General features: G+C 37.5%; 5 protein-coding genes across 7 annotated transcripts in view; 2 read left to right on the forward strand and 3 right to left on the reverse strand.

Annotated features, from left to right (window-relative positions):
* The window catches only part of mindy2 (MINDY lysine 48 deubiquitinase 2), a 16,485-nt gene extending 16,057 nt beyond the window's left edge, over nt 1–428 (reverse strand). Inside the window, exon 1 of one of the 2 annotated variants that reach the window (XM_025003263.2) lies at nt 1–428. This exon is cut by the window's left edge and continues 560 nt beyond it. In XM_025003263.2, coding sequence (XP_024859031.1) covers nt 1–343 — 343 coding nt within the window. In that variant the 5' untranslated portion in view covers nt 344–428. The other variant, XM_017405471.2, reaches the window with a different exon arrangement.
* Nucleotides 429–3,152: 2,724 nt separating this feature from the next.
* On the forward strand, nt 3,153–22,234 carry adam10a (ADAM metallopeptidase domain 10a). 2 transcript variants are annotated; one of them, XM_037979817.1, is made up of 17 exons: nt 3,153–3,423; nt 3,592–3,630; nt 5,533–5,683; nt 11,097–11,215; nt 11,687–11,845; nt 14,474–14,574; nt 14,905–15,063; nt 15,719–15,811; nt 16,050–16,233; nt 17,299–17,462; nt 17,576–17,759; nt 17,864–18,014; nt 18,110–18,293; nt 18,416–18,527; nt 18,920–19,140; nt 19,276–19,402; nt 19,713–22,234. In XM_037979817.1, the coding sequence occupies exons 1-17, from the start codon at nt 3,372–3,374 to the stop codon at nt 19,820–19,822; spliced, it is 2,310 nt and encodes a 769-aa protein (XP_037835745.1). In that variant the 5' UTR covers nt 3,153–3,371; the 3' UTR covers nt 19,823–22,234. The 2 variants fall into 2 exon arrangements, with proteins under 2 accessions (XP_037835745.1, XP_017297657.1); XM_017442168.3 differs by lacking the exon at nt 3,592–3,630 and having other exon boundaries at nt 3,154–3,423.
* A 334-nt stretch (nt 22,235–22,568) lies between these two features.
* lipca (lipase, hepatic a) lies at nt 22,569–30,708 on the reverse strand. The gene is made up of 9 exons (XM_017442181.3): nt 30,461–30,708; nt 28,724–28,908; nt 28,314–28,493; nt 28,044–28,161; nt 26,951–27,184; nt 25,597–25,839; nt 24,804–24,960; nt 24,286–24,504; nt 22,569–23,104 (listed from the first exon to the last, which is right to left on the reverse strand). The coding sequence occupies exons 1-9, from the start codon at nt 30,540–30,542 to the stop codon at nt 22,927–22,929; spliced, it is 1,596 nt and encodes a 531-aa protein (XP_017297670.1). The 5' UTR covers nt 30,543–30,708; the 3' UTR covers nt 22,569–22,926.
* Nucleotides 30,709–33,091: 2,383 nt separating this feature from the next.
* On the reverse strand, nt 33,092–44,241 carry aqp9b (aquaporin 9b). The gene is made up of 6 exons (XM_017440501.3): nt 44,028–44,241; nt 43,123–43,249; nt 39,687–39,824; nt 39,499–39,617; nt 37,253–37,470; nt 33,092–34,617 (listed from the first exon to the last, which is right to left on the reverse strand). The coding sequence occupies exons 1-6, from the start codon at nt 44,127–44,129 to the stop codon at nt 34,455–34,457; spliced, it is 867 nt and encodes a 288-aa protein (XP_017295990.1). The 5' UTR covers nt 44,130–44,241; the 3' UTR covers nt 33,092–34,454.
* A 3,011-nt stretch (nt 44,242–47,252) lies between these two features.
* Nucleotides 47,253–70,659, forward strand: part of aldh1a2 (aldehyde dehydrogenase 1 family, member A2) — a 25,193-nt gene continuing 1,786 nt past the window's right edge. The window contains exons 1-11 of the mRNA XM_017405472.3: nt 47,253–47,473; nt 54,146–54,250; nt 54,933–55,073; nt 55,420–55,549; nt 58,924–58,985; nt 59,651–59,779; nt 62,401–62,514; nt 66,766–66,868; nt 68,939–69,123; nt 69,237–69,401; nt 70,361–70,518. Of these exons, the coding sequence (XP_017260961.1) occupies nt 47,357–47,473; nt 54,146–54,250; nt 54,933–55,073; nt 55,420–55,549; nt 58,924–58,985; nt 59,651–59,779; nt 62,401–62,514; nt 66,766–66,868; nt 68,939–69,123; nt 69,237–69,401; nt 70,361–70,518 (1,409 nt within the window). The 5' untranslated portion in view covers nt 47,253–47,356. The remainder of the gene's footprint in view (nt 47,474–54,145; nt 54,251–54,932; nt 55,074–55,419; nt 55,550–58,923; nt 58,986–59,650; nt 59,780–62,400; nt 62,515–66,765; nt 66,869–68,938; nt 69,124–69,236; nt 69,402–70,360; nt 70,519–70,659) is intronic.

The raw sequence follows: 70,659 nt of genomic DNA on the forward strand, positions 1-70,659 counted from the left end.
CCATCCCGTTACTAATCTGACTCCCAGACCCGGACCACGGCTGGCTCGTAACCATGTCCTCCTTGGGTTCCTCCTGGACAGGGGGGGCTTCGATAACCTCCGGCACGTCGGACTTCCCGGCATTGTGAAGAACATCAACAGCGTTTGGAGAACTAACATCAGTGGCGCTGCTAGTGTTACAACTAACGTTACCCAAAGTACAGAGAGGAGCCTCACTATTCTTGCATTTGTCGGCACTTCCTTTCACTCCACCTACATCGGGAACGTCGCCCATTTTGTCCGCAATCGTGGCACACAAAGAAGTCCCGTCAGGGTCTCGATGCAGGTTTGCATTTTTATCCATTTCGATACACACGCTGTCGACAGATTTTTAGCTAAATTGCAGCGGTAGCTTCGGTCTCAAAGACGCCATGACAACTCTGCGAGTGACGTCATCAGAGTAAAAGAGGGCGGTGGGTGATGCGTTTGCGTCAGCTCGTTTTCTGCGGACTTTATTAACGTTGAACATTTTAGTTTGAGTATTTTTGTGCTTTGGTCGTTTTGTTTTGTCTTATATTTATTTACTGATTCATTCATTGTTTGAATTCACTAAAAATTTGCTAACACACCACGTTTTATTATTTAGTAAAATCAAACTTGTTGCGTTTGTGAATCCGTTATTGTGTCGCGTAGCTGAAGCAGAAACTCTGAAAAAGCGATTTCTAAACATCGCATTTGGTAGATGGTATGACGATTCTTAGTAGTAACGCCTTTAAACCACTAGATGGCACCAAAAGCCTCTCCAGCTATTTGTTTACAGACTATACTTTGTTTACGTGTAATATATTTATATTTTATTGGGAGTGTTGTTAAGAGATTAGGCAAATTGCTTAATTGGAATACATTTACAGAATATATGCTTTTACATTTGTATTCAAGAAAACATATTCAATAAATTCATTGACCTGAACTTAGGCCTGTCTTTTTTTGAATTACCACACTGTTAAGTCCTTACTCATCTCTTTTCTCTATATGCTATATTTGCTCTGCCTTGTACATCCTTAAATTTAGTCATTGGTATTGTCATCCTCAGCCTGCTTCCATCTAACCTACAGATCTACACCCTTCAAAACCCAAATAGTATGGTCTTTGCACCTTTAGACATAGAATAATACTAATAAAAAACATTGATCTAAATGCTTTAATAAGTACTAATGAAATATATTAATGTAAAAATACATTATTTACAAGAAAACTAGCATCTGGACTGCAGAGTGGTCCAGATGCTGGTGATGGTGGTGGAGCAGGTTTACAGATTGCTGATGGAGTCTTTTGTCAAGGTCCTCTGAACAAGGTGACCTGGACATGGGAAAGTAAAAGAGCTGTAAACAGTCTGAAAGATGGATTGACTTAATGCATTTTTAGGCAAAGATCAGGCACCAGTTGTTTCTGAGAAGAAGAAAGTCACAGGAAATACAACAAGCTGTGGATGAAGTGAGACGGCATAAATGATGGAAAAGAGGAAGAACAACCTTGCTTCGATTAAAGCCCCAGGTGACACCATATTTAGGGAACTGAAACAAAAACTTCATATAAAAATAGTATAACTACTGTAAGTATATATAATAAAAAAGTAGAAAAAACAGTCAAAGAATCTGCAAAGAATAGTAATGCTAAAATAAAACAACAGTCAGCTACAACAAATTAGAGGTAAAGGAGCCATTTTTAGAAAAAAAATCTAGAAAAAAAGCAAAAATGTGGGAAGAAGAAGAAAGGGAAGATGATTTGATAGAAATCAAGGAAGGAAAGTTGGAGATGTGAGGCACTCTAGAAGAAACAAACAACATCTGTGTGGAAAAATAATAACAAGACTATACCATGCTGGACTTAACAGCAAATGGGAAAATGACACAAGTATATGTTATTTTTGTCATTAAGAAGAAATTGTAGAACATTTATTTAGTGTAAAAAATAGAATAGACAGAATAGTTAAATAAAAATGCAGTTTCATCTCATAGATATTTTGGTACCACTTTACAACAAGGCATTTGCTAATATTTTATCAATATAATACTTGTGTGTTTGTAAACACTTTATAAAGCAACAATAAATATTTATAAAACACTGTTCATAAATGGAAAGGTGGTCCTGAGGACGCATCCCTAGGGAGGTGTTCCTGTGATGTCCAGCTGGGAGGAGACCCTGGGAAAGACCCAGGACATGCTGGAGAGACTATGTCTTTCGGCTGGCCTGGGAACGCCATGTAGTCCTCCCAGAAAAGCTGGAAGAGGTGTCTGTGGAAAGAGAAGTCTGGGCTTCCCTGTTCAAGCTGCTGTCCCCCAACCCAACTCTGGAACAAGTGGCAGATGATGGATGGATGTTCATAAATCAAAGAAGGTTCAGTTTTCAGAGGTTAATTCATTCAAGTAAATGTTAATAGTTAGTCAACATACTTCTTTTTCACTTAATAAATTTATATGCCAAAACAAATATTGTGCTAATGCTAATAGTTCGTACATGCAGGTATCTTGCCGAGACATGTTGGATTTTTAAAATCTAAATTATGAAGAATAAAGGTAAACAGTGAGAATGAAAGTACTGATAAAAAACGGCTCACTGAAAGAGTCCATGTTGTCCTTTTTTAGCTAATGCACTGAAACTGCTTAATAGTAAGATATTAAATGCTTACAGCTTAATTTATAATTTCATTATTATTGATTTAAAAGAGTGCCGGTATTGTGAAGTAAAACTAGTATTTTATATATATATAAAAAGCTTCAAAGATGTATCATACAGTAACTATCTAATACAGGGGTCTCCAATCCTGGTCCTCGAGGGCCACTATCCTGCATGTTTTACTTGTTTCTCTGCTCCAACACACCTGATTTGAATCAATCGGTGATTAACAGCCTTCTGCAGAACACGAAGAGGTGATTTAATCACTGAATCAGATGTGTTGGAGCAGAGAAACAAGTAAAACATGCAGGATAGTGGCCCTCGAGGACCAGGATTGGAGACCCCTGATCTAATACAAACTGTCCTGATTCACTTACCGGTAGGTGGCAGTAATGCGCCTCCATGTTGTTTTGGCATAAATGGAACCCCATAGAAGAGAAGAAGAAGAGGGAATCGTTTGTTGTTTTTAGTAACTGAACTGGAGTGAGGGGTGTGCTTTCTTGGCAGATCACACCGGAAGGGAGGAGGGCCTGTCTGTCTCTCTCTTTTTTTTTTCTTTCTGTGTGTGGCGTCGCGCTGCGGAAGACAGTGTGTTTGTTATGAGAGCCAAGCTAACAAGGAAGTGAGAAGGCTGCAGTTTTAAGTGAAAGAAGACGACAGTCAGTCATCAGTCTCGCCGGGTCCCTGACTGTACTGGGCTCAAACTTGTTTTCGACATGTTATATATCAACTTATTTCTAATGCTTCTCTGCCTGCGGGTAATCGGAGGTAAGTTTCCCTCTACACTGACAGAGAAATGAAAGTGTTCAGTGATACAGCTACTCCGATCATCTAGTTGTACTCTGTGGCTACCTAACTTGCTAGCTAGGAGGCTAACGCTAAATGAAACAAAAACACGTAGTTTTCTGCTTCTGACCTGAGTTTATTTTTTTACAGTTCAGACAACGACTGAATTAACTAAGAGTCAAGCGTCAGGTAAATTATTTACGTTTGATAGATACCGGTTAATAAAAGAAAAGCTTCTGTTTTTTGACAGTTGCTGGGTCGTGGGGCGGAAAACTAACGTTACAGTCAGTATTTAACGTTACAGTGAAATACTTGAAGCATCCGCTGCAGTTAGAGTAATTTTACATCGACTCACTGCACTTTTTGGTCAATGATACAACCTACGTCTGTAGAGGATAGGCACAGGATCGCCCAGAGGCAAAGCTGAGAATGTATGAAATATTTTGGCGCTACTGTTACGAACCTAACAGAAAATTTGTGAAAATTTTCCGAAGTAATTTCTAGATCCCAGCCAGTAACACTGCCTGTACAGAAGAAGATGATCAGGGTTATTAGGAAAGGGTGTCATCATTTTTTTTACCCCCCCCTGCAGAACAAGCTCACGTTTCATTATTTACATTATTCTCATTCGTTTATGCAGTACTTTTAACAGCCAGGAATGTCACCATTTTAACATTTTTATTACTGTTGTGCTAATAATTGGCATAAATTTACTATTTTGTTGTCTTTCTTTGATCATTTATATGCCACCAATATGGAGTCCAAATCTGTAAATATAGGAACCGTAACTGTGTGTTTTAATTTGTCAGCATTTGTTGGCAAACGGTGCAAGGGTGTCCAATCCTGGTCCTGGGGGGCCGCTGTCCTGCGTGTTTTAGATGTTTCTCTGCTTTGACACACCTGATTTGAATGACTGAGTGACTGACAGGCTTCTGCAGAACTTGAAGACCTGCTGAGGAGCAGGGAAACATCTAAAACATGCAGGATAGTGGCCCTCCAGGACCAGGATTGAACAACTTTATAGGAATATAAAATGGTGTTGATTCATTCTCGTTTGTTTAAAATTAGCATTTTATAAAGAAAGCGTTAGAAAGGATGGTTGTAGGAATAGTTTTTTTTCTATGTGCATACATGAACAAGTTGCTGCAAGTCTTGCACTGCCTCTCCTTGTTTGGGAAGTTGCGTGACTCCCGCAACACAGAAATTCACAGTTTCTGGACAAGACCATGTGGTGTAAAAATGTAAGCATTTGGCTCCTGGTAGCCAATTTGCAAACAGTTTTTTTTTTTTTTTCAGATTTGGGGAAAAAAACCCTCAACATACCAGATAATCAGAATCATATTTCCATAATTGTCTTTTTTTTTTTTTACTTGTTTTGAAACAGCTTTTTGAAGTGAACCTGAAAGAAATGTCATATCTAATTAGTTTTCACCACAAGGTATATGTTAAAATTGGCACAAGAATAATCAGACAGTGTCAACTAAACCTTTACAGTCATTACAGCTCCAGTTACAGCACAAATATTTAGCTTGTGTAGTGGCATTCAGTGCTTCCTTGGAATGTAGATTGCCATCACACACGTGCAACAACCTCATTTGGGTCTCACGCTCCAAAATCAGAACCTCAGTCATCTGATGTGCATCATGTGTCTCACTTGTGTTGTAAACTGAGCACTTTCTTTGTTTTGTGAGTGAAACAAAGAAAACGGTTCGTATGAAAGCTAGCTGGATTAACTCTAGTGGTTTGTGTCATTATGCTGAAAAGGCCTTTTACCTTATTGTCCAGGGAGCATACTGTATCTGGTCAGTGTTGTACAGGTTTTCTTCCTCTTCATGACTCTGTAGGCTCTTCATGAAAGAAAAGCTCTGTTGGAAATCACAGACTTAATTACAATTCAGTGGTTTGAATTCCTGGTATTTGGCATATTGAGCAATAGAGTTGTGCAGCTGTTGATGAAAATGTAATATTTAGTAAATAAAATTCTGATGGCTTTTGTTTAGAAGACCGTTTGCTCTGATTTATTTGAGTTAAAGCAGAATAAAACAACAGTTGTTAACAGAAGATTAAATTTCTCACTGAACTCTCTTTCAGGTCAGTTTGGAAACTCTTTGAACAAATACATTCACCATTATGAAGGTTTGTCATATGACACAGAGGCACTGCACAAAAGTCATCAGAGAGCAAAGAGGGCCCTGTCTCCACAGGATAAGACGGTGCACCTGGACTTCCATGCTCACGGAAGGTCAGTTGAGTATAAACACACGCACAGCTTCATTTATTTACCCTGGCTTTGTGCCGTCCAAAAAGATCCTCTTAATCTCTCGCTGGAATTTGTGTCCGACTGCAAACATACCAGACTCCCCTTTCTGGGGTTAAAAAGAAAGTTGAATGCAAAACAAAGTCTGTTACAGTTGTTTAAAATGTAGATTCCTTGTTGTGTATGCTCACTCAGCCCTTGAGATGCATTCATGCACCTTGTGAGTAGGAGTTTTTAACCTTAAGTGTATTATTTTCAAATGTTACCATGATCTGCGTACAAAGTGGGGGAAATAACGTAGCCGCCTCTCAACACAAAATCAACAACATTCTCTCTGATTACTTGAGTTGATTACAAATTCATATTTTTATGAAACAGTCTCAGAATTACATCTGCTACTTATAGTGTCACAAGAGTTTTCAACCTGGTTTTACAAGTGTTTGTTGAGGTACCCTGTCACAGGCTTGCCTCGGGGCAAGGTACACTGTTGTAATTTAACACAAAAAAGACAAGACTAGCCACATTCTTGCTAGCTTTAGTCTCATTTTAGCCACAACACTCTCATTCCTCCCTCTGTATTTTTATGCATTGTGTTTTCTAAATGTATTTGAAAGTTTATCAAGATGAACTTTTTTTTTAAGCCCATGTTGTGTAAGTTAAGAGGTGTCTCACCTGTTTTGGACACAAACATTTTTCCTTTACAGTAACACTTTTAGAATGTTATCAGATAAGTATGAGCTAGTTTAGTTTTACTTTGCAAAAGAAGTCAACAGAAGGTCAGTGTTCATACCATCAACAACAAATAAAACATTTTAATAACAGTACAGTTTGTTAGAGCTCACAGCTCTTTACGGACATACCCTCATCTTTTACTCAGGTCTTCATTGCAGCTGCATTTAGGAATAATATTAATTCTAACCTTGGGTTTAAATACTATTATTGTATTACAGTCAACAACCTTATGTTTAAAATTACTCACCAAGACCTTTTTATGACAAATGAGCACATGCCACTTACATTTGCATGGTATTTTCTTATGCTGCATTAAATATTTCCATGATAAAATGCGCTGTTTTGCAGATAACTTGAATATGTCTAATTGTAAAAATATTTATTATTGTTGATTGATTAAAGAAACATTTTAGAGGAGTTTAACTGCATAAAAAGAGAAAAACTTTGAATGCTTCTTTAACACAGAAAATGGTGATTGCAGTCACAGAATTGTTACCCAACCTTAGAATTCAGTCTTACCAAGAAGGGAATAGGCTTTAGTGATGCATCCATATTTGACAGTAATCTCTTTGTGTGATAGTGTCAAAAACAGAGGAGTTCAAATGATCAGATCCTCTTGTCTCAGGCCAAGAGGCCCAAGTAAACCCAGCAGAGGAGCTCTGGACAGTTATCCATTTTCTCCTAGTCAAAGATAAATTGGTGTAATCTCACAGTATATCCAGGGTTGAGCCTGATAAATGAAACTGACTCACCCAATTAGTACTGTTTCTTCTGTTCCTTACTCGTTTTGCTGTTCCCATGCAGAGTCTGTAAATCACTAATCAAGAATTTTTATTTGCATTTTTAAAAAAGTGAAATATATTTGCATTCAAGAACCTTAAATTTATGCAAACAATTCAGGTAAAACTTTATTAAAGATTAGTAATGAAATACGAGACCTGTTTGAGTTTTTCTTCAGTGTCACTCAGCAGAATTTTAACTCATGGCTGTTTTTAGTGAGACTGGTTGCATTTTCACTTTATATTTCAGCACCATGGACTCTTTAAGTAACCAAGACAAAGTTGCAGAAGCTTTTTTTAAGAGTTTAATAAGACATTACTTCCTACCTTTGTTTGTCTCAGAGAAACAGCTAGCACTGCCTCACTGGCCAGGGGTTTTTTTAGATCTAAATTTATAAGCCCCGTTGAAAATTTGATTACTTGTTTCTGTAATAGATTTATTATTTTGACCTCTTTTTTTTGTACATATGTGTGTCATTGTGGTACCAATGACACCACCTGTAGCAGAATTTACCACATGTGTAAATGGATTTGATCTACATGATAGCTCTTAATCATAACATCTTACAGATGAGTTATTGTGATTAGAATGAAGCAGGAATACAGAAATACATTTTCACATCTGAAGCGAAGTACAAGAACTCAGGTCTTAAACAGATGGCTGTATATGAAGGTGCAGAAGAGGAATTTCTGCACATATACGACTCCGTGTTCTTTGAGGAGCTCTTCAGCTTTTTAATATAGAGTGCTAAAAAGAGCAGATTTATTTCTGAATAAATAGGACAAGCTGTTTAAGGTAAAAAAAAAAAGAAAGAAAAAGACTCTTATTCATTGTGCTCGTATTCACCTGTGCCTGCATTGTTTCGTTTTGACCAGTTTGAGTATTTAAGCTTATGATTTTACAGTTGGTTTAAAATAGGTAAAATAATTTTGTATTCTGTGCATTCAATAATTTTTACTGGAGAGTGCAAACAATGACAGTCTTCCCTTTGTGAAAACGGAGGCCGTTTGGCAGTATAGATGCTTGTTGTAACAAGTGAAAAGCCTTCTTGTGTGTGCCCACTTACATGAATATTTGTAGCCCAGTCAGGTGACAGAACAGGACAGGCAACGGGGGTTCTGTGGAAGGCTTCGTTTTTACAAGAGATGCCTGAGAACACAGTCAGGGATTGTTTAACATGTCACTAAGAGAAGTGCCACAAGTTAAACTCGCAAACGAACATTCTTTTATGAGATAACGTTCTCGTTTTTAAAAATTTGAAATTTACTTTGCAGATTTTTTTTTATTTTCACGCCACCCCGACTCTGACAGAAGCTGTAATTACCTTGTTGACTCTGAAAAGCAAATAGAATAGAACCGTATGTACACATGCATTGGTCTATCCAGTCACAGAGCACTAAAATGGGCGCACTGTGAGCTCATGATAAAGAAACAAATCTAAACTGAGGCCACAAATGTTGAGTTTGAGGACACTGTGACTGATGGGGAGGGAAAAAATGAAAAGAGTTGTAATATTTTTAGGTACATGGTATTTTAACGTAACATGAAGAGTTTCATAGATAATCACAATCATTGCAAACCTAATGCTGGTTCAACAGTAGTTTTAGTTAGCTGATTAACGTGTTTTACTACATGTTTTAGGTCTCTTGACGTAATAGAAACTCCGAACGGAGTTGATTCATTCATGGTGTGAGCGAACTAACAAGTTTTAAACAGATGTACTCTGAGATAAAAATCTGGTATTGATTCTCGTTTTACTTTATCTATTTCTGTCAGCTGTAACCACATAAACCTGGTAAATATAACAACTACTCTCCTGCTCCATCCTCACCTTTGTGTGATATAGTTTTCCTTTATGTAGGACTGTGATACATAAATAATATAAAAATACAGTTTTGCATATGCAGTAGCTGATAGTAGCTTGGACTAAGTACAAAAAACGCATATATTTATCTCCTAACATTTGATGGATGCTAACAAGAAAACCACAATATTAAACTATAAATGACTTGGCAGCGTAACAATCCAGTATTAAACAGAATACCTGAAAGAATGTAATTTTATCAATGAGTCTCATGGTTCAGATGTTGTTAGTCTGGAAGCTGTTTTACTCCAGGAGGTTAGTTTTATGGAGATTTATTTTTTAAATGCAAGGTGACATGTTTGGTGGGTGATGTTTTTCTTCTTTTTTGTTGCCAAAACTGTATTGAGAAATAACCATATTGACAGTTTAGGAATTTCAGACGGGAGGTGTTTAGCAAACCCTTAACGGTACTGCTGATCTTTCTAACTGATTGGATCATGCATGGTAGTAATTCATGTTCTATAGTAGTATCAGTATTAAAAGTGGTGGAAGATTTTTAAGTTTTGAGGTCATATTGACTGTTGAGTGGGCTGTTATTGAAATGAGGAAAGACCAGCAATTGTTAAGGTGCTGCGATTAATAACAAGATCTTTATACTTCAAATATCAGGTCTTATTTCATGTTCATGTTCTCAGTGTGTAGCATTCTCTTGCTTTATCTGGCTTTTTTTGTGTGTTTATTGACTCAGTGCCTTTTCTTTCTCCCTCACTCGTCTAGCTGTGATGGTGATGTCATTTTTAAAAATCAGATTACTTTATATCAAACTGCAGAGCCATTGTTTATTTAATTTAAACAGCTATAAAAGTGATTTTGTTTTTATGGTGGTAACCTTGCCAAACTGAATACTGTAAAAATCAGAGCAGAGCATTGGAGAAAAAAAAATGTTATTTTGTTTAGTTTATAAAGTAGAGGCATGGAGCAGTGTTATTGATCATCCATATGTTTTGCAACAAAAAATCCCAAACCAAGAACATTTAAACCCTATCTGAGAGGAATGGAAAACTGAATCAGTAACGTCGAAGGAAAATCTGAATGGTGGGGGCGTAGGTCAAAGATTCATCCTGAACGGGGAAATCCTGCACTGTCTGACCTTTGAAGCACCGTTTACTTCGTAATGCTGCCAGTTTTCCAAGTGCACGTTGGATTGTACTTTCACCCACATGAACCTGTGTTTTGTTTCCTTTTAAAGCTTTATTTTATTTAGTCCTTACTTTTTGTCCCCATTAACACATCTGGATCCAAAACATTAGAGCAGATTTGTTTAAGAGTCACTGGAAATCTTGTTACTTGGCCCTCAGTTGTATTTTTTATTATTATGAGCTGTTTGTATGAAAGGAGTTCTCCAGAGTCTAAGCTCAAAAAGTATCTCATCTTTGGCTTCTACAGTTCCTGAACAAACGGAAGTAGGAACAAAAACACTTCACAGTATTTTAAATAAACAAAAAAGTAGTATTTTTATTTTGTTCCATGGTGTTTTAAAGCATGAAAGACCAAATGCTGTGGTCCATAAGAACTCATTATGTTGTAGCAAGTCAGACGGAATCATGTGGGGAAATCTCTAGTCATGTGGTGACTTAAGACTTCTGGTAAATGGGGGAGGAGGGGGGTATTCATTTGAACTATTTACTACAATCTTTCTAGTTCCTGGGAAGCCAGTGGCTCATATAAAACGTCTTTTTTTTGGTTTGTTGTACATTGGTTTTACACTAAATTAGGGTATACAGAAAAGGGAAAAAAGAAACCCTTTTGTAGCGTTGCTCAAGTGTTTGTGTGTTTCTGACTTGCTGAGTGTAGCGGCTCTAATCAGAGCGGCGGTTTGACGCTCAGTGCAAAATGAGCTGATCTTTCTGCTTCCTTTGTTTTTATCACATGTATGTTTGTTCATACTGAAACTCTGAGGTTTTTGGTATGAGAGCACTCTTATTGCACTCTTGATGCAAAAACATGTCAATCCAGCTTTAGACCTGAGAGTTTGTCTGCTGTTAGCCGTGGGTGGTAACTGTCACCTGTTTTTCTCTTTAGACACTTCAACTTGCGTCTGAAGAGAGACACGAGTCTCTTTTCTCCAGATCTTATCATCGACGTGTCTGGGGAGGAAGCACCCATTGACACATCACATATTTACAGTGGAGAAATTTTTGGTAAGTCTAACTGTTTTCCTCACCCCACTTCTTAAGAAGAGCCATATTTTTAAAAAAAAAAAGGTTTATTTCATTTATGATATTTCGCGATTAAAAGTTTGCACCCTTTCTTTTAATTTTCTCTGCATCAACGAGTGACTTCTTAAACACTGCAGTATGTCTGTTTGTGAGTGTAAATACAGGTTTTGTACAGTAGTTAGCACATCACTGTCCAAATCACACAGGACCTGGTGTTACCTTTCCCCCTATTCTTCCCCCACTTTCATTTCCTTCCTTTCTGAACGCCTTCCTGCTGCACGTCTTCACTAAAGTTCAGGAAAAAACAGGATGTTTATTCTGTTTAACTGACACAGAGGGGGAAAAGGAAGCGTATTTTATGATATTTTCTATGGGAATACTGTATATGTTTTTGCTTGCTTTGAAATTCTGTACCTCTACGGCATGTCAAGTTCTTTCTGCTTTGTTTGCCAGGTGAAAAAGGCACACTGACCCATGGCTCGGTGGTTGATGGACGCTTTGAGGGCTTCATTAAAACCCACCAAGGAACATACTACGTTGAGCCCTCAGAGAGATATATGAATGGCAGGAATGTGCAATTCCATTCTGTCATCTATCATGAAGATGACATCCGTAAGTATACTTACTATGGTTAAAAGTAGCATGAAATTTTTTATAAAGAAACAAAGGAAAATGTTGTTTTATTAGACTTTATATCAGCTTTACCCAGATCATACAAGTCAGCAGATATTTAATTAATTTGATTTAATTTACTGAGTTATTATTTGTCTAAATCCTATACAGGTGTGTTGCATTGGCAAATGCTTGTGTATTCGATTTAGAGAGGGGAAAAAATAAAGAAATTTTGAAATGGCGCAATTTTTTTTAACTGTGCAAACAGTTGACTGGTGTGTTTTAACAAAGTCTCTTCAGCAGATGGATTCAGTTCTTAATGTTAGCCAAACAAGCACATTCTGTTAATTAAATCTCATTTAAGCCAAAGATGCTCTTAAGGCACAAAAAGGAGTATTGAGCTTTTAATCAGGTTAAACAGTCAGCCGCAACAGTTTTCACTTCAAATAATCAGCCCAGTGCTTTTGGAGGAAATTACTTTTAAGTCTTGTTTTACCGAGGTTGATTCATATTTATCAAAGAAACGTTGAGTGTTGGATGTCTATAATTTTAGCCTGGGGAACAGGAAACACTTGGGAAATGTCAAAGGAGAGGCTCTTGCACTCAAAGTAATGAAACACACAGATTGAAGTTTTTCTCCCATTCAACTCTGCGTCCTTTGTCCTCGCTATAACCAAAGAAAATGAAAGCCAGTGACAACCTTTCACAAGGCTGCGCTGGCTTCAGCAGAACCTGCCTCTTTTATGTCTCTGAGAGCAGCAATGTCATCAGGAGCATCGGATGACACACTGGTTACCTCCACACCTAGACTTAGGTGTGCAACTTCAAGCTAGATTTTATTTTCTGAAAGCAAGAATGTGACTTTTCACAGAATTTCTGAGATTATGCTGCATTTATGAAAAAAAACATTGTCTGTGTGCATGCAACTGCTTGATGGGGAGAATGGGGCTAAAGGTTTTCTGTAGATAAAAGTAGGGACAAAAAAAGCACCACTGTGGCAATAAATGCTGCAGAACCCTAGTAGTTCTAAAACAAAATGGATTTAAGGTGAATACATGTCCACACAATGCAACTAAGATCTAAATACTCTTCATAACTTATTTGGATTGTTGCTTTTTCTGATTCCTAACTTCTTTGTGTTAAAGTGATCCGAATGTGTTGCTCTTGTCAGATTAAGGTTAATAATGGAATATTACTGTGTGTAGACATACTCTTTGAAACAAGACTGTTTATATGTGGCCCTTGCAGATGTTTGTATTGTGTTAGAAATAGAATAAAACAGTATTTGCTCTGTAGTTGTCATGTAATACTAAAATAATGTTTTTTACTGAACAGTATGTGCTATAACTAATAAGATACCTGATTTTTAGATCATAGTAAGAAATTATTAATTTCATTATCCTAAGATTAAACTTAACTCTGAAAATCAGCTTACGATTACTTTAATTTGATAAGATTTAAACTTTAATCAAGTTGAATAATTATTTAAACCATTTTTTCATGCTTTTATCAGTAAAACATGTTGAACGGGATGGTGGCTCTCACCTTTTCCTTTTCTATTCTCAGACGGGTTTTTTTGTACTTCCGCCCAAAATTCAAAGGCCCTTTGATTAGCAGCTGAACAAGACACCATTCACTATGAAGACAAAGACTGCTTTTTCAGACAAAGCACCAAAAACACATTGTCAGAGCTTCAATTTGTGCTCACAGTGTGTGTTCAGTCAGTTTAGCCAGTTCCGTCAGCACAGAATCGTTTTTTTTTTTTTTAATTACCAACAGCTGTGAGACATTTAGGCTGTTTTCTACCATTATCTCAGGGGTTATGAGTTTTAAATGCTTTGGTTAAAACAGTTTCATCAGAACACATTGATTGGTTTAGCAAATAAGAAGAATTAATTTTAACATTAAATAGGTTTTCAAAATGCCTGATCCTTGTTAATTGCTATAGATTGATGGCAGCTGGTGTTACTGCTCCCTTAATATAAAAACGGCTGAAAGAATATTTGAGTATACAATATATAATTTTAATGCTTATTTTACATTCAATGTATCAGATTTTATACATATTCTCATCATATTTATTCTTCTGTTTGCTCATACCCTCATCATCTTTGTCATCAGATATTCTGTCATGACAGAAACTATGCTGCACCTCTCGCCACAAAAAGATAACTACATCAAATTACTATACTTCAAGATTCAGATTCATGTGTGTGTGGTGTCCAGTTACAAATGAAGTGAAAAATGTAGCTGTAAATAGAAATAAACTTCCCCAGCTTGGTTATTATTGTAACAGAATGACCTTTTCTGCTATTTTTCATTTGGAGTTTTTGATCACTTTGGGAAAAAAAAACTTTTTTCTTTCAGTTTGTGGAAATGAAGCTTTGGTAATCAGGAAATCAAAGCGTCTGTTCTAATTTTACATTGACTTTCAATTTGGAAGGAAGAATGGAAGAAGACGTGTTTGTTTATTTAGATGTCATGAAATAGATCAGCTTTGTTGCAATGACAAAGCTCTTCTGACTGACCTCCCTAAGACCACCACACATGATTCTAAAAAAAAAAAAAAAAAAGTCATTATGCAACATATGCTTTTGAAAGTCATTCTCTTATCTCTTTATCACCCAGATTATCCCCATAAGTATGGCTCAGAGGGAGGCTGCGCTGACCACTCTGTGTTTGAAAGGATGAAGAACTACCAGGCATCTGCAGTTCAGGAGCCAAGCAAAGTAAGAGCCAGCATCACAGCAACAACATCCCTCCTCCTCCTTCTGTGTACTCATAATTAGAGACACAGATGGGCAAGGCTTTTATGATTAAGGCATCTCATTTTAATTTCTTTTTATTGATGGTAAGAGCATCTGTACGCTTTCAGGACATTTGCATGCTTTTCTTTCACAGCGGATTATTAACTGTAAGAAGCAGTGAACCTTTTAGGTGTTCAGAACACTGATCTTCTGTGTGCACACTAAATCACTTAAACATTGTTAAAATACATTCTAATGATTTGCATAATAAAAAGGGAAGCAAATAAAACTGACTGGCTTCGTTTTGCACAGATGGTCAGCGATGAGTTGGAAGATGATGGCTCCGATGGTCCAGTCATCCTGAGAAAAAAGAGGGCAGCAGGGAAAGAGAAAAACACCTGCCAGCTCTTCATCCAGACTGATCACTTCTTCTACAGATACTACGGCTCAAGAGAGGCTGTCATCGCTCAGGTGTGTAAACAAAGATACTGTAGGTGACCGTTCCTTTGGGGTCTAAGTTTATGAAAGAATAATGTATTTCAACCACTTAGTTAGCTGATGTTCTCATTAAAGTCACACAGCTGTAACATGTGGGATGCCAGGTGTTCGCTTGACTTGATCCTTGCATTTGGCTGCTGATCAGGGTACAAAGAACACAATCATGTCTTTTCCTGCAGATGTTTCGGTTCGGTTCACTGTGCAGCAGCTCTTCAAAGTCCACATGGGTCTTATGGATCAAAATATAGAAAACACACGCTAGACAGATTAAAAACATTGCAAAGCTTGTAAACACCACAATCTGACCCCCGATCAGCAGTAACATGTTTGACAATGCAGTTAGTCCTGGTGTCTTATTAACCACTATCACAAAAGTCAGAGTTTAGGAACTATAGAGGTGTGTTAACTTTACTTTTTCTAAAATGACCTAACAAAAACTTTTTTTTTAATCTAATCTTTGAAAAATGATTAAAACTGTTATCACAAATTTTTTGCTTTAGTGTCATGAAACACTTCTGTTTTTATTTTGCTCAAGATTATCAAACAGTCTGGATCTCACATCGGTCCATGGTTTTGTTGTTGTTGTTGTTTTCTCCACTTCTCTAATCAATGACATTTTATTTTTCAGATTTCCAGCCATGTGAAGGCGATCGACACCATCTATCAAGGCACAGACTTTATGGGCATAAGAAACATCAGCTTTATGGTGAAAAGGATTAGGGTAAGTTAAATATCACACAAAAAAAATGGAGTCCCAATTGACATGTTCACACTTTAAATGGTATCTTCTATCATTTCAAAGTGTGAGCATGTGAGCTGTGATGTAGAATCAGTTTATAAAGCAGCTGACCTGAAGAAGATAAATCAACTAATATTGTGGAAAAACAGTAAAGTGGAGTTTATTGACTTTTTCCCTTTTTAACCTTTTGTTGTGTTTGTTTAATTTTTTTTTCTTCTAGATAAATGCTACCGGTGCAGAATTGGACAAAAATAATCCTTTTCGCATGCCCAACATTGGTGTGGAGAAGTTCTTGGAGCTTAATTCTGAACAGAACCACGATGACTACTGCCTGGCCTATGTTTTTACCGACAGAGACTTTGATGATGGTGTGCTTGGCTTGGCTTGGGTTGGAGCTCCTTCAGGTATGTATGAATTACATAAACACTGATAGTTCAGAATAGTTTCTAAACATTGTTTACTGCATGAATTTTGGCCACAGTTCCTTTCAGTCAGTTCACTCGGTACAACTCACAAAGTTTGGGATATCACACCCCTGGGTGTCCTGGCTGAAGACACCCCTAATCGTGCCTGGACTTGGATACATCGATCATCACTGTCATTCCTTAGTTCTTAGGCTTTTCTTTAAGTCAGGCTAACTAGCTGTTATTTCTGTAATATAACTCTGTTATCACTTATCACTCCCATCATAAAAGACACAAAAGGCTTTAGCACTTGTCTGACATACCTTTTGAAGTTTAATAATTATCTTTTTGTTACTTCACTTAATCATATACGCATAGCTGAACTTTTAAAGTGTAAGGGGAAATAAATGTTTGAAGCATGAGTCTATAAAAAAGCTTAATAGACTGATATTAAATCAAAGTATGGTTCCTCTGAGAGGCAATGGCAATATCCTGACACTGCTGAAAATTTTCAAGTTCTCTTTTTTCTATTTATTTTAATTTAATTTCACCAATTAGCTTCATTTTAACGGTTAATGGAAGATTGCCTGAAATCTTAAGTTTATGTAAGAGTATGAATTTGTAAAGTCTAAACTTTGATAAGACGTTTCTTGTCTATAAACTAACTTGTACTGAGACTTGATATGGTGTTTGTAGGCAGTCATGGGAGATTGGGATTTTGCTTTTATTCTTGAAAAAGAGATAGAAAGGAAAGTATACAATGAGGTGAATTCTTGTTGAACCTCAAACCATTACCTTAATAAACAGAACATAAAATTCCAAAAGAGTTACATTAATCTAAGAAAGAAATATAAACATTTTTATATTTAAGATAAACAGAAGAAACAAACACAACAGATGTTTTATTTGTGCACACTTCAGACCTTTTAGTGATTAGAGTACAGCAGGAAAGAAAATAATCACATTTACAATAATAGTTTGGGGGTTAAATAAAACCTGCTTCTATAGTCTGATTAGATTATTATTTAGTATTTCCCTTTTTTTGTTTTTTTAACCCTTCCACAGGAAGCTCTGGTGGCATCTGTGAAAAAAGCAAGAAGTACTCTGATGGGAAGATGAAATCTCTCAACACTGGGATCATCACTGTGCAGAACTACGGTTCACACGTCCCTCCTAAGGTGTCACACATCACCTTTGCGCATGAAGTTGGGCACAACTTTGGTTCTCCTGTGAGTACTATGACGTAAAAGACAATAGTCTCTTTGCTGTTTTTCGTTTTTCTCCTGCAAAGATGCACACCTTGTTCTACGAAGACTTACTTTCCTTGCCTTCTATTTTATAGCATGACTCTGGGATTGAATGCACCCCTGGAGAGTCTAAGCAGCAGGATCTAAAGGAGAAAGGAAACTACATCATGTATGCCAGAGCCACATCAGGGGACAAAACCAACAATAACAAATTCTCCATCTGCAGCATTCGCAATATCAGTGCTGTCTTACAAAAGAAAAGAAATGACTGTTTTGTTGGTAAATCCTCTCTTCTTAACACATTCGTAAAATTGTTGTATGTGCATGTGTGAGAGTAAAAAAGATTGTTTTTAATTTTGTGCTTTGTGTGTGTGTGTGTGCAGAGTCTGGACAGCCTATCTGTGGTAATGGACTTGTAGAAGGTGAAGAGCAATGTGATTGTGGCTACAGCGATCAGTGTAAAGATGAATGCTGCTACAACGCCAACGAAGCGGAGGACAAAAAGTGCAAACTGAAACCTGGCAAAAAGTGCAGGTCTGATTTTGATAAGTGCTACAATTTATGATTAGGCCATCGGTTCCAAAACACTTTTTGCTTTTAATTCTATAAATGTATTTGTTTTTTCACAGCCCCAGCCAAGGCCCGTGTTGCCAACCTAACTGTGAATTCAAAGGCACTGGAAACAAATGCAGAGAGGCGTCAGAATGTGCTCTAGAAGGCAGCTGCAATGGACTCACTGCTATGTGTCCAGCCTCAGAACCAAAGGCAAACCTCACCACCTGCAATGCAGAAACTCAAGTTTGCATTAATGGGGTATGCTTATATTTATCTCCCTCCTAAATATTTGACGTCAATGTGTTACAAGTTTATAAGTTTGTATTTTATTTAGGCTTTGGCACATTTTTACTTCCTGTTTTTCTTTTTGTTCTGGACAGGCCTGCTCTGGTTCCATTTGTGCCAAGCACAGACTAGAAGTTTGCACCTGTGCCATCCCAGATGGCAAGGATGAGGCAGCTGAGCTGTGCCATGTTTGTTGCATGGAGAAAAGTGAGTAACAGGCTGCACAGATAAGGAATCAAATATTGTTGTAAGAGATATATGTACTGCCCTGAAAAGAGTAGAGTGGGTGCTAAAACAAATGACCGATGCATTTATTACATAATAACTTCTACAAGAAATAAGAGACTCTTAGAAAGATCTAACCACCGCAAGAAAACTTTTAGGCACATCTTATTTATTTTATTTACCCCTTTTATATTCTGTAAAACAGGCTCTTGAATATTAAATCCTCTAAAGACACCCAACAGCTCAGTTTAGTTTTTTTTTTTTTGTTTGTTTTTTCTGCCAGAGCAGCCTCATTGATCTGGGTAGTTTCTTGTCAAATAAAAAGAAATGCTGTCACTGGTTTAAGATGGCACTCCCTCTCCCTTTTCTTCCAGAAAACCCTGCCACCTGCAGCAGCACAGGTTCAGAAAGATGGGCCCATTTGTTCAACCGGACGGTGATAACGCTGCAGCCTGGCTCACCCTGCAATGACTTTAAGGGATACTGCGATGTGTTCATGAAATGTCGCCTTGTGGATGCTGATGGGCCTTTGGCAAGGCTAAAGAAAGCCATTTTCAATCCAGAGTTCTATGAGACTATCGCAGACTGGATTATGGTGAGTGTTCTTGTACAGATTTACACAGTAAATACAACAGCCCTCTGACACGGTGACACAAATAAAAATAGATGCAATTTCCTCTGTGGTTCTTGCATGTTTTAAGTATATTTTCAAATACTTTTTGCTTTTCAGGCTCACTGGTGGGCAGTGCTGTTGATGGGCATTGCTCTCATTATGCTAATGGCGGGCTTCATTAAGGTTTGCAGCGTCCACACCCCCAGCAGCAACCCCAAACTTCCTCCACGAAAACACATTTCAGGTACAAAACCAAAGAGTTAGTTTTTCAACAGTATTGCATTAGCAAAGGGAAGTTTTGGCTTCTTTTGACATTACGATCGGAAATTGAATGTGTGGGCATTCATTTTATAAGTAGTTTAGGAGCAATATCTGTACATTGACCTGTTAATAGTGCAAATAGTACATAGTATATAGAGTATATAAATACAACTTCTGGCAATAGAGAACAAATGATGGATTGAAATGTGCTAGAATAATCATGTTACACAGCCTCATCTTTTGTTGTTCAAATCTTTAATGTGGACATGCACTGATGTGTAAATATCCCACAGATACACTGAAAAGGACAAAACGGACAAACCAAGCACAACAAGGTTACAGTCGACCCCGCCAAGATTTTCAAATGGACCAGATGCCGCGCAGGGGACCGCCGAGACGCTGAGACGCTCTCTGCCTTGCTTTTCAATGCCTACAACAGGAACACTTCACTCCAAAGAGTTACCTTTACAACAGTTTCAAAGAACTTGAAACTGAAAAATATTTTAATGGACAATGTCCAAAGTTGTTGTTTTTTTTTTGTGACGAGGAGGGCTAACAGTCGCTCACCACCTTTGTTCTGAGAGCCAGATTAAAAGATTAAAAGTGGTTCACATAGCTTTTATAGGAGATAAATAACTTTTCCGGAGAGAGGAAGGGAAAGAAATACACTACTCTCTTACATGGTTTTCAATTTACTATTTTTCTTTAAATGCTTTTTTTCATCTCTGTCTGAATGAATGAGACTAAAGCAGTTTTATTTGCACCGCCTTTATTTGTCCTCCATTGTGCAACTTATATTTTTTCATGCTGTCTCGCTGAAAGGCTGCCTTCATCAGCACGGATGCAAAAAGTCACAAGTTCGGCTGAAGGAAATTTTATTTGATGTGATTAGATTGTTTTAAACCCAAATATTCCCTGACACACACACATATTCTGATTGTACAGATGTTGCAGCGTCTTTTGTCTTTGAAATTCTGAAAGATTAAGGTTTATTATTGTTCTAATTGACTTTCTCAGGATCTGTAAAACAATAGTAAACAAGTATAAAGATGGCTGCATGAATAATTAGGATGAAGTTCCTTCTGGCTTAAGGTTTACATGAGCTGTCACGAGTTGTTTAAACAGAATGTAGATTTTAGAGTTTATTGAACAGCTAGGAAAGGGGAGAATTAAAAATATGCATATGGATGTATAGTTTTGCACTTTTACATACAAATATGCAATCCAGAACTAAAATAAATGTTAAAGAATAAAGCTTTTTTCATTCCAGCTGTTTATAGAATCAACTGGAATCTGATTTGTGGCGCGTTTGTATAGGAAATATTTAGTGCCACGGTGTAGTCGTCCTGTTTGGTTCATTTCTTTCTTTTGTTTTTTATCTGTCCGCCATTTCTTGTCTCTGGATTAGTTAGCTGTTGAGGGTAAAGCCAAATGAAACCACTTGATAAAAGTACTATGCTTTCTGCCTGTGCTGCAACTTAAAAGGTTGCCTGGTTTGAATGTGATTTTCAGCTTTGATTTTATTGAATTTTATTGCAGTTTATATTATTTTTGTTTATGTGGAGTAAACGAACCACTTTGGGAGGACAGGAAATATAGAGATTTTAATTTTTACGTTGCTTTGCTGCTGCTTTTAATAGAGAACAGAGAGAACAATCAATATGTAATCTACTACTGTTCTTTTTTTCCTTGACTGGTTTGGGGTTTTTGTTTTTCTAAGGAAGCATTATTAACTTTGTTACAATTACTTTTTTATATTTTTGGGGGTAAAATGTGGCTACTGAGAGCAGTAACGTTAGTCTTCTAGTGTCAATGACTGTGGCAGAAACGGCGCATGAGATTACATTTATTTAAGCACCTTTATGGACTGTTAACATAAAAAGACTGAAAATGTGTTGGGAATGGCAGTGGAAGATCATATGTCAGAAATGTATTATTTTTACCACACATATGTTTATATTAGCCAATAGAGAAATTTCTTATTTGCTATTCCAAAAATTCTTTCCAGTCTTTTAGGATTTACTTAAAGCTATAATTTACACCACAGCCTAACTTGAGCATTCCTCAAGTAAATGAGACCACAGAATACTCAGATTTGAGTTTCTGGTGTAATATGCAAACGTGTATCTTTAAAATTCAGGCAGCAGAGCTGTGTGGACCGCTGATGCAACTAAATGCTGTTTTTCTTCCTGGTGCCACAGCGTCATCGATCTATGCAGAGTATCAGAGCTTAACAGACCTCTTCACAGAGAAATGCCTTTAATGTATTTTCCTAAATGGGCTCATATAATATATTGATGTGTTTTCATCACAAAATCAACTCTGTGTGCTGAAACAGTTTTCAAGCAAACAAAACTTTGAATTTTCAGTGTCTTCTTGCTGGTTTCATTTGTCGTTTGGTGCTGTTTTTAACTTTTTTTTTTTCTCCCCAATATTTTACAGCTTTTATGCATGTGTGTATGCAAACAGTCTTGGTGACATGTGAGTTAGTTACATTGGGTTGATACTCTGGGAAATTCCTTTCACCTGTTGCATGTGATGTTTGAGAAAATGTGCACTGACATTAAGGAATAAGAGAATTCAAAATGGTTAAAATGTGCAACTACTGTCAGACTTCATTGCCTCTGGTGTTTTTAAAATATCTTCAGTTTTGTGTCTGTTCTTTTTTTTTTTTGCTGTTTTTCATTCTGCTTACTATAAAGTTTTTACCAAATTTGCAGAGATTTCTATTTGAATTACATGAATAAAAATATTAAAACTGAATATATGCAAATGCATTGGTTTGTACTTAATAAGAATAAACTGAGACTGATAATTTTAGTACTTTTATTGTGTTAATATTAAAACAAACAATTTAATCAGGGTGAAAAGTTGTTGCACATGTTGTATATTTAGTCAGGAGAGGGAGCTGTTGTATTCCTGTTCTGTTTTTAGTGAACTACTATGTTTTAATGGTTTATGACATTTTAAGTCACAATCTATGAAATATTTACCTTATTTAAAAAAAAGAAAGTCAGATTTTTTTGTATTTACGGTTGATGCTTTGAGTCTCTAACCAACTTGTTCATTGCAGTCTGAACTTAATTCAATATGTGAGACTAAATATATGCCCTATATGAACTTTTATAAATTAAAACACACACACAAAACAGAATAAAAAAATAGTTTATTGATCTGGTTTGGGTTTGATGAACAAGTGCCTCTTTATGTAGTTTTGTTTTAATGGTGGCATGTTTTAGAAATTTACACTGGAGTAAATTATTTTCTGATTTTGTTTTCTATCTGTGGTTAATATTTGTTTTGGTGATTCTTGGCTGCTTAGACTTTTGATTAAATCCCTGCTGAAAAACAAATATAATTATGACAAAATCCAATGCATCTGTTTTATTAGAAACAAAGTTTTATTAGGTGTTTTTTTAACTTAGCTTTTCAACATCTTCTGTCAATTACCACTTCTTAATAACCCTTAAATCTGCACCGCTGTATCGCAGGGAGGGAAAAGTTTATCTAGCTGTGATTTTTCAGGCCTTTTATCAGAGATCTTTCAGTCTGCTGAACTGATTCAGGAACGATGTGGTGTTTTCTTTTACGCCGTTTCGATATGTCTTCTTTGCAGCGAACAAACTCTTTATCTTGAGCCATTTCCACGTGTTGTTCGTTATTTTTCATGGGACAAAACGATGTCCTAAAAGAGAAAAAAAGAAGAAAGAAAGGCAATATTATTTACCTAAAGTGGTTGTATGTCCTGTGTGTAGAGAAGCAAGCCAGTAGATGGCGTTTAAAGCCTGTGATGCAGCTGCAGCAGGTGGTTTTCTGCTGTTAGAAAAGGCAGAAACGCTCCAAAATCTGAACAGGTTTATTCAAAAGGCCAGTTTTTTTTTTGTGTTTTTGTTGTTGTTGGGTTTTTTTTTTTTTTTTTTGAGAAAGGTACTTAAGAAAAAAAACTTGTAATACCTGACCTGCTTATATGACCTCCTGCATTTCTCATAATGCACTTACATGTTCAGTAGGAGTTTTTAAATGTTTATTACGTGACTTTATTTATCTGTTGCTGTGCACTGTGTAACCTCCTCAGCATATCATCAGTAATATGAGGCCCAAACAAACAAACAAAAACTTTTTATCAATAAAATTCATTTTAGGTGTTTACAAGTCGATACGAGTAAAATAAAAAGGACGACCTTTCACATCCAATTTGGGCAACAGATCAGAAACATGGCCGAGTATTAAAAGAGCATTGTAAAGGATGCTCTTTTAATACTCGGCAAAAAGATTTTAGGGGTAAACAGGTGCTCAGCTTGTTGTGCTGACACACAGTTCAGTCACTTGTACATTTGTCAGGGCATCAAAATGGCTGAACTATAACATCTTGGTAACATCTTAATAATTAGCTCATTTAAGGGTGCAAGAAAAAACATATGACTCTGGAGTTGGGGGACAAAAGGTTCAGGTGCTAAACTGACTGATCTGAATGTTTTTCTCTTAAAACATTTGGAGCTTTTAAAAAGGCCTCAACTCCATAAAAATAATTAATTTTCTCTTGTTCTGATAAAAGTGCAGAGTTCTGTTCAGAAAAAATATGAATAAGAACATTTTTCAGCTTCAGGATTTTCTTTATGAGCTTTGCTATGTTCAGTTAAGCAAATAATAAATATTAATAGAAATAAATACTAATAATAACACTTTGTTGTTGTTGAATGTGCACTTGGAAACATATGTGTGTAATAAATAATTTCACATCAGAATATTTCAGCCACAGTGGACAACATGTGCAGATTACATGTTGGTGTGATTGTTGGGACTGTTTGATCTTATAAAAATGTGATTCTAATGTGGTTTGAAGCACTTTGTAATGAGCAGCTGTACCTCTGCTGCGTCTCTCCTGCTTTGACGCTGATTTTTCCCAGAGTCAGTTGTGGTTTGCTCTCCTGGCCGCCCCAAGGAAAGATGGTCTGAACCCGGTTCCACATGTTCTTCCACAAATCCGACCCCTCCCATCTCAACTTGAGCAACATCAGCTCCCCCAGGTCTATGTCCAGCGTGATCAGGAAGGTGAAGGTTGTGTTACCTGAAATACCTTCATCTCTGGTGGAGAGTTCAGGGAGTGAGAGATAAAGATGAGTGATCCTGCAGATCTCCACAACACATTTTTTTCTTTTTAAATCTCAAAGTCACGACTGCATCAGTTTTAGATTTCTCTGCTTGTACTGGTTTGCCTGATGCTCCTTGATGCACGAAGATGACAAACATGTTAGAAAACAAAGCCACATTTAAATAATTTATTCCATCATGCACATTTGTAGTTTTATCTCATGCAGAAGAGCTGAGAGCCCAGCTGGTTGTCAGAAGTGATGTGAGCCCGACGGGGGTGTTTTGGTACTCACATGGTGATGGTGAGGTCTCCACTCTCCTCCTTTGTTCCAGTGAGGGAGATGGTGAGGTCTCCACTCTCCTCCTTTGTTCCAGTGAGGGAGATGGTGAGAGTGGGCTCAATCCTCTTAGTCTGATTGATAAACTGGATCCTGAACTGGTAATGATAGACTGGAAGGAAGGAGCAAAAAGCAACCAGAGAAGAAATTAATTCAGAATAGAGTATATTTTCTGTTTGTTTTCACATTTATCAGTCTGATATTTAATGTATACATATGAAGGCAACTGAATTTAGAAGATTTTTTAAAAGCAACCCTAAAAAAAATGCACTTTCAGTGTAAAGAGTAAAAAATATTAATTTTGCACTAATATTCTTTTGTTAAATGTTAATCTATTAGAATAAGCCAACAATCAATTTTTACACTGACTTTATCTATTTTGTGTTTTCAGGAGGCATCAATTATTGTCACAATTTATTCCATCTTATTTTTTTTTTTAATTTTGTTACAGGAATAAAAATTACTTCAGTGTTAGGATTTGTGTAGAATAGAAAGACTATTCTATAAGTTAGTAGATATAAAATAAAGATCCTTTAGTTTAGTTTAGTCATTTTAAAAGTATGAGACATTTATTATCCAGACGAACACAGAACTCTCCTCTTTAAATCTCGATGCAAAAGTAAAGCAACAAAGCAAGTGTTGAACAATATGCCACACTTTTGGTCAAAAAGAAATGATGTTTTATAAAAGGTTTGGGCTCCTCTGTTGTTGTTGACTGCAGATAAATGCATGTCAGGCCGGTACATACGTTTGAAAGGCATCCGGGATCGCGTGTTCAGGAAGAGCTTCTTGCTTCTGCCTGTGCGAACCTTCCTGATGTCGTAACCCAGTGTGTTGCAGCGGTTCCTCCTGCAGTCCAAGCAGACGCCCCTGACAAAAGCCTTGTTGTTGCTGCACATGTAGGCCGTGCTCTGCTTGTCTTTGTTCAGCAGAGAGTCAATGAACAGATGGACGGAGCGCTCGTGAGCACATTTCACTGTCTGTTCAAAGCCTATGTGAAGACAGAAAGATGAGGCATTTTTCTAATTGTTTTACTTTCTGATGATGAGTCAGACCCATATTTGTGGACTTAATTCATCATCATCAAATCCTGGCATCTATCTGCCTGTTTCCCCGTCACATCCTCACATTATGTACCACAGCTCTGAGTGGACTCTTGTAGCCTGAGGGCAGCTCAGCTCAAAGCACATGTTGCCAATTAACTCCTGAGGATGAGATGCTTTAATGTGGATATCACTGTCATATTGTGCAGATCTGTGTTTGATTAAGAGGCACCATCAGTTCTCCTGGGCCACTTCTGTGGGACAGTAGGGAATTAAATGCATCAACATAAAGTCAGAATGAGAAGCTGTCGCCCCAAGATAAAGCATCCAAACCAGTGTTTTGATTTGGCAAGATGAAATAGGAAAATAATGTTATGATACAGAAGACAAAACAAAGAAACCCAGATATCTTTAAGCAGCTGAAGGCTGTGAATGACACTATATAGTAATAGAAAGCTGTAAAACTTGTCTAAGGACAGAAAAAACTGATCCTATCAGACTACGGATCCTACAGACACAAAAACCTATAGGTTTTGTTCAGACTTGTACTGTTTACCTAAAAAAATAGATTCAAAATGATCCCAAAGTTTAAATTAAACTCTTTGTCCTCTCCTAACAGAGTTTGAACATTTGTAGCTTAAAAATAAAACCACACAAGAAATATGTGGGTGAAAAAATTGACAATTTGAAGTCTAATCTCTATTTTCAACAACACATTTTTTATTTAAAACTGGGCTCAAGAATTGTAGGAACTCAAAAAATGTTTCTGGACCAATTCATTAAACCCAGACAACAAAAGAAAGCTGTTTTATTTCATTTTACTTCATAATTTTTTCCTATTTTCATGATTTTGTTTTTATTATCTTATTTTGTTGTTTTTTATTTGTTTATACATACAGTAACTAGAGATCTAAAAATATGTTAAAAATGTTAAAGATTTTGCCATCAGGAACTTAAATGAGCATAAAGAGGGAAACTTGCAGCTCTTGATTCTTTTCTCTCTCTTGTCAAAATGATAACAACATATAGTATTATTTAAATTGGTGTCCAGTGTCATACCAGATATCCCGTACTCGCTTATGTGTTCGTAGATATTGTGAAGGTTACACCCCGGCTGAAAGTCTCCTCCGTTGGGGTAAAAGTCATAATGTGCCACAGCTTGCTTGATGCCCACGCTGAAGCCCAAGCGTTCGTGGGTGAAGGTGTGGATGGCGTCCACAAACTCTGCATCATCAGGAGAAAGTCTGTCTGTGGGGGACATGCCTTCGAACAGAGGCCCTGCTGGATCCAGGCCTGGATGTTGTTGTAGAATACAGAAACACACACACAATTTTTATTTTATCTTTATTTTTTTACAAATAACCAAAAAAAAACAATATAATGATCGTTGAACCAGGGAAAGAGTATTTGTTCAGGTTTGTTACTTTTTGCATCATCTCTTCCTTTTAGCTACACTCTTAAGTGTTTTGGAACTGATGAAACCAGTTGTTGCACTAATAAAAATACTTTTTCATTTCCCCTTAAATTTAGTTGCTGAACAGTTCTGAACTTTCTCTGCACACCTTTTGTACTGTGTGCAGGATGCATGCATTGTCCTGCTAAAAAACACAAAACCTTCACAGAAAAAGTCACCTAAACAGCAGCCTGCGTATCCTGTGTGTTGTGTTGATAATTATTAATGGATTCTTCACAGTTTTCGCCCCCAATACCTAACTTCCTGGTAGTTTAACTGTAGTCTGTTCAGGACAGTTTGCATCTTCTTGGTCTGTCTGAAAATCTTCATATTTCTAGAGAAGGTTTTAACTTGCATTGTGCATTTAATGTAACAGAATTAAAAACTTTCATTTTAGGATTAGAAATATTATTAATTTGTTGTAATTTTCTCAGTCCCTGCAGTGTTGTGAGCAGTTATTATTTCTGAAAGCATTTAAATCTCTTCATGCTTCTTATTTTCCCCAACCAATCAGTTGTGACATGTTCCACCAGGTGTATTTACTACTTTCATCAAAATAAAATAAAAAATTGTGATTCAAATTAATTATTTTTATGCTTTTATTCATATTGTTGTCATAAAACATATTTTAGAAATTAGTCTATGTTTAATTTTGGTCATTCATGGTATGTTTAAATTATGACTAAATATAATACTCACCGGTAATTCTGCCAATTTTCTCCGAACCTTCCAGAAAACTTCCAGCAAATCCAGATATATGAGCGCCCAGGCTGTAGCCAATCAGATGAGCCTTTCTGACTGAATACTGGTACGTTTCCTAGAGGTTTATAACACATATAACACTTAAATAAATGCACAGTGGTTAATGTGGAGTTTTCAGTATGAAATGTACTTACTTGAGGAAAGTTTACTTTATTTCATGATTAAAAATGAAGGTTCCCTGCAGAAACAAACAAACAGAAGTCTGACCTGAAGTTTCTGCAGCAGGTGAGCGATGTCTTTCCCCACAGTGCGAGTGCTCTGTACTGCAGTGGGATAGTGCTGACAAGCCATGGACATCCAGTCGGTGATCACCACATTAACATTTACAAGGTTTGTCTTGAGAGAGGAGGCCATCCTGAGCACCCAGCTCTCCATCATCCCATCCACCTTAAAAAGAAGGAAAGATGTTTTTGTAAATAAAAAAAGAGATAAATAAAGTCTATTTAGTTCAGTTAGACAAAAATTCTGCTTTTGAGCGTCACATAAGTAAAACAAAATGTATATTTTATTTTAAAATTTTTCATTTTTTCCAACATCATCATGCTTTTGAACGTGCTTCAGTTGCTGAAGCCCTGTTCTGTTCTGTGCTCAGTGAGGTGTAAAGAAGTTGACCTTACCGACCACCCATGAGTGATGATGATGAGGGGATTACTGCTGTTGAAGCCACAGGAGGTGAGAGTTTGCAGCTGCAGAAGGTCCAGCGTGCAGGTGTCCTCACCTCCTAAAAAGAGCCTGAAGACTGACCTGCTGACATGTGGCCCTTTCACCCTCAGGACGGCCCTCTCTGCCGGGTCCCACACATCTCAGAAATCAGACAGCAGCAGAGTTATCTGTTTGTTCTCTTTGATTTCTTTCTTTTCAAATTGTTTACTGGATATGTTTACTTTGGGGTAAATAATTACAAGTTTCCACTCTAGATCAGCGGAGCTCTTAATGCGAAAATACAACAATTTGACAGTAAACGGAGAGTGTGTCTTTTACACTTAGACTGTAGCCTGAAAAACAGTTTTATTCTGGTTTCTGATGTGAAGTTCATTTTAAAAGAACAAGAAGACTCAAACAGGCCCAAACAGTCTTTGCTTTTGTCTTCACTGCAACAGAAGTTTATTTATATGGACACAAAAGAACCGTTTTAAATCCTAACTGTGTGATGGAGGGCTCTGATCCAGAGTTTTGTAAAATTACAAATTGTTGACTGTGATTGCCACATTTTGGCATCAATGAAATGAATGAAGTGTTTGTGAGTATTTTGATCTTTGTGTAAATCAAACAAATAGCAGCAGAAGCTGTATTTACAGACTAACAATAGCTGCCAAAATTATGCTTCATCATTTTCTGACAAAACACTCTTTTCAGTTTTATTGAGCACAGATTGTGCAGGTAGACTTTTTTTTCCAAATCAGCACGTTTATCCTAAATTTTGGGGCTCAAGTTTAAGAGGAGAAAAGACAGCACTCTTCCCAAGTGATAGTTCAGATCTTTCGAAATGGGGTTCTCCAGAAAGGTTATGAATCATTAATATCTTACCTGTTGAAGATAACTCTTTAAACAACCTCAGTTTGATTGATTAGTTTAAATCTGTCCAGGTTGGTGAGCAAACAGTTAATCTGAGTAGGACCAAGACCAAAGTAGACTGTTCTGAAAAAAAATGATAAAGGTTCATGCAAACACTTTTACGGTTATTTATAGGTTCAAATAGTGGCAGGTGCAGCTAGCTGTAGCACTTCTTTTGCAGCCTGGGGCACGTCTTGCAGGATTATCATGATATTTAAATATACCAACAGTAATGTAATGCGATGTTGTTGGTTTAGTCAGAATTAAACAATTTCTCTAAACCTAGGTCATTCAAAACGCTATCTACAACAGGTAAGATATTAATTGTTCATAACCTTCTCACAGAACCCCACTTCAAAAGATCTTAACTATACCTTTAATGTAAAACTCATTGTACACTTTGAAAATCACTTAGGAAAATCGAGTCCTGATGTTAAAATTCTATTCTGAAATAGTTTGAGAAAATGTACACACATTAATTTGACATAAAATTTAAATATAAAGCTAAAAAACATCTGAAGGAACATTAGGTTTAAAACATTAGGTTTTTCTGTGCATTTTAAAATTAAAACGAGACAGCATAATGTAAAACTATCTGAAAAGTGCGTTCAGCTTTTCTGTTTGAACCATAAAACTAATCACACGTTTTCAATCCATCTATACTTAAATACATCTAAAATATAAAATATTATTTTGTCTTTCCATTTTATTTGTAAGTTACACTTATCTGTTATTTAGGAAGTTAAAACAGGGCAACAAATGTTTGTTATAAGACATTTTAGTAATCCTCTGATCCTTACCTGCTCTGCTTCCTCTGATTTTCTTCCCCTCACTGAGGTGATAAATAATAAGCAAACAGCACAAGATTTTGAGCACAGACATGATGTCACAGACACTTTGGTAATTCCTCAAAACCAGCTTTTTATGTGGGGGAAATGCAGGTGTAGAAGCTCTTTCAAAGAAGCCTCATTTCCTGTCCTGAGATGTAAAAATCAGATCATTGTGTCGCCCTGAGGAGACAGAGAGGAGACACCAGAAGTCATGGTTTCATGGATCAGGTGGTTCTAGTCTTTACCTGATTGGCTGGGGGCCGGGTCAGACAGACTGACCACATTGTGAAAGAGCAGAGGTACAAGCAGGAAGGGAATGTGGTACAATGTGCTGACAGTGGCTTGAAGGTCGACCCAGAGTCCTAAACAAACTAAGACCACCTATGTAGGAGAAATCCTCCTCTTCTTTAACAGAAATACATGAAGAACCCACTGAAATACTTTGAGGGTTCTCAAAAAGACAAAAGATTAAACTGAAATAACATTTCCTGTGGAACTTTCCAACATTGTTACAACACATATTTGAACAGTAAGACTGTAGTACTCCGTGTACCCAGTTTACACTAAAACATAAACCCTGAGGTTGAGACCGGCTGAGGGGTGAGGCAACACCGCTGTTTACCTGAATTTACCCAGAGGGAGGCAAGAAACAGCCAGAACTTTGAGCTGTTTTGAAGTATCTCTGCTCTCGTGTTGGTTAAAGTGTCTGTATCATGCTGATGTTCAGTTTCCACCCAGTATTGTGTTGGCCCTATATTACTGTATTATGTTGTGATTATTTTTAAATATCAAATGATCGGACAGTAACTTCCGTGATTGATGACATTTCTGTAGTTTGGTTCAGTAAGTTATCTTGAAAGACAAGCCCAGCTTTCTCCTGGTGTTATCTTTTTGTTGTTTTACATCAGAGAATAGAATATTTCAGGTAAAAGAACTGCACCACCTTTTCCCTGGTCTGATTTCAAACATCAGTTTGACTGAGGTCATTGGTGGAAGTAAGATCAGTTCACAAACGGGGTTAATGATCACACCGGTGGTCATGCAGACCCTTACAATAAACATAGATGTATGTTTGTTTTTTCTGTCTGCTGGCTCCAGGAAAAGTACTTAATAAAAAATAACAAATGAACACTCATACAGTTTAAAATTTGCCCAAATCATGATTTTGATCTTAACAATGAATCCAATAGTTTAAAAGTCTATCTATCTATCTATCTATCTATCTATCTATCTATCTATCTATCTATCTATCTATCTATCTATCTATCTATCTATCTATCTATCTATCTATCTATCTATCTATCTATCTATCTATCTATCTATCTATCTATCTATCTATCTATCTATCTATCTTATTCACAGAAGCTTGATCAGGTTATCATTTATTTTTACCTAAATTTTAGGTGTAATTCTGCCAAACACCAGTTCAGATCATTTTACACATCTGGGCAAACAAGTTCAGTCTTCAACAAACACGTTCCTGTTTCTGTTACATGAAGCAGCAGAAAAACATCTCTGCTATAAATATATTCAGTAAACCTTTCGTCAACCCAACAGCAAAGAGTTAAACCACAGTTTGTCTAACTTGGGATGACAGAAGCGCCTTTGAACAGTATTGAAACTTGATAACCCTATGTGCTTTTCTAAGTAATGTGGACATACTGTACAGTGTACATACGTGGGCGCATGTGCGCGTGCATGTGTGTGTGTGTGTGCTTGTTTTGTGTGGTGGGATGAACTGTTTCAGCAGTTGACTTTCATGGACCAAAAATCAATTTAAACAGAAATAATAATTTCCAAACTAGGTTTGAAATAAGAAAAATCAAGGCAGGCTTAGTCGGATAAATAAATACTCCTGTGAGGTTGGCTTGGAATCCACAATACTTGAGCCATTACCACATAAATATTAAATGCATCCACTTTAGACTGCATAGTTAAGAACATCATTTTTTAAAATGGAGCCGTTACAATGCAAAAAACAAAGATCTGGTTTGAAAGTAAAATACAAAAGTATTGCAGAGTAGAAACAAAACACTGAGGGCATCCTGTGACAGAAACAAGAGGCTGGTGTACTGTAGCTTGTTGTGCTGCGTTAGAAATGTAGAGTCAAAGAGACGATCCTCTGAGGATCCACTGAACCATAAACTCATCTTCATCTATTCTCCATGAAGTTACATAAGATTTCTCTGTTGACCTATTTTTTTTTTTTTTATTTCTACTCTTCTTTAGTCACTAGCATCTTGTATTGGAAAGCTGATGGTTGTAGGTTTATTCTTTAAAAAAATAGTGCCATACTCAGCACTAACCTGCCATTTGTGCTTGAATATGTGAACATATGATTCCTGCTAGAACTAGTTTTAGTCCAGTTTAGACCCAGAGACACGGATGGATTCTCTTAACCTCAAACAGCCATTTTAAATTTATTTGAAGTTTTAATTAGAATATGGTTAAGGCCAATTTCAGAAACTAAACACAGCAAAAATATCTTCAGGATGAATGTAGAAACGTGTATTTATTTACAAAAGATAAATAGATGACACAAATACATGGAGGTGTCATGATGAGTTTTGTAATATAAAAGTTAAAAGTAGCTGACATCGCTTCACTGAATTATATTTTTTATTTGTGGACAGCTCAGACATAAGTTGGTGTTTTTTTACCGAACCATTCGGCGACATGTCACACACCTGAGTACCACAAAATATTGTTTCATCTCAGACAGTTACACACCTTTTATAATACTCACATCCAAAAGTAATCACTTAAAAATAAATTTACTTCACTCAAACATACAGCAAACAGTGAAAAAGAAAATAAAAGTTGATTTAGATGGAAAACTGAGAAACATTTTGTTAAAATTCAGGACTTCAGTGATTAAATGGATTTGGGGAAAACAGACCTAAAACGATAATTATCAATATAAGACCTCACAGCAAAACAAGTTTTTCTGTTTCACAAAACGAAAAATTAAACTCCAGTGTGATTGGCCAAACCTCTGTGCTCCTGTAAAAGGACAAAACGTTCACAGCAATAAAACTTATTAATAGAAACCTTCAGGTGACACATTAGTCACATTTATTTGTTTACAGACCTTCAGGTTCCTGACAGTGATGCTTATAATCTGATTTTTTTTTTCAATGTGAGTGAAAAGTCATCATTATGAAACACAACTTGTTTTGGGTTTTTTTTTCATTTTGCTTCACATTTTCAAGCAACAATGTGGCTTTTATTTATTGTTGCACTAGTTTTGTGTTTATCACATAACTGACCTCATTTAGCTCCATTTTTCCATGTGAAGCCCATATGTGTGTCTTAGTTATAACACAATCAGGAAATCATTTGCAAAAGTTTGTGCTTTAAACTAAGTCCTCATCTTCTCTCCCAGTCAGCTGACAGAAATATTCTCTGTTATGGCTTTTTATTAGAAAGGGTGTTTGCAATAAAAATGTCTAAGACACAGCTTTAAAAGAGAATTTTACATCACAAAACTTTAAAACTTTAGTGTAAAAGTAAGAAATACCAAAGAGTACTAGTTTTAAGGTTGGAATTTCTAAATAGGTGGTATAAAAACAATAAGAATTAAAAAGCAATAAAACAATCAGTCATATATTATTTTACAAGCATGCAAAAGACGGAATAAAACAGAAAATGAAAGTTGCAAAAGACATAACAATAACTAAAAAACATTTATATTAATTACTATTCGGTATATACAAATTTTGTCTGATGAGCTCAGATCTGTTTCTTGAAAACTAGACTATATTAAAGGAAAATACTGTAAATGTAAAGTCTTCTAACAAAAGAAGACAACCCCAATCAGGAGACTGTATATAATGTTGCATAGCTACTGCGTGATGCAAATGTGAATTATATTTTTTAATCCAGTTAATAATTAAAGAGTCTGAGACGAATAGAGCCTGCAGCCATGTTGTAGATTTGTGCGTTCACATCTGTTTCCCAAACTTTAACTCAGTGCAATAACTTCATATTTGTCCTGAATGTTGTTGTCCGCCTGTCTCTCAGGTTCATGTTGGTGCAGCTCGATGAAGACAAAGTAAATCCCAGCTCCGACCGCTCCACCCACCATGGGTCCTGCCACAGGAATCCACCACCAGCAGCCTCCAGCTCTGCAGACAGTCAGTACATAACAAAATAAAATTGGTGAAACTGCATCATGTAAAAACTTGAGCTTCTTATTCTGCACATTTACTTTACGGTTCCTAATGCAGTTCTATTTCAAATGTTTTTGTTAGAACCTAATGTTAGAGACTGGTTTTCATATTTTCATTTGGCTCTGCACCCCTGGTTGTGAGTTTCTTTTTGTAACTTCTGTGTTACTCTATTCTTAATCAAGACAAACTTAATTAAAAGTAAATTTTATAGTTTTCAAAACTAATAAGAGTACAAATACTCAGTTACTTGTGTAAATGTAATTTGCTCCTTTTCACCATTTGAGCCCAGTCAGAAATGTTAGAGAGTTGCATCATGGGTAAAATTTTCAATTGACCACCAGGAAAAGTTTTTTGAAACAGTGTCTTTAAAATTAGTTTATGGAGGTCTTCATTATGGGGTAAACATATATAACTGCCTAAAGCCCAATTTCTGAAGTCTTTTTCACGGAGGGAATAAATATAAACAGAGGATAAAGATTTAACAAGTTCTTGTTGCTTCACTGTTGGCCCAACTCTTTTAAATCTATCCTCTCTATTTTTGTGGATGCTCTAATTTCTTAAAATTGCAGAAGAAAACTGCAACAGAACAGGTCTGTATCTTGTGTATTTACTCTGCATGTCTGGTACCTACGTATCCTACCTGAAACAAGTTACACACTTAACCCAGATTACAGTTAAGTCCCATTAGAAGCGCTGTTTGTTGGGCGTGTGTCCATGTTTCTCCTTCTGATCATTTAGACTCGTTTACTGAGCACGAGGGGGATTATAAGGAGTTGCAGATCAGTGTGTCTAAACAGGCTTTCAATGGAGCTGAAGGTAAACAAGGATCTGAATGAGTCATGTGTCTCTCAGGAAACAGACTGGAGGAAAGGAAGCGTCTGGATTAGAGACCTAAATCTCTGGTTGCTGCTAAGATGATCAAAGCAGCAGACAGCCTCCCTCTAAGTCACAGAGATGTCTACGTGCTGGAAAATAATGTCATGTTTATAATAAATGTGACAAGATTGTTCCAGATTTAGCATTCATTTGATAATATGAACTTGATTATATGAAGAGATTATGTGAATCAAAGCAATCTCTTTATTTTTGTGAAATTTTAGTACATGAATTGTATTGGCAAATAGTAGATTACTGAAGATAGCCTCTATACCACTCTATATATATCCCCTCCAGCCATTTCATATTGTGTTATATTCAAGCTACACCAATAATGCTGCCTTCAAAGATTGTGTTATACACACTTTTAACTCAGGTCTGCACATTCCAAAGACGTCATTATTGTCCAAGCAGTGTTTTGTTCTTACTTTGACAACCAAAACAACCTTTCTCTCTATGCCTTTAGACACTGACATGCACAGACGCTTTCAGGTTCAGGGGTTAAAAAGATTGGTCCAGTGCAGGGTCAAGGATGACGGGCACAGAGGGCAAAGGCGCAAACAGCATGTATTTACCAATGATCAAAACAAAGAGCCTGACATGGGGTGGGGGGTGACCAGAGGAAGGTGTTCCAGCTTTCCATGGATCACACTACTTTGTTTCTGCATGAATTAAACCCTAAATATTAAAGGAGGGAATCAATCCAGTGAAACCAAGCTTGAGAAGAACTGAAGTTTCTGTTCAGGTCACAGAACTGTGGCTCCATATTTTAACATTTCAAAGACAGCTAAATCTTAATAAAAGCCTGCCGGAAAAAGCTCCATTTTGTTTTCATGATTTGAAAATGCTTCCCTTGGTATCCTTTGGGATGAGGGAAAACAAAGTCTGCTGTGTATGAACTAATCAGTTTATATATGAAGCATGATAGCTTTGTTTGCACTTTGTTCAAAGTCCAAAGTGACAGTAAAAGAAGGAGGCACCTTGTTCTCTTCTCCTGCTAGCAACATTCAGATGTAAGTGTACAAATTTATGACATCAGGTAGAAATGTTGCTTCATAGTGTGAATAAACTAAACTATAATCAGCAAGTGGTGGTGAAGTTTTACACAGATGTAATAAACTAAGAAGTTGTGGCAAAACTGAAGCAAAACTGAGCAAGAAGATACGAACAAACACAAAACCTTCTGGTTAAAAGGTAAACATGGTTCCTTCAAACAAGCATTGAAGCATTTAACCAATTCTGTGCTAATTTCTTCTCTTTTTTCATTTTTTGCTGCAAGTTAATTTTTACTTGTTCAATACAAAGACTTTGTCATCTGTGGCATTTACTTATGAACCAAATTAACACAAACCAGATCAGATCCAGCTGTGATTTCAGGGAGAGACTGAGGAGCTTACAATTCTGTTCTTTTGGTGATAAACTTTTTAATAATTTATGTTTATATGCAGGGAAACATTCCCTGTGCGCTCTGGTTCTAAAGCTTGCTTTTATAATGCAGGAAGCGCATTGTATTTAAAATATTCATTCAGGTTGTGATGAACAGAGTGTTTCTCTTCATATGAGATCTTGTCCATCCAAAAGATGAACTAAATGGTGACTTCTATTTTTTTACTTTTTTCTTGTAAAGTTTGGGGGGACAATCATATCATATTCTTGGACGATTAATGCTCTGAAATGGTGCAAAAGGTGATCACAGGTGTTGTTTTAAAATTACCTGAACACCTCCATGCCCCACCCGGCCACAGCTGTGAAAAGGCGCGGGCCGAGGTCTCGAGCCGGGTTTATTGGGTAGCCACAGTTCAGACCCATGGAAACCCCGATGGCCATGATGGTCAGGCCGATACACAGGGGCTCCATGCCTTTCGGGGCGCCAATGTTCTTCCTGTCAGTGATGGCCAGGATGCACAGGATCAGTACACCAGTTGAAATAACCTTGAAAACAGAAACATCAAGTACTTTACATAATTTATTTCATACACATTTATCTTAGTGCAAACGTTATTACAACAAATAGGTGACAACTTAGGCGGATGGAGCCTTTCAGAGCCGGTTGTTCAACTGTTTCACTAAAGATGCATGAATAAAACATCACATTTTATTGTGAATCTGGTTTACATCCACTGACACTGGCCTTAGTGCAGGACCCCCGCCTGAACTGCCCTTTAGCTTTGCTTTAGTTGTTGTATTTGCTTTTAAGAGAATGTTTTGGAGTCATGTCATCTGCTGCAGTGACCTGTGCCCTGTGTTTTTCTAAGCTTATTAATGGACCTTTCACCTGGTTTCAGTTTATATAAGAGAGACAGATTTACACTCCAGCCATATGGCTGGGCATTTGAAAAATGCTCCCAGTTCTATTAACAAGAAATTTAGTTTTACTATTTATTTAATTTTTATAGTGTGCATTATTTAAAATGTTTATTTTGTTTGACTGTTGAGTTTTGATAACTAACAACACCGAAACACACCATGCTTTATTTTATTGAAATATCTTTTAAAATTGTATGATGAGTAATTGAAATGTAACTCACTGAAATACAAACAATTAAAAATAACTGTTTTCTTCTCACATACAACAGAAAAAGAGGAAAACTATTTAAAAACAAACAATTCACTCAAGATTCAGAAACTTTTTTAACGTTTCTGACCGCTTACATGACATGAGCTGTGTGAGCGGTCAGAAGGCAGGAGGAGGATGGATGAAGAACAAAGATACAGCAAAAGCAGAAAGTCTGGTAACCAAATCCAAAATGTTCGAGGCGAGCAGTTGGCAAAAACCTGCCTCGACAAAAGAAGACGTACAGAGATGAGGATCTGACAAAGGCCTACTGAAAAGCTGAAAGAAGATACTGTATGTTGAGGGAGCTAAAGTCCGACAAAGAGCAGGTGTGCTTCAGTAACTGAGATCTGAGGGAAGCAGGAAACCGAACCAACCGAGAGAAACAGCCGCAGATATAAAATAAAAAAAAGATCAAAGAATATGGAAACACAAAAACATGGAAAACCGAGGAAGAAGTCACATGTAACCAAATCTCGACACGTTCTCTTCATCAGTCTATCTCTATTTCTTTAATGGCTTTTTTAAAACCATGTTTTATGCACCCTTTTTTAAAAAAAGGTTTTCTAAACCTTATCAAAAGTGAAAAAAACTTTAACTTTTTTTAGCCAGCACAAGAAAGTTTTCAGTTTCTTTAGTGACCGACATTAGAGGATCGTATTTAAAAACTGTAATTTAAAAGATGGGAGATGTAATAAAATTGTAAAAACACATTTATTTCACTTCCCTTTTTTGGTAGTGGAACATAATACAGCAGGGACTATACTATACTGTAAGTATTAGTTATCTAGTATGCACCAGGCTGTGTTATGCATTGCTATCTTTTATTTTTATTAGTTTAAATTTATTAAATACTATAAAGATTATCAATGAAGACACCAAAATTAATTTTTCTTTGTAGTGTCTGTAAACTAAAGATTCAAAAGAATTAACAGATTACAGCACTAATATATGTCGCATTTTAGAAAACATCTGTTTTTTGCAGGTGGATTTTGTATTGTATTGTTTTAAAAATTGTCAGCTGTCCTTTTTTCTGCTTTATGTTTTCATGACCACTCCACCCCACAATCCCCACCTCCCCCCAGGAGAGACCAAAAAGCACAAAGCAGGTACAAACAGTAACCAGAGGCATTTATTCTCATTTCTTTTTGTTATTATTATTATTTTGAGCATTGTACAGTATATTTGTAGCATTTGGATGTAGAAAAACATGACTATAATCCAGCGTAATACTGATTTTCTCTTGGTTTTTTCTTAAATAGTCCAGGTTTTTCTGTGTGTGCAACCAGAAAACATACTTAAAACACAATGTGAGCTTCTTTCTTTGGTTAGTTTTGTTAAATAAATAATGTACTGTTAATCACATTTAAATAGAGGACAAACAAATGTTACAATGAAGAACTTACCTGATCAACAAACCCGTTTAAGACTGAGAGATGTTGTGCAGGATAAGATGCGAATATATTAGCCGTAGCATTTGCTCCAGTAACTCTGAACTCTCCATTGGTGTAGTCTATCAAAGCATCTGTGGAGGAGAAATTTTACTTAAGATAAATTAATACAATGAATCATTTATTTTGAGTTTTGCACTCACCGTAATACAACCCAAAGACAGCACAGGATCCAGCAAACGCTCCCAGGAACTGCGCCAGCACGTACACGGGGAACTTCTTCAGAGGTAGCTTCCCCAGAATCACCATGGCCAGAGAGACAGCAGGGTTCACATGGGCTCCTGAAGTCATGAGTACAACCAGGAAACTTTAACTGTACGCTTCAGGATTTTAAGAATATGTGTAAAACCCCCCAAAAATGGAAACATTACAAAAAGTGGTAAAAGTTATATGACTCAAAACAAAAATAAACAGGTTTTGTTTTCTATAAGACGAATAATACCCATTGTTACTTCCCAACAACCTGACCAACTTTTACACACAACAAAATATTTAGTTTCTTGATTCTAACAAGTTAAAGTGCTTTAAAAGTGACTGAAAAAAGTCATCAGATATACATAAAATGAGACATTAATACTCAACTTGTTGTATTTTATAAGTACTGTATGTGTGTGTATTTGTCTGTAGTGTTAGCAAAATATCTCATTACTCATTAGAAAAAATTTAGTTAAACTCAGTTAAAATTATCCATGAATGTACAACTGAATAACTTTTGGAGTCAACCTGAGTCAAGATGGCTGCCACAGCTATTCAATCTTAGCGAACCCAAAACTATCTATAACTCAGTCATTTTTGCAGATACTGAGCTGGAATCTGGTGTGGTAGTAGCTGAGAGTCATCCTCAAAACATACTTTGAGCTCCAATTGATCACATGAGATCTTTTTTTAAACTTTGGCATGCAAGGTGGTGATGGTGGTGGTGGATATGCATGCCTTCAAGGAAAGCTATTTTCATTCGAGTCCAGTCTTGTGTTAAATTTTGAAATGTAATGTAGTTTTGATCAAATGGAAAACATTTATGACCATTTTAACCATCAGTTTAAAAATAATTTTTGTCTTTTTTTTTAAGTTAGGTAAAATCATTGTGCAGCAGATTCACAAAATCAGCTAAAAACTTGTATTTATTTTTTAATTTGTTTAACTTTTTCAGCTTGTTTTATAAGTAATACTGGTTTAGTGCCCTCAGATGTGTTTTCTTGTTTTGTCCCACAAAGGCGTGTTGAACACATTCCAGCCAATTGTTACCGGGCCGTGATGGCAGTGTGAGGTCATTTATTTAACACTCCGGGATCTTGGCTTTGACCTCGACGTGGTAACACCACTGGGGGTATCAGCCATGCGCCCATTGTTAATCTCCCCATCCTGTTCACAAACACTGACCACGACAAGCAGCCAGACCTGCCCGTCTGAATTGCATCTGACATAATCTGCCTGAATCTGCTTAAGGCACACGTAGACTGCAGGTCATTAGAGTGACCATGATGTGTCACACTTTGGATACACTGTCATCTAAAATCTGAAGACTACAAAGTGAAAACAATTGTGTTTTCTTCTCCTATGGGGCCACTCTGCCAGGGAAGCCCAGAAAGCCAGGCTGGTCACACCTGCCCCCCCCTCAGCTCCACAGACCCATGCCCCTGTAAAGCTCATTAGTCCAATACCTATGATCATCTTCAGAGATGTCGTTGGACAGAAGCTTCCCACTGAGTCGTGGACCCCAGGGATAAATGGCCCAGTCATGCAGAAAAAGCTCTTCGTATATTAACCTTCTTGTCCTCAAGCTTTTCTACTCATCTTCTTAAGTCTTCCAGCTCCTTTTATTCAGGAGCCGATTGTTAAATGATCACAACAGCCATCGTTATAAACTAAATCAAGGTCTAATCTTCTCTTTAACTGAAACATTTGCCTCGTATAGTGATAAATATCTTCAAATACACCAAATAATATAAATTTTAAAACAGCTGACATCTGAAAAATGACAGAAGAATGTCCAGAAGTCACACAGAATGAACTTCTAAAGATTTAAAACAGCAAACTGGGATTTTGGAAAATGCATCTACTTACTTTATTTAACTTTTTGTGCAGTCAAACCAACTTTCCAAACTGCTTCAACTCAATAAATATCTTAATGTGAGGTCATAAAAGAGGTAATAAGCATTTTTAAATTGTAGTACAAGACGATTGCAGACAACTTTAAAGGTTCTGGCTAATGATTTTGACACAACTGAGTTGGTTACAGCCTCCTCTTTCAAACTTGATTAAGTTTTTCTTTCATCAGTTATTATGCCTTCAAATGTCACATTTAATACTCTTTTTTTGGATGATCCCTTTTCTCTTCCCAATTAGAGCTGTGAGGAGCTTTTTACAACACGTCTGCACAGTAATACCTGCACATGTAGAATGCTTTAATTACTCATCATTTATGTCTGTCAGAGCCATAAATAACCACTGAGTCCTTCCAAAAATAAATTTAGATTGTGCATGATAAAAAGTTACAAGTTTTTCTGTAAACACTTACAAGATGCAGGCAGTAGTGACCTTTTATTACCACCATTACTTTCATATTAAACGTCACTTTTAGTCCACAGAAAAGTCCGGCAAAGTTTGAAGAAGATACCTGAAACTAACTAATAAAAAAAGTGTTATTTTTCCTGAATCTTAACAGTGTGCATAGCTTCATATATGATTATATGGGTGTGTGTATAATTAGTTTCTCTTTCAGCAAACTGAAAAAATAACTGTTGTCAACTGTTGACAAAACAATTTTATAGCAAACTGGCATTGATGTCCGCATGTATGCAGGCAAAGATGAACTCAAATTCACTGACTGACAAACAAAAAAACAATTATAATAGTATGATAGTTGATTTCTAAGCAAACTGCTAAATATTTGTTGCATCAACCTTCTCAGCTGTTAAACTGTACATTTTTATCTGTATGATTGTCATTGTAAACTCATTATCTGACACTGCAGACAGTGAATATGAGTTGGTTAGTGAATGAGTGGGTTACTAAAAATCCCCAACATGATATTTGCTTGTGTTTGTGAACATGATGAAGAGGAATTTTAATTGAACTTCAGGTGCACATGTGAACAAGGCTGGACTTTCCAAAAGGTTTACTGGGGCATCAGTCCAGGGCTCTGAGGTTTACAGGCTTGTTTATGTCAGATTCTACAGTAGAACTGTACAATCTCTAAAGTTTGAACTTACATTGCTTTGTAAACTCATAAGACATTAAGTTAAAGCATTGTTTTTTGCATTACTTGTTATTTGGTTTGTTGATTTTCTGTCTCTTGTCCTTTTTCCTTTTATTGCCAAAAACTTTAAAAAGATTGGGTCCATGAAAAAAAATAGACTTTATTTTTTAGTTTGCTTGTGGTTTGTGCAGCAATAACTGATTAAAACAGTGTATTATGGCAGACTTTCTAAGAACTTTAAATGGTCTTTCTGTATTTTTTCTGTGCTTCACTTTGGAAAATCAGCTCTGCCCTGTGTGACTAGAAACCTTAAAGTTAATGTGCACATACTCAATACTGTAACTTAATGTATTAATGTATTGCATGTGAGCCACTTGTACCTGAGACTCCTCCTGCCATGTAGACAGCCATCATAACTCCCAGAGTGAAACCAATGTGGATGGTCAGCGGCTCTCCGAGAGTTTCTCGACTCAGCACCGTCTGGGCCACTGAACCGCATCCAAAGAGCTGGGACACAGACAAGAACAAAAACACAAAGAGTGGAGGTAGAAAGGCTCATTGTTTTTGATCATTCCAATTATACTTGCCATTAACACTAGCCCTCTTGTCCACAAACAGCCTCCGACTGCCACAGACAATTTGTCCAAGCTGCAGCTCAAAACAATCATTAATCCCTCACTTATTAGGTAAAGGCCTCAACTAATTTAGAGAGGGGGCAGGGGGGGGGCAAAAAAAAAAAGTGTTGAGGCGAGAGCAGTCATCCAAAAATAAAAAGGCTTGTTGTGGAAGCTGCATCACCCCTCTGATGAGCCATCAGGCATTAAAGCAGAGTCTTTTAGGAGGTGACAGGTGGAGCTGAAAGCCTGTCAGGTGGAGGTCAGGACTGCAGACTGGGAGCACAGAATCACTGAAAAGTCCTACTGTGCATTGCAAAACAACTCAGGGTAAGGACTTTTTTAAACATTCTGTATTGCAAAGTGCATCAATGATTTGCCACACTCCTTAAAATTTTGATTTTATATCCATTACCTCATAGTAAGAAGAAAATGTTGAAAATGCTCTGTAAAATTTTTAGGAATTGTAAAGAAAATAAAACAAAGTCCCATCAGTTGTTACGATTTCTTAGACTGTCAGGACTAAATTACAGGTTTATCTCTTATCATCTGTTAACAGAGACAGCAGTCAGTCCTCAGAGACTCAGTTTGACATCTTATTAGCAGACTGGCTGACAGCTTTAAAGCGTCTGTTTAAGCTGGATGACAGGTGCACAGGGAGGTATACTCACTATCAGGACAAATATCCCCAGAAATTCAGCCAGGAACTCCTTAAAGATGTCCTGCCTCAGGCCAAATTTCTCCTTCATCTTCCTCCTGCTCTCGTCTTCCATCTTTTCTGCGCCTCCTTCAGGATCTTCCTCCGAACACAACAAACAGCAAACAACTGGGATGGAGTCTGTGTGTGCGAGTCGGCGCAGGTTGTCGCCTCCCACTCACGGAGCAGCTCTGTGCGAGCTGAGGGCCACATTAAGCTCTCTGCGTCTGTTTCCCTGCATAACCACAAGGGGTCCACTTTTTTATTATCATAATGTGGGCTCTACATTCCCACACAGCCGCTGAAGACAAGATGAATTATTGATCGCATTCCAAATTCTTCTAAATATGTTCATTGTGTTTGTTGAAGTATTAAACATATATTTTTAACACATCATTGTTAGAAAACTGAGGTAAGTGAGGTGAAATTAATCACATCAGAGCTTCACTGGTGAGGGCAGGATATTTTACTAAATTCTTTATTTTGTAACCTATTAAACTTGCAAAATATTAAAATTATATTTAAAAAATGATTAACTTAGAATGCATTAATTTAAAGATAAACATGGGCAAAAATATGTGTATTTACATGAGTATAAGCTCAGAGAAAACCACATGTTTAACTATTTTCATTTTTGGCACCAATGCTCAATAACAGTAGGGGGAAATTATCTTTTTTTTATTTTTCACAACACCTTTTCAGATTAATCTGTAAGTATGTTTTGATTAGATGATGTGTAAGATGAGGGTTTGCATTTGAAATAACTTTAGTAATACAAACCTTTCTAATTGCCAAGATTATGTGCTATAATTCTTTATATTTTGTTTTATAAAAGTATTTTAATTAAAACTTAAATGTAGGCAGTGTCATAAATAATATGAAAATACAGGTAAAATGAATTATTAGGAAATAATAACAAATTAGATAAAAAATATATTACACTGAGAAAAATAAAAATACACACTTGAAACTTGGAGCTCAATACATGTCCAAATAAAAAAGATTAAAACGCAAAGGGACAGTTTAGAGTCAGATCCTTTTTTTAAAAAAAGTCCACATCGGTCAGCAAACACAGGAAAGTGCTGTAAAATAATATAATTCAATCCAGTTTCAGATCAGTTCATTTATTTAGCGCCAGTTTACAACAACAATAATCTCAGAGCACTGTTCAAAAACATTTAATGCCAATAAGTAAAAGTTATCTATCTAAGGGAACCAGCAGACAAACTAATAACACATCAGTTTTATGTAAAGAAAAGAAATACAGATGATTTATTGTTTTTTTATGCACAAGTCTGAAAGTTATATACATACCAAAAACACCAACTTTTAATTTGCATTAATTTGCCAGTTTATATGCATGTATCTGGGACTAATCAGAGCCTATTTTCCTCACTTACCTTCTCTTCAAGCATCAACACATAATAAAAACCCTCCTGGTCTTAATGTTGGTCACATTTCCACGTTTTTCTCCTCGCATCTCGGAGCACAAAACGCTCTCAGAGAACAACCAGGTGATCCTGCTGCGATCCTCCGACAGAGGGCGCTCCATGAAAACGTTTAGAAGCTCCGCTGGTGAAGTTTGTCCCCCCCACACCCTTCCCTCCATCCCTCCCTCCCCAGCCCGGTGTGTCTTATCTCCCGTTTGCTTTCTAGTGAAAAGGTGAGGCGACAGGCCGAGGATGTTTTCAGAGCATTCATCAGTGTCACGTCCTCTTTGATGTGAAACAGACACTTGGAGAGTATCGCCCATGCTGTGAAAAAAGGTTGATGTGCTGATGGAGGAAAAACATCCTCCGGTGGTGGTTGGGGTGGCTGGGATGGAAGGAGGGAGGGGGGGTGAGTTTGCAAATGATGGATCTACATCTGTCTCCAAACTTCCTTTGTCCTGACAAGCGCCTGGACTTATGAAATCTGAAATTAAGTATTTATTATCGACATGTCTACTGGTGTCTCTTCATCCTTTCCTTTGGCTGCGCGGATTTGCTTCCACCCCTTTGGTTTTCCCACAAGAGCTGCTTGGTGGATGTTTATTGGGGCGCTTTAAGAAGGAGACGCTGGAAGGACTTATCACCTGCAGGACAAATCTGAGCTAACAACACCCACCACCACCCACCACCACCACCACCTCCAGCAGCAGCAACCAGCAGCAGAAATCCCTGCAGCCCAGCATTTGCATAACACCTCACANGGGTGGGGGTGGGGGGGGGGTTGTGTTAGGCAAATAGGCCCGCAGGGACACAGCCAGCTGAAAAGGGAGAGTGTGACACTTTTATGTCACTTGTAGGAAACGGGTTAATGATGGCCTGAGTTCATATTTTGACGCATTTCTTTTTGAGGTTAACTTTTAAAGGTACTCATTGCAAAGTCAGCAAGACCAGCCCCCCCAAAAACAAGATAAAGCAGGAAACAAAATCTGCACAATATTTCCCTTAGATCAATATTTAATGCGTCCCTAAATTAAAAATATGTAGGCAAAATTTACAAATAGCTGCCAACTACCAGTGATTTTTTTTTACCTAACAGCAGAAGTGACTGAAAATAAGTCAACAGCGATGAAGTCCACAACTGGGATCGAAAAGTCCGACAAGTTTGATGTGTTGGTCCTTATTTATGCTCAGTTTTATTGCAAACAAATGTGCTTTGTTTACATTGAATGCGTACCTGCATTTCAGACTTGCATATAAATATTTCTGAAAAACTACAGGGGTAAACTCCTTTAAACTTTGATATAGTTCAGGATAATCTTTTTTATGTTTGATTTCATGGCTTGCAACGAGAACCTTTAATATAACCTGAAGCAAACTCTGAACTTTTTTCCATAAGCGTTTCTCCACCACAAATCTGTCATTTAAAACTGATTTAATGGTAATTTGGTGAAATCTCAGTACTTAAAGTGATCCCTTCCAGACCCCTGGGAGTGTGTGCATGATATTTGTGTATGTAAAACTGTGAATAACTATGTAAAAAAGCCTCAACCGTTGGTAAGTAGAAGGAGAGGGAGTGTGTGAGGTGGGTGGGTGGGGTGGACGTGTTCCTCCTCCTTCACACGCATGGCTGAGGTCGTTTATGTAAATGCTTGAATTTAATTTTCAAAAGGACGGCCCTTTCTCCCCTTTCTGCCCAATGAAAATGAGCTGCAGCCGACACCTGGCTATAAACCCAGGAAGGAGCCCCCAAAGCTTTAATCAGAAGAAACCTGCCGGAGCTAAAAAAAAAAAAAAAAAAAAAAAAAAAAAGGTCAGAGAGGCTGCAGAAGACGCGCGAGCTGAACTGAAGGCGAAGACTTTTTAAAACGGAGTGATGACTTCCAGTAAGATCGAGATCCCCGGAGAGGTGAAGAACGACCCGGCTGCTCTCATGGCATCCCTCCAGCTGATGCCTTCACCGGTGCCCAACCCGGAGATCAAGCACACAAAGGTCTGTTTCTCTGCACACTCTCCCCGGAGCCTCTCCACTGCGCGCGCAGCGGCGCAGCGGCGCAGCTCCGGACCCAGAGCCGGACTCAGCTTTCCTCACTTTGTCGAAGGGATTCCAGGAACCAGCAGAGCTTTATACGTTTATTAACATTTAAAGCTGTAAAACTTTATTGAACTGCTCCAGACCTGCAACGCAGGCTGCTGCTCTTTATGATTTTCTTTTTCTCCCTTTGTGATCGCACGTGCTCAGTTTAAATCATTAAATGATCAATAATTCTTTAAAAGTAGAATAAACTCGCCAAATTAAACAAACAATTATGTCAAATGCTTTATTGCATAACTTCAAACTCTTTATTTTCTTCTTCAGTGAATTCCCCAATAATGATGAAGTCTGAAGTCTGATTTTGTTTAAAAGTCAGATGTAAAATCTTCAAATTGTGGATGTTTTAAAGGGTTTGTGTTTGGATAGACTCAGAGAGTAAAGTGCTGCTTATAATTTACAACAATGAGTCACATGTTTTCTATATTTGTTGTGCTATTTTACATTTATTCCACAGTGAAGTCACAGGTCAGCAGGAAACCAATTTATAAACTGCATTTTTATAGGACTATAAAAAATAGTAATTCAGTGGACACTTATAAAAGAAAAAAAATGCAAAGCTGGAACCAAAAAGTTTCTCTGTCTTTAATTTTATTCTCATTATGATTATAAGTGCTTTTTTATGATTTTCAGTCACTTCATTAATAGCTTGCAGTATTATTAGGCCTCAGTGGAAAAAACAAAACCTATAAGCAAATACAGCCAAAATCCTTCCCTGCCTGCATACTCTCACGTTTAATTTGTGATGGCAACATGCTGAACTTTGTAAAGTAATAGCCGAGGATTACGTTTTGAACGAGATTAGATTGTTATTAAAATGCAGCCGGTTGAAGTATTTAGGATTAAAACGTGTGTCATTAGAATTTGGACTGCTCTGCTGGCAGAAATCTGAGAGGAGATGCAGAAAGAAAATGAATCTAATGAACCATTTGTACTTTATTTACAAAAAAATATCATGTCAGAATAAAAAAGACAAAATTCCCATATAGCTCATACATTATTCAAGAAATAAACACTAATAAGATGCTAAAAACACACACATAAAACAGCTTTCAAGCAAATTGCTTTCTCTGTAATGAGTAAATTGTAGCACAGGTTAAGATAAATAAATATGAGCTGACTTTTAATCATTATTTTTTTGGAGGTCTCATCATTGCCTGCTGCAGTTTGTTGCCACCGAAGGGCTCCTGCAGAACAAGTGTTTTTATGATTGCGAAACAAAAGGGCACATCTCGTAGAGGACAGATTAATGATAGTGTGGTGGAAGTTCATTCACTGCTGTAATTGCTCTGTGTTAACGCATACCTCAGTGTTTTGAGAGCAAAGGCCACGCTGCAGCGCTGCACTGCACACAGAGTGTGTGGCACATGTTGGAGAGGCGTGCTGGGAGCTTTCCGTGTTAGTCGAAAGGCTTGAAGCGTCGCCGTACAGGAGGAAATTTAAGGAAGCGACTTGGTGAATTAACCCCCAGGAATTTGGATCATCCAGTCCCTGTTGGTTTGGTGGACACAGGGGGCAGAAGGGCCCTGATTTATGGGCACCCCTGGCGTGGGCTCTCCTCACACCCCGTTCCTGAACTCCACCCTGCAGGCTGCACGGGAAAGCCTGCAACTGCTCACTGAAATCAGCCTTTTTCTTACATTTCATTTTTTCACACCAATACATACAACTTTTCTGCAACATGAAGCTTTTTATAATGTCATGAGAATTTAACAGTCTTGACAGTTTGCATTACTTATGAAACTTTCCTTGTTTACCAATGCAAAGATTACATCAGATGACCCTGCAAACAGAGATACGGCTGATACTTTATCATGACGTGACACTTGCCCTTCTCTAACATAGAAACAGATAATAAAAAAAGTTTAATTGCGATTGAGTTTTGCCCCTTGTTCCTTCACCAAGTCGTGAAGTGCTCACCTTTTAAATAATGACTGTATTAGATATTTTCATTTGTGTGCCGTCAATAAAAAAAGTGCGGGGGCTTTTTAGCTTTTGATGCCAAAATCATGAGGAAAATGTTTTGCTTTTTCCCCTATTCCTCACATTTTGATAGCTAAGTCTCCAGCAGCCGTGTTACGTGCCAGAAATAGTTTATAGAACCATATAAGTAGTGATAGTTAAAAAAAAAAACGATGTTATCACTTTACAGACGTTATCTTTTTTTACCCATGCCAGAAGTAAAGAAGAAGAGAGTTTGTCCTCTTACTCTTTTTCAGCAGGTGATACTTCTGGTCTTTGTGGTTTTTCACACAGTTCAGTGATAATGAGTTGTTAAATCAGACACTCGGTGGGACGAATTTAACAAGAGGGGAAATAAAAGCCAGGCTTTGCAGCTTTTTGCTAAGAAAGAACACTATAAAATGCTTGCTTCACCCTTAAATGTGGTTTTAAAAAAGTCAACACAAACTTTTTACCTTAATGTAATAGTGCGTTAAAACTTTTTAAAGCAAGAATGACTGATAAAATTGCTTATTTGAGGCAATCTTTTAAAACTTTTAACAGTTTAATTGTATATTTGGATAGTAACCAGAGTGCTACAACTTATCGGCTCATCGACCCTGTTCACTGTTTGAGTTACAGATCTTTTAATCAAATCAAAAGTTATAAATTCTCTTTGTTTCTTTGCTCATGGTGGTGAAAGTGTACTTTCACCATAGGAACCTGCAGAAAATCTGTCTGCTGAGGACTTGTGTATTTGTAAAGCGCAGCCTATGCAGAGACATCCTCTCAGTTTGTATGAAGAAGAGGCTCCATCAATCTGTCACTGATTGAGATAGTACAGATGGAGGCTTTGGGGCTCCCCGATGCTATGGTGCTGTCCACTGGGGTGTAAATTATGACCCTGTCTCACTGTGTGGGTTAGTGGCCCTGCCTCGCCAGAGCCTGACCTGTAGTCCTGGAGTTTTTCACTTCAAAACCACCATCTTACTGCGATCGAGATCAAACAGAGCCAAAGTTAGAGGATGCTGTGCAGCTCAATGATTTATCATGGCGAGCACAGCCACAGCCCCCTCCTTCTCTTGTTTTGGGTCTTCTTATACAATCTTCTTGTTCACACAGACACACACACATACTCATACCACACATCTCTTTGATAGTGACAGGGCAAGTGTGCACTGCCATTAATGTGTCCATTGGTGTGAAATGCCCACTTGTGCAGCGAGTGTAAATTACCGTCTTAGTAGACGCGTCAGCATCGTGTCCCCTGTCTCTTAATCACTGTTTAAGGAAGAGCAGTGACAGCGAGGTTGCCCCGTTAACTTCCTACACCTTCTGTGTGCAACCCCTCTGACAAAGAACGTGTAAATCCTTCCTGCGTCATTATAAAAACAAAAAAACCCTCGGCTTCATAAATCTGTTGGAACACAAGAACAAACAAGAGACAGAAAAGCTTTTCTCAGTGTTTATTTGTCTGTGAAAAAAAGCATGACATTTCTTTATAAATTGCTTCCTCTGTTCTCTGATCCTCTAAGTAAAACTATGTAAAACTGTTCTTTTAACGCTCTTCGACCTGAATTATGAAGAACAGTAAAGTACACGGGAAACCTTAGATGTTAAAAAGAGAGAAGAAGTCAGTTTTCTGTTGATTCATGTAAATGAAACTGGTGTTTGCTCTGTTTTTTTATTATAATTGCAGTTAATGCTCTCATTAATTTTGTTAAGTATGCTAAATGACAAAGGGGTTCTTTTTATTTATTTTTTTTAGTCCCATAATTTTGGAGCCAGAGTGAACAGCTTTAACTCAGTGCCCACACAAAGTGACAAGAAAAAGACGTTTGCCAGTCAGTGACAGAGAGAGGTCGCCCTCTCTAAAATGCAGGAGCGCGGGACGGCATTGTCTACGGGCGTGTGAATGAAAAACATGAAGGCTCCATGGTGTCAGACATGGAAAGAGAAACAGGAGAAAAAAACACCAGCTGGCCTCCACTTTCACATGCTCTCACCACTTGTAACAGTAGTAATTATCAGACTTTTGAAACCAATCCTGAGGCGGAGAGGAAACAGAGTTCCTGCAATAGGGGAGGATATGAAACTTCCTGCGCAGACGAGAGCTGAAAGTACTCGTAGGATTCGTTTTTTCTGTGGAATTTTGGCATAAACACACATGTACAAAAGTATGTGTGTGTGGGGACACACACACACACATACTTCTGCCACTATCCTCCTAATTTAAAAAAATTGGATGAGGGTTTTATATTTTCTTTCACTTGTTAGCATCTAAGCTAAGAGTTATAAACCAAACAGATGTTTTACTGGCAGTAAAAAGTATTCTGGCTTCTCTTACTTCCTGTTGCAGGACACTGGAAAAAAATATGTTGCATAAACATTTTGCCTACATTTAAAAAAATGTAAACATTTTCACTTCATGTGCGCTTGCAATAAAGTTTAGTTTTTTATGTATCACATGTAAGGAAATACAGTTGCTAATAAAAACTGAGGCTAACCTTTAAAAGTGTGTTTACGCCACATCTCATCTTTTCATTAAACCCGCAACAAGACTTAGAGGTGATGATTTCACTGACAAGCTTTACAGAAAAGGATAGGTGCTGCTGAATATTTGCAGCTGCTGTGTGAACCAAGCAAAAAGTCTTGCCCCATAACTCCTTGTTATGTGTCAGGCATCACTTAGTGCTAACACAAAAATTGATTAATCAAAACATTTTTATGCCAGAAAAAGAATACCGCAGTTTCAGGATACAAAGTTATTCTAAGTACTGAGAGGACTTTCATAAACATGAAACTATTATGTGGAGCGATAGTGACGGCCCCGCGGGGAAAGTTAAAGAAAACACCATTTGTCATTTGAAAATGTGCACCCTTGCACTTGTGTTTTCATCCTTGCGTTATTTGCCCCTCGCCCAAATGATCCTAAAAGTAATTTTAAGAAACCTTGAGAGTTGATTTACGACTCGAGCCTGTCATCTTAATCAAGTCTCTCAATGGAACGAGACAAAAGTCTTAACACCAGCCTGAGCCCAGCGAGAGGGCCGAGCCAAGCGGTGGCTGACAGTTGTCCTTTTCTGCCCGTGATTTAGGTGGGGCCTGCTCCACTGCTTTCACGCTTTATCCCCCTTCTCCTTTAGCAGCGTCCAGTGAGAGGGGTTACGCCGTGGATAAAGCTACCCACGGTCTGCATTCTTGCTCGAGCCGTTCAGGCTGTCAGGGGGGCTTCTCTGATTTAGGGCACCCCACTTCAGTGGCCCCTATAAATTTAAAAACTAATTCAGTGCTCTGCAGGGCTTTTTGTTTTTGCAGCGGGCCCTCTTCTCCTTATAGTTACTGACAATTTTATGAAGTGCTCTTAATGAGCAGCAGATTAAAGGTGGCCTCTGAAGGAAGGCATGTGAGAATACATGAGCTGGTAGGGAAAGAAGTTACGAGGAACGGTACGGACTGATACCGAAGACCTTAAATTTGTGCGTTACATTCTTTCAATGCAGAATCCACAATATGAGCCAGTGTAGGAACGATAAGCTGTGATCCCAACTTAACTTTTAGGCATTTTATACCAGCCTGAAAGTAAACATAGCCTGGAGTTAACAGCCAATTAAATAGTACTTAAAGACCAGCGTTTATGGAGGTAAACATGTTGGAGAGTTTAGGGAGGCTCAGGCCAGTGGGATACTTGAACCCTGCTCTCAGGTTTGCATCAGAGTAGAAGGATGGTAAGAGCACATGTATACACAGAGGGATTTGTGCCAGCAGATGTTCTCCTCACACTCTATCTATCAGACAGACTGACAACCATTAAAAACAGTGTGTGAGCAGTCGTCCTAATGAATCTAAACATGCCAGCGAAAGGGAGGGGGGATTTTTGTTGCTTTCTTTAGAGAAACACCTCTCATTTTGCTCAGGCTTTCATCGCCGCCTGAAGCTTTTTTGCTCGTATTCCAAGTGACATAATTCTCACATTCTGCGATTGTGTAAACATTTATTTTTCTTCTGCTCCTAATAGATGTTAAATATGTCCTGTTTGAAATCCCGGGCAGTTGTTTAACGGAAGACTTGCTTTAACGCTTCACAGAAACCAAGCGCAGCACGTGTTTTATGATCTCGTAAACGAGCAGTGATGTTGTGAAACGTGTGTCTTTGTGCTTGGGTAGGTGGATGGGTAGGTGGGGGTCTTGTGTCTGATAGGGATTTATTCCATCCACCACCTCACACACATACACACACTCACACACATGCACACACACACCTACCCACCCCCCTTTGTCTGCATGGTGGAGCACTCCCCAGAGAGCAATGCTGGACACACAGGAATCTCTGTCCAGATTTCCAGAGATTCTCCCGTATCGCTTACACAAGAGCCTTCACACGATGAGCCTGCTGCCTGAGAGCTGTTAGTCTTTCACAGTCTGAAAGCACTCCGCTGCAGCCAATATGGTGTAATGATGTGATTATTTAAGGTGACATAAATATTCAGCAGTGAAAGCAAACTATAGTCATTATCCCCCATCACTCTGCGTTTGCAGTTTACCAGCAGTTAAATGAATTCAGCTTTGAATGCTTGTAACAATCTTTGTGTAGATCTAATAAAAAAATAGATTTCTCTTTTATTTTCTGCAGATTTTCATCAACAATGAGTGGCAGGACTCTGTTAGTGGGAAGGTATTCCCCGTCTACAACCCGGCTACCGGGGAGCAGATCTGTGAGGTCCAGGAAGCAGACAAGGTAAATACAAAAACATTTACATCACTTTAAAAAAAGTTAATGCACCATAACTATTCTATCATGCCAAGTGTCTGTTGATGGCACGACCTGCACATAAATTTTTAAACACTTGTAGTAAGATTTACGCATTTATTTTACACATTATGTAAAATGAATCCAGTAAATGTGGTTTTGCATCAGTTATTAATGCAATAACTGTGTTTTAAAATCAAAATGCATATAAAGTGGAACACAAAGTACAAATCTGTTTACAAAAACTCTCACACCCTTCTAATTCAGCCTGTTTCCTAAATATGCATTATTTGATACTTTTGTTAAACTTTACTGACTGTATTTAAATGTAGCTAAATTTTTACCTTGTGTGTTGACTAAAAAGGTTTCTCTTAAGAATGAGACCCTATGAATCAATGAGGTTACTTGTATAAATAAAGATGAAAAAAAGAAATAATCCATCCACTATCCTAAATCTAAATCGGCATAATTACCATTTGTTCTCACTATAACTGAAAACCTTCACTTTAGGTTTTATATGCAAGTATTTTCTGCATCCGAAACATTTTAGCAGCTTTCTTTATTTCATTAAGATTCCTCAAAAAACATCTTCTGTAAGTTTCATTAGCCTGAAAAGAACAGCAAGGCTGATTAACTAACAGATGAGTAACATAATGTATGATTGTTTCAGGCTGATGTTGATAAAGCCGTGCAGGCGGCCCGACTCGCCTTTTCTTTGGGCTCCGTTTGGCGAAGAATGGATGCGTCTGAAAGGGGACGACTGCTGTCCAAACTGGCTGACCTGGTGGAGAGGGACAGCGTTTATCTAGCCGTAAGTAGATAAATGTAAAAAGCTTTTTATGGAAAATTTAAAAATTGATTTAATAATCATTTCTCATGTATTAGTTCATCTTAATCCAGTCGAGGTTTTTCATTCCAAACGTATCTAATGCTTTTTATGTCCTCTGCAACGCTCTCTTGGTCTTGGCCGTGTTAGAAATTACAAATATTTGCTTTGCCTTAAAAAGAACTGAGGGGCTGTATTTTTGTAGTTTAATGTTATCCTGGTGTCACATTTCACCCGTGGGTGAGTGTAAAGGATGGAATAGTTTGGAATTATGTGAAGATCACAGGGTTATATCACATATTTCTCAAACGTGTCCCTGGTCTCTCCTCAGACCATCGAGTCGCTGAACAGTGGGAAGCCTTTCCTGCCTACCCTGTTTGTCGACCTCCAGGCAACTATAAAGACTCTGAGGTACTTTGCTGGATATGCAGACAAGATCCATGGCACCTCCATCCCAATGGGTAAGAGCTTCTTTTGAGTACTACAGCACAGGTTGAGTGAAATGCGCTTTGGGCAGATTGGTGATGGAGGAGTGTTCATTTTAGAGACAAATATGGAGGTGATGAGATAAAACAAGCTAGTTATTAGGACTGTCTTTGAACTAAAGCATAAAAATCCTGTCTAAGACCAAAAGTTGGTAGCATAATACGATTTTAAACCTCACGGCCTATTTTCAGCACCAAATGTGTTTCTTTTTGGGCATTTTGTTTAAACAATCAACTCTGTTAAATATAAAAACACACATAATGTGTTTTTTATGGCTTTTTGTGTGTTTAAACATAAGACTCACATGTTTTAAAAAGAAACATTAAAGAAGTTTTTTTCAGTTTTGAGATTTTAATCTAGTTTGCTTTTGTTTCATGACCTTGATATTTGTGCATGTCAGGCCACATTTAATAAAAATGAGGCATTGATTCTGTTTTAAAGCATAAAATATACACAAAAAAAGACCAAAATGATTTAAAACAACAACTTTAAAGTCTGGTTCTTGTGATTTGTTTACTTCATGTGTTGAGACATAATTTATCCTTTCATTTATAGAATATCACAGTTAACAGAGTTCAGATTTCAGATTGGCTTAAAAATTCATGTAAATATGTAATAATAATGTAAGAAAGAAATTAATTTGGAAGTGTCAGCCTGAGGACAGAAACTGCTACGACAGCAGATACTTTTGTTAGGTGGCACAAAGGAGAACAAGGCTGTGACTGATGATGGTTTAATATTTGAGTCTTTTTATGTTCGGGCTCTTTTCTGACATCTCACCTCACTGCTGATGCTCCATAAATCAGTATAGTTGATGCTGAAGGCAGGTTTTTAATCACCTGCTGCAGAGTCTTCCTCTCTCCAGCTGTGGACACGATGCACACTTTTCCAACAATTGTGTATATTTGTCCATTTCTTTTCCTAAAATCATCTTTCAGGTTCTTGGTTTGGCGGCCATGAGCAACATGTTGTTTCATAAATGTAGAGGCAAACTTATTTCTTCCCGATACAAGTTTTGTTCATTTTAATTCAACTAATAATGGTGTCATTAGAAAACTTTAATTTAACTTTTATACAAAGATGCACTGATGTCACAGGAACCTTCATAAGCAAATAGAATATTTTAACGAGCTTCAAAAATTTCAGTGATTAAAAATGCTTTTATGGACATAATAAACTGGACGTGTTTACTTATTTAAAGTTAATTTTGAGTATTTTCATTAAAAACCATTATCAGTTGCTTATATTAAGGTTTGCTACATTTTGTGTATTTAGCACACTTCTATATATATCGTCATGAGGATTTCTTATAGCGCTGTGAAAAAACTGGGAACTTTTAAAGACATTTATTCTATTTTTCACTCAATAAAATATTTACAAATGAAAAACATCTTGCATGTGAGACCAAAGTCGTGACAAAAGCCTGAATGCATCCCATTAGTACCATCTGTGTCTTTTGTTTTAAAAGGGCTTTGAGGTGTATTAAACTTGTTAAATATTGTGAACATTTATGGCAGCATTGTTAAAGAAAGGAAGAAGGTGGTTTGTGGAAAAACAAGCAGGTTTTGTAAATTATGCATCTATCATTAAACTTGGTTTCTTTTCACAATTTTTTAACCCTAAACTGTATATTTTTGAACTCTAACACAGGTTTCACTTTTTAAGTCTGACTAAGTGGGTTTGGATATGCACAGGTTACCAAAGAAAAATTAAAACAAGTTTCCCTCAGGAGTCAAAAATAGTTTTGTCAGGTGATAGTGGGTGTGTTGGACCCCACCTACCCTCTACAGTAAGATCATGGTGTTGGGTAATGATAATTGCCTATTAGTAAAAGGTTGGATACACATTTTTTCTAAAAAAAGCAAAAACAAAAAGGGGAATGGATTTGAATGAATTCAGATGTTGTGAATATGTTTGGAAAAGAAAATAGCTGTAAAAAAAAAGTGAACATTGTCTGTCGTTGTGGTTTTCTGAAAAGATAAAATAATCTATATCTTTTGCTAAGATACTAAGCTTTAAAGAAATGTGGACAAATAGTTCAGTTATACTTTTGTGGATTTGTTGCTCTGAGCTGCTCTTTTCACATCACTTATCATAAAAACCTATTAAGAATTTTGCAGAAACAGTCTGCTTACACTCAGCAAATAAAAGCAACAAATTGGTGGGCAATCCAAACGCTTGTTATCCATTCAGCTGCCACCGTCGCCTCTCTGACACAGTTACATTTGAGGGTTGAACGGGGAAAAAATCTGGCTTTCTGTTTCAACGAGAAGAAGAAAAAAAAGAATAAGAGAGCGGACATGAGAAACCTGTTGATACCACTGTATTGTCCTCCTCAAAGCTTCTGTTATACACCGCTGCCAAACCAGCCGCGGTGTGCATTTTCCCAGGGCTTTGCTCTGAGCTTTACTCCTCTTGTAGACTTTCAGAGGGAATAAGCCGCCTGTAGCCTGTATGATGTAAGGACTCGTGTTTGTTCACCTGTCAGGCTACGGTGCAGCACATCTACCATTAACAGCCCCCCTTCTGTTTGTCTGGCATGTTAAGCCAAGATAGTGGTATTAAATTTGTATCACAGGCAGTGTGACATGAATAGGGAGTGTCATTCTGTGGAGCACCTTTCGGCTACACAGTTTGGTATCGTTTACATTACTTGTTCCAAATTGAAATCCAAGTCAGTTGCAGGCGTCATAGTTTCACATAAGCCTTGCAGATACTCGAGTTTCTCCTGAAAATCTCCTGTCTTTATAGTTTCTTTCTGGAAACGATCCCACATCCACTCTAGAATAAAGAAAAAAAAACAATTGGGAAACTTCTCTGCAGTTTTCAGGCTTCTACTGTTTCCCCACTAAAAAAAGAGAGAGAGATTATTTGGCTTGTCATCTTCCTGTGATGTTCAGTCCAAACACAATATTAGGCAATAATCACCTGACCACTGTTATAATGAATTCATACGCACATTTCTCAATATGAATTGTTTTCGTGGAGACTAAACAAGCACGTCACACCCTCGATAACGACCTCCTTTTGCTCAAGTAATGCAAGAGGAATGAACAAACCTTTCCAGCATAACACCCATTTCTGTGACCTAAAACTGTTACACACACACACACACACACACACACACACTGTATGCCTGTGCTGTTGGAGGCTGGAAATGTAATCTCCCACCAGGGTTAAAGAAGCAGGAATGCTGCGTGTGGATTCATTTACAAATTAACATGTTGAGTCAACAACAGTGGCAGAGTCAGGTGGTGACATTTTTTTATGTGGTCGAGTTATTTTTTAAGCTTTTCAGCAAAATTAGTAACCCAGTTTTCTATCTGTATGTGTGTTCCTTCCCTCACAGATGGAGAGTATCTGACATTTACCAGATATGAGCCCATTGGAGTCTGTGGACAAATTATCCCTGTGAGTATAAGCCTTCCTTCATGTCACATGTATGCAATGAACATTATTGTGAAAAGAAAAATAAAAGACAGATTTGAAAGATTTGAAAGGTTTGAAAGAAAATCGGTCCCGTTTATTGGATTACATTCTGATTTCCAGTAATTCCCTCACAGTCATTGTTTATTTGGGTAAATCCTGCTGGTAAGCCCCCCAGCAATGACTGTGCCAGTGAGTTTGAGTAATGGGGAAAGGAGAAGTGAGAAGCAGAAGAGTGCGCGAAGGGATTTAACGTGGTGTGTTTAAGGGGAAAGCGAATGATGAGAAAAGAGGAAAAGATCAAGGAGAAGGAGACACTGCTGGTTGTGCAAGAGTGCAGAAAGCGTGCGGTTCTGCCTTTGGCCCCATGGGCTTCTCTGTAAAGCAGAAACAACACAGGCCTGCGTGTTGTACAGTGATATGGCTCTATTGCACATGTGTTGCGATTTCCCCGACTTTCTCAGAGTGCTGTGGGAAGAGAAAACACTGTACTGGTGCCGAGAACATTTTCTCACTTGACTATGTTTAGACAAAGTGAAAATGAGAGTAAGTGACTTAAGAGCGATGAGTTATTGAACTTGACTTGTGACCACCCAGTGTGTCTGTTGCATGATTTTTCCCGCTTGTGTGCGTTCCTGTGCCGTGCACAGTGGAACTTCCCCCTGATGATGACAGCGTGGAAGCTGGGCCCTGCACTCGCATGTGGAAACACCGTAATCCTGAAACCCGCTGAGGAGACGCCCCTCACCTGCCTCTACATAGCAGCTCTCATCAAGGAGGTAAAGCTCAGACTCACTCTGCCAGCTGCAGGACGTTAATTTGGACAGTCAAACACTGACAGTCAACTAAGTCATATCATCTGTGTGGTATTTTACCAAAAACACAACGTTGAGTATGAGTTTAGCCGATGCTTTACTTGGACAGCCTATTGGTAATGACAACAAACAGATAATTCCCAAAGTTTCATTTGTTTCTCTGCTGCATCCTCTCGGTTTTTGTTCCAGCGTCTCGAGTCACAGCAAAAACTAGAATTAAAGGGATAGTTTAAGGGATAACTGTATAATTTTTTAGTGGTTTTAGGATAGATTTTCACGAAGGTGTAAGTCAATGCTCTCTTCAACATCTGCCCAACTACTAAAACTACAAACAAACTGCTATATAAACAAACAAACATTTCAGACAATCTAAAAACTTAGATTCTTATAGTCAAATAAGAGTCACTTTAACATCTATGTAATAACGGCTATACAATAACTGCTGTGAATAGCATATCGGTTTACAGCGCTTTTATTTCTCAGTCCCTGATGACACTGGCACATTTTTTTTTTTTTTACTGATACAAAACATACAAACCAAAAATAAAAATATGCCAGAACAAACTAGAAACCTTTTACAAATAGGTTATAAAAGAGTTCAAAATAAACAAAAGCAAGAAAATTTCAAAGCTACACTCACACTCCTCACTGTCAGAACACAGGACACCACTCACAAAGACCAACAAAAGTTATCTCATGTTATCTAAGAGTTTCTAAAGAATTCTGTAATCTTACCCCACTTTTCCTTCAATGAGTCTTCTTGTTCTCACTCGTTTTCATGGAGTCGCCTTCCTGCAACACCTTCTACAATATTCCAGTGCGAGACTCTTGTTACATGTTAGACACAAATCCACCTCTGTGGGAATCCTGGCACTATTTTATCTCATGTAATAATCTGAGCATCATTGTTGGAAAGAAAAACTCCTCACACTTTTACTTTGGATCAAACAATCACCCTTTATTTTGTATTGTGTTCCTGTTGCTGGTATGTAATCGTACAGCTGAACGTTTTACATAAATCTTTTCAAGTCAACTAGAGTATGAATATTTTTCAGTGATTTAATTCCTGCCAGGAGTGTTTGAATGTATTAAAAGCACTAACAGGGCTTGTTAGTGATAGCAGAACATCAGTGGAATATAGGTTGGGGTCACAACCCTGACTGTGTGTGAGTTTCACACTGAACATCATGAATAGGCTGAGCAAGCTAAACAAAGGACAGTTAGATTGAATGTGTGGACGCTGAGACAGTAATTAAAAAAGACATAATGTTCTTATTTTTAACATGCTGTCACAATTTCCTGAGGTCTTCGTGAAATGTTTATGCTTTGGTCGATGTTTGCAGCAAAGTTGATGGTCTGATGTTTATTATTGTTATATTTATTGTTTCCACATTTTGCTTGCTTTAAACTCTTTTTTTAAACCTCACTTATCTCCACAAGCCCTGTGAACCGCAGTGATATCATTCTTTTACTCACAAGATTAAGTGCTTTGTATGTATACCTCAGCCTTTTAATCTAAATTTTAAATTTCAAAACAAAAGCCTGAATCAACACATTCACAATTTCCAGTCTTGCACTCCTGCGTTATTACATTGAGAGCCTTTATAATAGGGATAACATAAAAGAGCACCCTTGTAACACCGTTCAATCAGCCATTTATAGATAAACTGGTTGTAATGGGTGGAGTCGTCCACCATTAGCTCCACCCCCTCCGTTCATCCTTTCACTTACTTTGCTTTGTTGTGGAGTGAGCCCCTTTAGAGGTTCAGATGGAGAAGCTGGATAATTTTATAGTATCACAATCTTCTATAAATGTAAACATCATACAAAATAAGACATTTTCAGACCAAAGCTGCTTGAAACAAAGGGAAAGGATTATGGTATTTTAGAGAATTCAAAAACTAAAAACTACAAACACTCGAATCAGTACTCTCAAGAAGAGAATAATGAATTTTTGGACAATACATAAGTTTTAATGACGTTCACCACTGTGTGTATTTGAACAGTGACGTGACTTTTCAGTTTTGAACAGAGCGAGTTAGAAAAACTGCTTGTAATTCTCACATTTAACTTGAACATCATAATTGCTGACACGTGACAAAATAGTGCTGATACACAGAGTACCAGACACAAAGTATTATTGCATAATAAATCATAAAGTTTAACCAAGACAGTCGAGTCAACATAACACATAATTAAAAACACAAACAAATGTGTATTTAGTTTGACTCCAGTTGCTTGTGGTGTATTTGGTGGGTGCAGCTGTATTTATTTTCTGTTCTGATAGAATCTTCAGCTGGACAAAAAAGAAGGAAACTTAAACAGGACAGGAACAATGTATTATCACAGCACGATCTAACGTGTAAATCTAAGCATGCACATCCTCTCTGTCTCCCCGGAGTCCTTCAGGCTGCGCCTCTTTTTGGAGACTATCTGTCTGTGGCCTTTTTCTTTCTGATGTTATCCCTGCTCTCTGTCTTCGGGCAGGTTGGGTTGGGTCCGGATTCCCCCACACTGCCTGGGGTTTTGCTTGGCTCTGTTGTCATCTCCGCTAAAGCTTGTTTCCTCTCATACTGTTTTGACAGGCTGGGTTTCCACCGGGAGTCATCAATATTTTGCCAGGATTCGGTCCAACAGCAGGAGCTGCGATTGCTTCGCACATGGGCATAGACAAAGTGGCTTTCACAGGATCAACTGAGGTACTTTTCCCCTATATCAGCAGCTGCTTGTTGCTTGCTTTTGTCAATGAGCTCTAGTGACAGTGACCAACATGTGCAGAACATAAGGGCAGGCTGGGTAATTAGGGGATGTTGTGTGCCTGCACTGAAGTTTTAATGACAAACAAATGGGCTCTTACATAAGTTACGTTGCCTGTCATTACTCCCTGTGAAAGGGCTTTGATTTTATCTCACACACATATTTGCATTGTCATGAATATACAAACATGTCTCTTTGAAAACAGCATCTGTCTGCTTTTCCCTCTGCTGTCTTTGCCATGTTAACCACAACAGTGCTTTTCATTGAGCTTTTATCAAGATCCACATCCGATAAACCGCTTTTGCTTTGCAGAAAAGGGAAGCGGTTAATGCACAACCAAAGGTCTTACAGTACCATGTTAGGTGCTAGGAGTTGTGGTCTGAACACATTCCTGTGGCTGAAGGGAACAGCAGTGAGTGACGGAAAATAACTTCTCTGCAGATCATTTATAAACATCTGTCATTTCCACCAGACCCCACCACCATCTCCCCCCCTCTGTTAAAACCATTTACAGCAAACCTGAAGTAGAATATATATCATGATGTATTTTACAAGTACCTTTAGTAAAGGAGTCAGCTTTCTCAGGTGTTTCTTTTTACTCATGTTGTGTTTTAGTTGTGTGTATGTGTGTGTGTGGGAGCTACAACATCTGATAATCCTTCAAGAACAGACATATTAGATTACAGTCAGGAGCCACACAAATATAAAAAAGAAGCTGACATTCCATTCAGCAATGATGATTAATGTAAAAATCTGGTTATGCTGTTTTTAGTTGTTTATAGCAGTTTAAGATCCTGATAAATGTGAATGGAAGTGGGATTTTAGCCATGTTTGTGTAACGGCTCAAAGACCAGTCACGTTTGGCCGACAGCATCTTATAGGGGTCTTCTCTTTAATTTTAAATGCTAGAAGAACAGATCTGAAGATCTGAAGAAGAAAAAACATCACACATTTGTCCATCAAGTTCCAGAATATTGCTAACAACAAAAATATAAATATATTTTTATTATCACCATCAAGTGACCGGACTGACAGCGCAAATGTAGCACCTGAAATAATAACATATAAAAAAAAATTGTTTTTCCAGTTATTGAGCTGCCATCTAGCTGCCATCATTGGCATTGCTCTGTATCCAACTTTTAGAAACTTTCGTGGCATTTAAGTTACACTTCGAATATAGAAGTTCTAATCTCTAACACTGAAAGTTCTGGAGAAAACGCCCCCGCAGAAACCAGGGTTTTCTTCTTGAGAAAACCTTTTAACCTAAAGTTTGCGTAAGTCAATTACTGAGTAAATGAGTCAGAGTCAGAGGATGTTGATGCTCAGACTGTGAGTCAACAAGCATCTCCTCTCACAGTCGTGGTTGATGAAAACATTACAGGTGGATTTTAGGGGAAAAATTAAAAAAAAACTATGACTGGGAGTTTAGCAGCCCAGCATGATTCCTTTATCCTTGAAATAATGCACGCAAACATGTCTTTAGTCAGCCACTTTGTGTTTCAAATTAAAAGCAAACAAATTGTGTTGTTTTTTTAAAAGCTTTGGTGCCAGCCACTGCACAGCAGATGACTCTGTTCTTATCTTTTTACTGCATCAACTCAGACCCTCAGGTACTAACAGAAGAAGAGTCTTTTCCATGTTGGAGATGGGGGTGTTTAAGCTTGGCCACTAAGAGGGTATTTTTCCACTTGATCTTGTCAGTTCACTTGGATAATAAAAAGGCCTGTGTGAGTAACAGGAAGATGAATGCTTGCTGAGGGTGTAGGATGGTCTGGGAAGTGTGGGGATTTCACAGGCTTCTTATCTGTCCAGAAAGCTGTGTGTTAGAACAGGAAAATATCAGTTTAATCTGCTAATTCACTGTAGAGGTATTTTTGAAACCATAAATCCCTAACTTTACAGAGGAAAAAGCAAAGTTTTTATCTATATAAAGTTCAACATTTTTGTACTAGATATAATACACTCACTGACAAAAAAAATGTTAGGCACCCAGAAGAAGTTGTGGAATTAAAAAAGAACTGCACATGTTGAAAAGTCATGTGACTGTGTTGTATTAATTACAATATCAGATCAAATCGATAGCAAAGCTGGCTGTACGGAAACACTGCTGGTCCCATGCTAGTAGGGTGTGACAACTCCTGAATACAAGTGACGGTTTTGTGCAGAACAGTCTTACAGCTGCTGAATCCTCTCCTGCTGCAAGTCAGCCCACAGCTGCTGGAACTGACCCTTGAGATCCAGCAGATCGGCTCTGCGTTGGAGTTAATGCTCAAGCTGATCCCACACATGTTCACTTGGAGAAGGACCTCGACATGACGCAGGCAGTCCAAAGACACACGTGACGGGTGGACAGGCATGGTTTTGTTAAAAGACTGTGCTGGGTACTGTATAAGAATGAGTAAGCCATGTAAATGTATCACTAATATAGTGCTGTGCTGTCAGGGTCCCCAAAATCACTATCACAGGTAACCTGAAGCCTGACCCTATGGCATCTTACATCGTGATGCCAGGAATAATGCTGGTGTGTCGCCTATCAAGCACTATGATCATGTGTAGAAATGCAGAGTGGAGATTCTTCTCTGATTTGGATACAATGTCCAATGTTCGTAACCAGTTCCTGCCTCCTGGTTATAGGACAACTCCAAACACAGCTGTCTCTGCTCTGATTGTAATGGCAGCCTGCACATGGAACGATGAATCTTTAGTCCGTCTGATGCCAGTCACAAAGTGGGATGACACAGGGTGTTGTAAATAGTCCAAAGCCTGTGTCTGAAAGACAAGTCTACATGTCACAAGGTTCTGTAAGGCTTAGCACACAACACAATATGACAAACCTTTGTATAGTCTGTCTTGGGCAAGTTTGCAACTCATGATATGTCACTGGTTCCATTACTGGGCCATTGTGACATTTGTATGCCCCACATGCTGGGCAATTTCACAAAATGGCCATGCAGCCTCATTCAAACCCACAAAGCGACCACTATAAAACTCTGTCAAGTGCTGCTAAAGGTACGGTGTAGTATCTCACTGGGTTGTGACTTTTGGCGAGTTGGCAAACAGCATTTGAGAGGGAGTCTCCGGATTATCTCACAACATTCGAAGGGGGTCTCAGTTTCCTCTTTTGAGTCCCCCCAAGCTCGCAGTCGCATTTTGAACATGTTCACTCAAAATAGTTACTGAGTCTCAAAACTGAACATTTGCCTATTCTTTCACAATATTGAGTCAAACTAGTCTCCAACAGTCGCAGCCCAGTGAGATACCAACTTAATGTTGTGTAACGCACCTACAAGGCATTCTTTGTGTCTGCTGACCTTCACTCGTTGCTTTGACTAACTGTCAGAGGCTCCAGCAACTGCATGATAACCCTATCACTCCTGTTATGATACCACAACTTGTGTCCTCAGGTGCCTGTTCTAGACATGATTACTTGAATCATTTACATGCTCATTGCTGGTCTGCATGTGAACCGGATCATTCCTTCTGGGTGCTAAATTTTTCTTGTCTATGAGTGTAAAAGTTTGATGTTTCTGGAAGACAATCTGTCCAATGGTTGTGGTATGAAAACATATTGTGGACCCTTTAAATTTGCCTTTAGCTGCTTAAAGTCTGAGTAAACGTAAATTGATGTAAATCAGTGACAGCTTCTTTACTTCAACATGTAATGAAGTGAAATGAATTAATTTCAGACATGATATTTTCTCCAAATCGCTTAACAAAGAATGTCTTTAAAAGCATTATTATTTGTTCTCAATTTTGGTTGATATTATCATTGCTGATAAGAAGTGAAGTGGAAAAAGGGATAATAGGACGATAAGGAAAAGCCTTAGGCAAATCCCCTGTCATTTTCCATATCAGATCACAGGATGTGTTTCATACCAAACAAAATGTCCCACAGTTGGTTGGATCACAGGACACCACCCACCCACACACCTTGTGGTTGCCTTTTCCTGCTTTGTATAGCAGATGGCATTCCAGGCTGAAACATCATTTTTGTTTTCCTGTTGCTGTCTCCAAAAACCTGTAATGGATATTCCTTTTTTGTGTGTTTGTAAAACTTGTGTTTCAGCTGGCCGCCCAGTGCATTCCTTGTTTGGAGCTAACCAGCGTCTTTAGGATATTTAATGGCTCTGATTTACTGATCTGGCAGCAGGCCTATCTCTTTGAGTAAACTGAAGATTTGTTTCCTCTGCTAGGTCGGAAAGCTGATCCAGGAGGCAGCAGGGAAAAGTAACCTGAAGAGAGTAACGCTGGAACTGGGAGGAAAGAATCCCAACATCATTTTTGCAGATGCAGACTGTAAGTTTCCAAGTAATTCAGCCACAATCACCAAGTGTTGCAGAGGACCTTTTGTATAATGTCAAGATTAAATGCTTTTAAAATGTCTGAAAACTCATGAAAACTTGGATACACTTGAGAAGTGTAATTTAATGGGACCTACATTGACGCCCAGTGGCAACAGAAACTGATGTGTTAAGCCTTTTGATATCATCCACCTACAATTTGGTCAAAAATAGCCTAAAACCTTGAAGTGAAGCTATGCAAAACTTCAAAGTGCAGCATTTGCTCAAACCACTCATGAAACTTTAGATTTTTTTTTCAATCTTCTTCTCAAGTTCACTTATTTGCAGCTGGTTTAAGCTTACCAATGGAGTTGGTGTCAAAACAAAACCCAGTTTATGTTTTAACCACCCGCTCCCATTAACAGTAACATTTTCTGACACAAGGTTTGTGTTGGATCCTGCAGGACTCAGGGGATCAGGGCTGTGGAATGAAGGGGTGCGGAGGGTGCTGCAGCACACCCCGGTGGATGGCAAAAGACACAGATGTTCACTATATGTTGTAAAATAAAGACAGAAAGAAAACAAGCTTTAAAAAATCAATTTGTAATGCATATATTTATGCACCATTAATGTTTTGCGACATTAAGTTGTGTAAATATGGCATTGTTAGGAGCAGTAGATTTAGAAATGTTGCTTAGTGATTGATAGATATGTCTTGGAGGAGAATTTTTAAATCAGTGGTTCCTAAAATTAAGGCAATAACTCCGTCATAAGACAATAAGACAGGAATTTAAATCACATTTTAAAAAAAAATACTGACACGTTTCATCATGATTTATACAAGAGTTAAAAATAGTTTATAAATGAACAAAGATACTAAAATGGCTGTTGAAGCTGTTAGTTTGTTATGAAAATTTAACTTGATTGGTCCATTAGCCATGTTTTTATTTTTTCATCTTTGATAGTTGGGGTTGCACATTTCTGCAACAATTATTTAGTTAGTTTGTAGCTGAATAGTTTGGGAACGACTGTTTTAAATTGTTCATTTTTACTCTGTAGAAAATTTTTAACATGTGCAAAATGTCTTTAACACATCTTAAATCATAGGATCTACAAAAAACATCCCATGAGTCTGTACAAACCCTTTTGTCCTGATTGTGATATTTTATTATCTAAACTGGACACTCTGGCAATTCTAAGTTTACTTTTACTGGTTTAACATGTCTTCAACATACCACAAACTGGTTTTGTTTAAAGTAACAATTTTTACTAAGAGTCACAGAGCAATATGGTGTCAACAGGTCTGCCTAATGCGATAAACCTAATTTAACAGTAATGTAGAGGGTGAAGATCCTGTAAGGGAGGGATGGGACCAGATGAACTCAAAGATTCTCTCATATCCAAAGTAAAACCTCATGACAGAAAACCCAACATGGACCAGATTTTGATGTTTGCAGCTTAATTTTTGTTTGTTTTGATTGACATTGTGACCTTTTTTTTTTAATTAAAAACACAAAAACTGGCATGTTTAAAATATTCAAAAGCTTATTTGGGCTTTGAAAACCTCTGGATGGATGAGTCTCATTTAAGTTAAAGTGGGGGTGTAGAGCCTTTCAAATGCTTTCAGCAGCCATGAGAGGGTCTCACTTAGGCCTGTAAATCAGGAGAATAGACCCTGACTCTCAGTTGGGTACTTCAGCCGAGACCCATAAATCACAGGGGTCCATTAACCCTTTGTGTACAAGAGTAGGATTCTGTCTTATAGGAATCCAGTAACAGATTTATTTAGGATGACTTCAGCAACACTACACACTTAAAAAAAAAAAAGATTTAGTCACGCACGTTTGTGTCTGTAGTTTATGCTGAGTTCTGAAATATTTTACTATAAATGAAAAAATAATAGAATCTCATTTTCACTTTATAATTAGCTTCTGGTTCATAATATATATTTCATGCATTGTTCTTTTATGGGAAAAGGTCGCAGGTTCAGGCGGGAGGTGAACCTGAAAGAACATAGATAGATGGATGGGTTATCTTTTTATATATCTTTGCCTAATTAATAACTTTAAGCTCGTTTTATTCACAGTGGATCTGGCCGTGGAACAGGCCCACCAGGGTGTGTTTTTCAACGCAGGCCAGTGCTGCACGGCAGGGTCTCGCATTTATGTCGAGGAGCCCATATATGACGAGTTTGTCCGGAGGAGCGTGGAGCGAGCCAAGCGGAGGACGGTCGGCAGTCCCTTTGACCCCACAACTGAGCAGGGCCCACAGGTGAGAGGGACAGATTTAGAGTTTTGACTACAAGTTATCTTTACTTTTTATCAGCTTCATTTTCTATCACGATAAAATGATCCGTGGTTCACGCGTGTCCTCTGCCTCCGCAGGTCAGCCTGGAGCATCAGAATCGTGTGCTGGAGTTCATCCAGATCGGCATCAGTGAAGGAGCTAAGCTGGAGTGTGGAGGCAAAGCTGTAGGCTCGAAGGGGTTCTTCATTGAGCCGACGGTTTTCTCCAACGTGAGAGATGACATGCGCATAGCCAGAGAGGAGGTGAGATGATAACAACTGGGATTTTCATCTGTAGCTCCTGCACAACTAAAGCATGTAAACCTGCATGAGAATACAAGCAGTGGAAGATTCTACCTGAGGATGCTAATGTAAAAATGTACTTGGCAAAAAAAAAAAAAAGCAAAAGCAACAGATAGTCTGATTATACTGAAAGTGTATTTAATAGCCCTGGAATATTAATATTAAGCACTAAAATATCATTGAAGTTTATTTAAATAACATTAATAAATTCTTTTAGTCTCTGAACTTTTTTTTTATAAATTTATAAACTGTTTAAACTTTCCGTTAGCTTAATTTACTTTGACCTACAGATAATCAAGCCTTAATTTGTAAAATAAGAATAAAAATTAGCAAAAATACAATGATATATAAACATACACGTGGAGTAAAAGAAATGTCACAAAAATCATTTTGTTAAAGTCTGAAAAACAGTGCTTGTGAGTTGCATAAGATGTTGAAATAAATACGGAATTTTTCACATTTGTTTTTTTTATTTTTGACAAATCATAGGAAATAAGTTAATTATTTCCTATATATACAGTATATATATATATATATATATAGTTTGTTGACAAAAAATAAAGGCATTAGTTATTTCCATGCAAACTAAAAATATTTTAAAAGATATTTAAAAATACTTAAAAAGTCAAAATAAAAAAGTTTACAAGCATTCTGTTGTGTTAATCATTAGATTTACAAATGTTATTTTACATATTAATCTTTATATTTTCTCATTTTCAAATAAATTAATTTGAATTTGCGTTATTTGCTAAAACTGTAATAGTTTCCATATATTATTATTATTATTATTATTATTATTATTATTATTATTATTATTATTATTATTATTATTATTATTATTATATTTTATTTTTTTTATTATTATGTGTCTAGATGTAGAAATTGGGAGTTTAGTTTTGTATATTCTCATATTTTTGCAGATATTTGGACCAGTGCAGCAGATTATGAAGTTCAAAACGATTGACGAAGTGATAGAGAGAGCCAACGACTCCATTTATGGTTTGGTTGCTGCTGTTTTCACCAGCAACATCAACAAGGCCATGACCGTAACCACAGCCATACAGGCTGGCACCGTCTGGTGAGTTTGATTTGCAGAACAAAAATATTTTACCCATTAATGTGGAATTTATCAAACATTTCTGTCATCTAGAATCTGGAAACTGACCCCCAAACACCTCCAGCAGCTATTATTACACACTCTGCACAAAGATTTCCTTCG

The sequence above is a fragment of the Kryptolebias marmoratus genome, linkage group LG15 (assembly GCF_001649575.2).
Source record: "Kryptolebias marmoratus isolate JLee-2015 linkage group LG15, ASM164957v2, whole genome shotgun sequence".
Lineage (NCBI taxonomy): Eukaryota > Metazoa > Chordata > Actinopteri > Cyprinodontiformes > Rivulidae > Kryptolebias > Kryptolebias marmoratus.

What these genes read in the sequence shown, in the direction of transcription:
- adam10a (XM_037979817.1), top strand. Translation starts at nt 3,372, where the DNA reads ATGTTATATATCAACTTATTTCTAATGCTTCTCTGCCTGCGGGTAATC. An exon ending in CTGCCTGCGGGTAATCGGAG is followed by an intron (nt 3,424 to 3,591) that starts GTAAGTTTCCCT and finishes ATTTTTTTACAG; the next exon opens with TTCAGACAACGACTGAATTA. An exon ending in CTCAAGTTTGCATTAATGGG is followed by an intron (nt 18,294 to 18,415) that starts GTATGCTTATAT and finishes TGTTCTGGACAG; the next exon opens with GCCTGCTCTGGTTCCATTTG.
- lipca (XM_017442181.3), bottom strand. Translation starts at nt 30,542, where the DNA reads ATGTCTGTGCTCAAAATCTTGTGCTGTTTGCTTATTATTTATCACCTC. An exon ending in ATCCCGGATGCCTTTCAAAC is followed by an intron (nt 24,961 to 25,596) that starts GTATGTACCGGC and finishes CCTTCCTTCCAG; the next exon opens with TCTATCATTACCAGTTCAGG. An exon ending in GCAGGAGAGACGCAGCAGAG is followed by an intron (nt 23,105 to 24,285) that starts GTACAGCTGCTC and finishes TTTCTCTTTTAG; the next exon opens with GACATCGTTTTGTCCCATGA.
- aqp9b (XM_017440501.3), bottom strand. Translation starts at nt 44,129, where the DNA reads ATGGAAGACGAGAGCAGGAGGAAGATGAAGGAGAAATTTGGCCTGAGG. An exon ending in TGTCTTTGGGTTGTATTACG is followed by an intron (nt 39,618 to 39,686) that starts GTGAGTGCAAAA and finishes TCTCCTCCACAG; the next exon opens with ATGCTTTGATAGACTACACC. An exon ending in TAAACGGGTTTGTTGATCAG is followed by an intron (nt 37,471 to 39,498) that starts GTAAGTTCTTCA and finishes TCTGTTTTCAAG; the next exon opens with GTTATTTCAACTGGTGTACT.